This window comes from Tinamus guttatus, unplaced genomic scaffold (genome assembly GCF_059628265.1).
Source record: "Tinamus guttatus ecotype Peru unplaced genomic scaffold, ASM5962826v1 Tinamus_guttatus_pri_ptg001150l, whole genome shotgun sequence".
NCBI lineage: Eukaryota > Metazoa > Chordata > Aves > Tinamiformes > Tinamidae > Tinamus > Tinamus guttatus.
In genome coordinates this window covers 79,769-148,407 of record NW_028289684.1, presented here as the reverse complement: position 1 = coordinate 148,407, position 68,639 = coordinate 79,769, and the positions used below count along the sequence as shown (strand labels likewise).

The 68,639-nt window shown below is 50.1% G+C and overlaps 4 protein-coding genes across 5 annotated transcripts in view; 3 read left to right on the top strand and 1 right to left on the bottom strand.

The window, feature by feature from the left end:
* Positions 1-14,114: 14,114 nt before the first annotated feature.
* Positions 14,115-32,723, top strand: RPN2 (ribophorin II). The gene is made up of 16 exons (XM_088538715.1): positions 14,115-14,405; positions 15,483-15,578; positions 16,612-16,787; positions 17,681-17,756; positions 18,089-18,223; positions 19,999-20,175; positions 20,602-20,720; positions 21,113-21,218; positions 23,484-23,575; positions 24,121-24,235; positions 24,855-25,049; positions 25,562-25,648; positions 26,264-26,359; positions 27,284-27,359; positions 28,262-28,391; positions 32,328-32,723. The coding sequence occupies exons 1-16, from the start codon at positions 14,115-14,117 to the stop codon at positions 32,335-32,337; spliced, it is 1,977 nt and encodes a 658-aa protein (XP_088394841.1). The 3' UTR covers positions 32,338-32,723.
* Positions 32,724-36,582: 3,859 nt separating this feature from the next.
* Positions 36,583-39,636, bottom strand: GHRH (growth hormone releasing hormone). The gene is made up of 5 exons (XM_088538696.1): positions 39,478-39,636; positions 38,297-38,428; positions 37,682-37,786; positions 36,981-37,118; positions 36,583-36,646 (listed from the first exon to the last, which is right to left on the bottom strand). Exons 1-5 carry the CDS (start codon positions 39,555-39,557, stop codon positions 36,583-36,585), a joined length of 519 nt encoding a protein of 172 aa, XP_088394822.1. The 5' UTR covers positions 39,558-39,636.
* A 10,591-nt stretch (positions 39,637-50,227) lies between these two features.
* On the top strand, positions 50,228-54,849 carry MANBAL (mannosidase beta like). Its single transcript, XM_088538691.1, has 2 exons — positions 50,228-50,411; positions 52,947-54,849. The coding sequence occupies exons 1-2, from the start codon at positions 50,262-50,264 to the stop codon at positions 53,052-53,054; spliced, it is 258 nt and encodes an 85-aa protein (XP_088394817.1). The 5' UTR covers positions 50,228-50,261; the 3' UTR covers positions 53,055-54,849.
* A 7,820-nt stretch (positions 54,850-62,669) lies between these two features.
* SRC (SRC proto-oncogene, non-receptor tyrosine kinase) overlaps positions 62,670-68,639 on the top strand; it is a 22,776-nt gene continuing 16,806 nt past the window's right edge. For both annotated transcript variants that reach the window (XM_088538731.1, XM_088538730.1), the window contains exon 1: positions 62,670-62,718. The gene's annotated coding sequence lies outside the window, so the exon portion shown is untranslated. The remainder of the gene's footprint in view (positions 62,719-68,639) is intronic.

Sequence of the window (68,639 nt, the reverse complement as noted above, 5' to 3'; positions counted from 1 at the left end):
CATGCCTCCTCCCTGGCCAGGGCTGCGTGCAGCGCACGGCAGCGGCGGCAGGAGAGGAATATAAAGCTCCCTTAACTGCGTGGGGCCACGCTCGGCGCTAGCCCAGCCAGCCTGTGCAGTTTGCTGCTTTTCTTAGCCAGTTCAAGAAAGAGGCCAGGAGCCCTCCCTTGTCTATCCTCTGTGGCGCTGGTTTGGAGACAGCCAGGGCATGAAGGAGACGTCTGGCTCTCTGCAGAGCATTGCAGCCCGTGGCATGGGCTGGCTTGCTCCACAGGAGCAAGGGCTTTGCCTAGCTCATGTCTGAGTGCCTGCACAACGACGTACATGGTCTGCTGGCAGTGGGTGGAAGACCTATTGTGGGAGGAAGGTTTCTGCATCAGAAGGAGGTTCTGCTCCATGCCCACAGTGATGGGGAACGCAGCCTCCCCTGAAGCTGATGCTGCAGCACGTGCCCTGCCAGACTCAGCACTGGGCCAGCTGCTGCCTCCCCAGAGGGCTGTGGAGGATGCTCTGTTTCCTCCTGGTGGCCTTGCTACAAGCTAGATGGCTAAAGCGCTTCTTAAAAGCCTTTGCTTTTGTATAATTATATGGCATATAGTATAAGACAGCAAAGGCTTTTAAGATGGCAGTAGCCATGTGGCTACTTTTGGGCCAAGACTTTTCACTGACTGGTGCTGTGTAATTGGGGGTTTGCTACCTAGGTGGTCATTTTTTTCAGTGTGTTCCTGCTTCTGCTGCTATAATGCTCTGCAAATACCCAGGTGTGGTGAGATGTCTGCTATGTCCTGGGGCTGCCAGAAAGAGCAGAGCACTTAGACCTTGGGACAATGAACCCAAATCCTCCAATTTCCTAGGTCTGAACAGCATCCTTGTCCTTCCTGGAGGGCTACTTAGTGGCACAGCTGGTGATTGCAGACTTATTTAGCCAGGTTAAGTGCTACCTTCCCAGTCTGTTGAGCTTGGTCTTTGAATAACATGATCACCATGCCCCAGTTGCTTACTGATGATCTTAGGAGCAAGGGGTGAACAGGGAAGGACTGTGGCTAGTACTAGTCCTCCCCAGGTACATGCTGCTCCTTTGAGTATTTTGGAGACTGAGGTTCACCAGCAAAACTGAGTGCTTCCCCTGAAACTAGAGAGCAACATGTAATCTCCTGGGCAATCAAGCTAATGAGTGCAGTTCAAATGCTAATTTTTGGCCATCCATGCACAGCATGAACAAGTGAAGAAGATTAATTGAAAATCAATTGGAGGGATCTGACATGTGTTCACCGAGATGGCCCAAGCAAAACTAGAAGCTAAATTCATCTGATAAATAGCTCACTGAGTTATTTGTTCAGCTTTATTTAAGTGGCTGATTATGTGGGTCTTTGGTTAATTGACTTATTGAGTGGCTGGTGTGGGTTTTTGGCTGCTTGCTTGCTTTCTGCACGTTTTTGCTATTAACTCAGCTGTTTGATGGAACAAGTAGCCTATTGTCTAATTTTTGCTGGCTAGGTTGGTGTTTGGTTGGATATTGGCTCTTGGACTAATTGAATACATCTGCTACTGGCTGTGTGGTGGCTTGTGAGTTTGTCACTGGCTCTTTGTTTTGTTGCCTGATATGTCAGTGGCCCATTTTGTCACAGTGACCTGGTACTTAACTATCTATTTCTGCTTCTTCACACTCACTAGCTGCTCACCTTTTTTCCTGGTTGCCACTGCCTCATCTATAACTCTTGGACAGTGGTTCCCAGACATAGATTGGACTCCTCCTTCTTCCCTCTTCTTGGCAAGTGGGACATCTAGGACATCTGAGGATTGTCACTGGGAAGGATGGAGCACTTTCTAGAAGTCCCTTCCCAGATGTAGCTGTGTTTTGCAACCTTGGCATGGCTCCATCTTAACCTTTAGTTTTTCTATTGAATCCTTCATTTCTTCTGGGAAATGTGGCACAGGGGCTTTTGGTTTAGAAGCAGGTGGGTTGCTGGCTTAGAAGGAGGTTTGAACTCAAGTGGAAAGGGGAAGGAGCAAGGAAGAGACCTGGGCAGGAAATGATCTCTGAGAATTGAATAACAAACTTGGTGGATTTCAACAGGCTCTTTTCATGTTCTTTTGTTTGCTTTTGGCCCTAGCCCAACTTTAATTTTGGGGTGAGAGAACATTTTTCCACTATAGTAAAAAACATTCCTTAGAAATCCATGCTGGGCAGCATAGAAATTAGCATCACCTGGTGAAAGGTATGTTTGAGAGCAAAGCCAGGAACCAGCTGAGGCAACTGCATGAGGGATGAGTGTCTGGCTGGGAAGGAGGGAGCGGGTATGTTCTTCAGGCTCTCCTGTGCCAAGGCATCTGAAAGGTATTAGCACACCAGTCCCTCGAGGCAGCCTGGCCGGACTGATCTCTGGTTGACATGAGGCGCTGGCCGAAGCCGACTTGACAAGGCCCTGGGGAGATGCTCACATTATTTTGTTTGCAGCTCTTCCGCCCTTTCATTTGGTTTGTTTTCCTCTCCCTTGTAAAATGCAGCACACAGTGGTGTGCATGTCCTGCTCCCTCTTGCTCTTCTAGAGGGGGCCGGGGCCCTGCCCGGTCAGACACATGCTTTGCTGCATGGATGCGATGCATAGTGGCAACGCAGGGCTCCCCCACAGCTTCACCTGCAGTGGAAAGGACCACCTGGGGCCAGGAGAAGACCCAGTCCATCTTCCTTTGCCTGGTTGTCCTCTCTGATCTCTCTCGGGATCATAGAATCATAGAATCATAGAATGCTTAGGGTTGGAAGGGACCTCTAGAGATCATCTAGTCCAACCCCCCTGCATATGCAGGGACACCTAGAGCACGTGGCACAGGACTGCGTCCAAACGGGTTTTGAAGATCTCCAGAGAAGGAGACTCCACAACCTCTCTGGGCAGCCTGTTCCAGTGCTCTCTCACCCTCACTGTTAAGAAATTTTTCCTTGAGTTCCTATGGAATTTTTGATGTTTCAGTTTCCGGCCATTTCCTCTAGTCCTATCAGTGGCCACCACTGAAAAGAGACCATCCCCGTCCTCTGCACTCCCTCCCTTGAGGTATTTATATACACTGATTAGATCCCCTCTCAGCCTTCTCTTCTCCAGGCTGAACAGGCCCAGCTCCCTCAGCCTCTCCTCGTAGGGCAGATGTTCCAGGCCCCTGATCATCCTTGTAGCCCTGCGCTGGACTCTCTCCAGCAGCTCCACATCCCTCTTGTACTGTGGAGCCCAGAACTGGACACAATACTCCAGATGCGGCCTCACCAGGGCTGAGCAGAGGGGCAGGATCACCTCCCTCGACCTGCTAGAGATGCTCTTCTTAATGCAGCCCAGGATTCCATTGGCCTTTTTGGCCACGAGGGCACACTGCTGCCTCATGGTCAACTTTTCGTCCACCATGACACCCAGGTCTTTCTCTGCAGAGCTGCTCTCCAGAAGGTCGGTCCCCAGCCTGTACTGGTGTCTGTGGTTATTCCTCCCCAGGTGCAGGACCTTGCACTTGGCCTTGTTGAATTGCATGAGGTTTTTCACCGCCCAGTTGTCCAGTCTGTCCAGGTCCCTCTGGATGGCAGCACAGCCCTCTGGGGTATCGGCTACTCCTCCCAGTTTTGTGTCATCAGCAAACTTGCTGAGGGAGCACTCTGTGCCTTCATCCAGGTCATTGATGAATAAATTGAACAGGACTGGACCAAGGACTGACCCCTGGGGGACCCCACTAGCCACAGGCCTCCAACTAGACTCTGCACCGCTGATCACCACTCTCTGGGTCCTGCCATCCAGCCAGTTCCTAATCCATCTCACTGTCCACTCATCTATCCCACACTTCCGGAGCTTGCCCAGGAGGATGTTGTGAGGGACGGTGTCAAAAGCCTTGGTGAAGTCGAGATAGACGACATCCACCGCTCTCCCCTCGTCTATCCAGCCGGTCATTTCATCATAGAAGGCTATCAGGTTAGTCAGGCAAGATTTCCCCTTGGTGAATCCATGCTGACTACTCTTGAGCACCTTCTTGTCCTCCATGTGCCTGGAGACAACGGCCAGTATGAGCCGTTCCATCACTTTTCCGGGGACGGAGGTGAGGCTGACTGGCCTGTAGTTGCCTGGGTCCTCCTTCTTGCCTTTTTTGAAGACTGGCGTGACATTGGCCTTCTTCCAGTCTTCCGGCACCTCCCCCGTTCTCCAGGATCTTTCAAAGATGATGGAGAGCGGCTTAGCTATGGCATCTGCCAGCTCCCGCAGCACTCTGGGGTGCATCCCATCAGGGCCCATGGATTTGTGGGTATCGAGGTTCCTTAGGTGCTCTCTGACCCAATCTTCCTCTACCCAGGGCAAGTCTTCCTCTCCACCCGCTACTTCTCTTGTCTCTAGGGCCTGGGGCTCTGAAGGGCTGCCCTTGGTAAACACCGAAGCAAAGAAGGCATTGAGCAACTCTGCTTTTTCTGTGTTATTTGTAACCAAGGTGCCCATCCCGTCCTCCAGCGGACCCACGTTTTCCCTGATCTTCCTTTTGCTGTTAATGTATTTAAAGAAATTTTTTTTGTTATTTTTAACGTCCCTTGCCAGCTTGCCTTCCAGACGTGCCTTAGCTTTCCTTGTCGCATCTCTGCACTCCCTGACTATGTTCCTGTATTTCTCCCAGGGGGCCTGTCCCCAGGGATGGCCAGCAAGGGTACTGGTTCTTGTCTCGCATCTTCCCTCCCAGCCCATTGCCATCTTGTTGACCTCCCAGGCAAACAGCAAACACTCCTGGGATATCTTGTTGCCTTTCAGCTCAGGTCACAGGACCAGGAGAGAAGGTGACACGGCCTCCAGTGCTCCTCTCCCAGCAGGAGGACATGATGATGAAGGTAACTGTGGGCCTGCTGCCTGGTAGGCTGGATTGCTCCAGCCCTGCTGTGGCCACAGCCTCTTAGCTAAATACAGCGAATGAAAGCCTAAAGTTTGGGAGTCCCCAGGCTTGGGTTTGCCCATCAGACTGCCTGCTGCTGAGGAGGAGCCTTCCTGCAAGCAGAGCTCGTGGCTGATGGAAGCCTGTTTTCCCTTTCCCTCCCCTTTTCCATATTTGTGCCTTGTTCTCCAGCAGGCACCTGAGCTGGGTTGCCAGCAAGCTGTTCTGGGACACTGCGGGGGACATGCTGGGGAAGGAGGGAGGGAAGATGTTGCCTGTCTAAAGCTCTCTGAAGGTCACTGAAAGGTAAGGGAACTGAAAAAAGCCAAATTCTACACATTTTTGCCATTGTCTGAAGTTTCTTCTGTCTTGGAAAATGCCTTCAGGGCCATCTTGTTGGAATCCTTCAGGAAAACAAGGGCTTTGTGATGGCAAAAAATAAGATTTTTTTTTCCTTCTAGGAGGAGTTGTAGGGAAGGAGAAACACAAATACTGGCTTCTGCAGGTAGGAGTCGTAGGAGCAAAAGACTCTTCTGAGCAGCTTCTAATGTTTAAGGAAAATGCCCAGCACCTTATAATGTGAGTCATATGTAATGTGTGCACAGGTTGGCACATCCTTCCCAACCTGCTGTGGAATAGGCTGGTTAGAGCCTCCACCAAGACACAGCAGGATCAGCTGTTGTAAAGCAACAACCTCATAAGGGCAGCACAGGAGCAGCTCCAGCATCTCCTGAGGAGCAGCTGCCTGTGCCTGAAGAGTGGAAGGTCTGGAAAACAGCTGACATTGAAAGGACAATCAATAGGGAAAAGGGTCTTCTCCCAGATGGGAAGCTGAGCCCTGGGCTGCTGCGCAGCCCCATTGCTGCCCCTGAGCACAGGCCTGTTAGGGGGATCAGCCCTGAGCCCTTACTGGGGCTGTGGGAGACACTGCAGCTCCTGCAGCCCGGGCTCTCCCTGTCCTGGTCCTCCTGAGCACAGCGTGGTCCCAGCTCATCCCTTGTGAGCTTCTGGCCTCTCTTAGCTGCAGTGCCTGACAGCACTGGGAGAAGGGAAGGCAGCTCTTTTCCAAGCCAGAAAAGTATTTAATCTGCCATCAAGCTCACTAGTGGAGTTTCATCTCTGTTAGCGGGTGAGGTGGCTGCACAGGGTGCTGAAAGGAGAGAGGTCTCTTGTGCTGGTACCATTAATAGTTTGGGTTCTGAGGCCATAAAAAAGCGATGCTTGTCATGGATGCTGTCTGCTCTGCTTCTGTGTCTAACTGTAGTCAGGTTGCTGGGGAAGATGTGGGTAGCAGCAGAGCCTTCTGAAATCCTGCTGCAGGGACTGGATTTGCTTTTCCTTGCAGATTTACTGGCTGCCTTAGCTTCTCCCCCTCAGCTCCTCATCAGCCTTGCTCCCAGATCACTGCGTTAGACCCTGTGTTGTAGAGGTGTGTGGGCAGGTCTGCCAAAGTGCAGCAAGAGCTGTGGTTCCTGGCCCAAGCATGTGACTGAGGCAGGGGAGGTGGCATTTTCCCCTCCCTGTCCCATGTGCATTGCTAGGGTCCACTGGGTGTTTTTCAGCATCAAGAGGGAGCAGCTGTAGGACCTATTGCTCCTGTCCATCCTTGTGCTCCACTTTGAGCCTTCATTTGAAGCCTTGGAGGTAAGCTGGTACCTAAGCACATCGGGGTCTCTTCTCCAGCGTTTGTTTTTTGGCTGGCCCCTCTATCCACTCTTCTGTTTCCATAGCACCAAAGTACTTTTCTTGGTGAGGCTGGAAACTGTGACAGTTTGTGCTGATCAAGTGGTCACAGAGTGATGAAAATTACCCAGGACCTGCCCAAAGAAAAGGTATGAATTCATGTCCGAGCATCGTGAGCACTAAGCTGGCAGCCCTCCAGCAGAACAAGCAGCCCCTTACCATAAAGCACCTGGGTCAGCTCCTCTGCACTTTTTTGCAAGCTGGTGGCACCTCAAGCCCCTGCGATCTGGCTGGCTTGAGATCACAGCCTGCTTGATGGAAGCCAGAAGCTGGGGCTGCACCTCGGCCTCCTGCGTGGCCAGGTGCCTCTGAGGAGCTGGGGCTGGCAGCTTTGCGCTCCTCCCGTGCTCTCTTCCCTTCAGGCCCTGCCAGGACATTTGCTTTAGATGTTTCTCTAGATGAGTTCAGCCAGCAGCATGTGTGTTTGCTTTACTGCAGCCCAGTCGGACTGGTCTGAATTAAGTGCTGAGCTTCGTAAAGCCAAGAGCTCTCCAAAAAGATACTGTGAAGATGGGAGATGCAGTAGGGAACAAGGAACAAGGCATCCCTGGAGCAAGGATGGATTCAGAGACAACTGCCCAGTTGGTCTGTCAGTATTCAGCCTGGTTCTGGACAGGCACAAGTGTCTTGCCTCTAAACTGGACTTTTTAGCCCTAGTGAAGTGAGGACAAGTATTAATGTATGGATCCTTGTTCTATAACAAGGAAGAATTTTCTGGATGAAAGCTTTAATTAGATTTGTTTGGACCCTGTTCACATGCCTCATGGGTTCACTTTCTGTGAATTCTTTAAATAACAATATTATTGGCAGGAACTTTTGCGCAAACTGCAAATTTGGGGTCAGAATCTCAGCTGATATAAATCAATGCTGTTCTCTCCAAGTCAGCAGAGGTACAGCAATTTACACTCTCAGAAAGGCAGGCCCCTAAATGAATATTGAGAAATTAGTCTTGGAACATAAAATTGGAGTAAAACCCACCAAGTGTTTGTGCTGGAAACCTTATCCTGAGGCTGCAGCAGCCCTGAAGAGGCTGTGGGAGAGAGCACTGACCACTGCTTGGCAGGAATCCTGGTACAAAGAGCAAGCCCCTCATTTGCCAAATCCCTCTGCTCAGGTGAGCAGCCTTTCATGCCTCTGGCACATGCAATATCTGCATCTTGGTGCAATTCTCCCCAGATGTCAATGCACTGCCCCCACCAGTTAGCATCTTGTTCCCAAAACTGAAATGACCTCCTTGGTTTGACCTGGCTGCCCAGTGATTCCTGCTCCTTGCCCTGAGGCACTTTGCAGACCCTGTGCCTCCCTATGGCTTGAATCAGCCCAGGGCAGTGCTGGGGCTTTGGGATGATGTGTTGGAGGCTTTGGGGGATGGAAACTAGGGGGATGGAGCTACATGTGGGGACAATGCAAGAGAAAGGAGAAGGGGGCCTCTGATTCCAGTCTCATGGAAGAACTGGAGCATGCCCAGAAACAATAAATGTCCAGCAGTGATTTGATGCAAGTTATGATGGAAAAGGATCACAGAGGGTGTGTCTGAGACGAGTTCTCCTTTTAGACTTTGAACTCTTAAACTTCTGTACATTTGCAAGGCTGTGCTCTGTATGGGGCAGTGCTCAGGGGCTCCTGATTTGCCCCTGAGAGGGTTCCCAGTCCCTTGGGACCCTACAGCCCTGCTTGGGGCATCTTTGGGCAATGCTGCAAAGGTGCAGATGTGAGGTTGGGGCTGGAGCACTGTGGGGTAGGGTGCAGTGCAGAGTGGATGCATTGCCTCACCTCCCTCTTATTCTGGGGAGAAAACCTGGGATTGCAGCTGGCAGGGACGAGGTCTGGTCCCCACATCATTTGCAGGATGTTGGACTTTCCCCTGAAAAATGCCCTCTCATGGCCCTTCTTAGATAACCTTGGTACATGTGTGCCCTTGGTGGGGCAAGCCCAATTCCCTGTGAGGCATCAAGCTCTTATGGCCATCCCTGTTTCAGGGGCCTCCTGTGCCCAGGTCCCTGTCCCTGGGGTGGGTGTCTGGCATGGTGCCCTCCTCACTTTTGGAAGGAGCAGACACGGCACAAAACCCACTCATGGTGCGGTGCTTCCTAGCTTCGCTTGCGCCATTCCCAGCCATTTGGACAAGCGGGGGACAGGGAGGTGGGAAATCTCTGTTTCCCTGGGATGCAGAGGGGGTTGAGAGGTGCCCCAGCTGGGCAGGAGGATCCAGGCCAGGACTTGTGTGTCACTGTCCACCCCAAAAGGAAAAGCACGGTGCCCTAAGGTCACGCAGGTAAAGGGCTCCTGGGGTCTGCGCGGTCACTTGGAATAAGACGGGGAAGAATGTGCTGTGGATTCCAGTGTCAGCTGAGCAGATCTAGGGGCAATGGCAAAGAGAGCAGAGCGCAATCCAGAATGGAATCTTTGTGTTTCTCCCATCATTTCCATGCTGGTGGTTGTAGATATTCCTGGGTTGCAAATTCCTGGGTAGAAGAGCGTGCACTTGGTGGCCTGTATGCACAGTGGATCCAAGGCATCCCAAGGCAAGGGCCAAAGTCCTCGAGTTCCACTCCAGCATTGTTTCTGAGGTGGAAACAGAGGGAGGCTGGATGCATGGGAGCCCTGCCCTCACACCCAATAAAACCTATCTGTCTGGTTTCTATCTAAAGGCAAAAAGAGACAGAGAGAGAGAAAGCTTCTCTGAAATGAGATTCCTGGAATGACAGCGTGCTGACACGCTCTGCAGGGATTTTGGCAAGAAACTAGAAAACTAAACAGAAGCCGGGCTTTGCAGAATCGTGCAGCCTCTGCGGACTGAAGGGATGGGATAGTGCAGGGTTGTGGGGCTGGGTTGTTCCTGGTGCCGTGCTGGAGGCAGCCTCCTGTCACACGTCCTCAGACCCTGCTGTGCTGGGACCCACAGGCCTGGACCCTGATCCGTGGGCCCCAGCCTTGCGCAGGCACCGCACGCTGCTGCGCTCCCCAGCCTTGGCCTTGTTGCCGACAGGGGAACTCTCAGTAACGTGGGGTTTGTTCCTTTTTTTTCCTTCTTTTTTTTTCTTTTCCGCTGCTAATGTCTCTCCAGCCCTGGATAAGTCATCAGAGGGGGGGTGTGGAGCAGCCTGCAGCTCCTGTGCGCTTGGCCCGTGCCTAGCGGTGCAGGTGGCAGCTCGTCCATGCCGAGTGATCCATGTGGAGCAGGTACGTCCATGAACAGCCCCGCTGCCTCCAGCTCCTGCATTTCCAAGCACCATCATAACAAGCACTGTTGCAGCGAGCACATTTTGTGGCCCGGAGGAGCTGGTTTCAGCCGAGTGGTTGTTTATGAGCTGCTGCCTTTGGCCACTTGCTCTCTCCTGTCCGCTAGCCCCGTGGCCGGGTGGCTCCTGCAGCCCCGCGCGGCTCCCGGCGAGCGCCGGGCGAGGGGAAGCGCTAACGAGCGCGGCGGGTCCGGCCAGGCTCTGCAGGCTGGAGCACGGGAGTCCTGGGGGATTCGCAGCACTTCTGCAAGCATCTGGCGCTTGAATATTTATGAACTAGAAGAGCGAACCAAGCCCCTGCAATCAAAGGAAACTGAACCCGATTCTTGCAGTTGCAAAAATAGTCGAGAGGCCGTTTCTCCCCCCAAATCTGGAGCAGGAGCAGAGCGAGAGTCTGAGAGGGCAGGGAGGGGAGGCAGCTGACAAAACTGTCAGCGGCTCCTTCCCGGCTGCACAGGACCCGCTCCGGCCTCACCAGCCCCTCTGGAAAAGGAGCTGTTCCCGGCTGCAAAATGCCACGATGAAGCATCGCTCTCCTGCTGCAAACCACAGGGTTTAGCGAGCGCCACAGCAGCTTAGGGCGAATCCCCTCAGTTTTCCTTTCTGGTTGCTCCCAGACTCCCGCTCCTCATTCGGCATCGGCTCGGAGATGAGGGAAGTGACCAGGGAAGCAGAGAGAGCCCTGGGGAGCCACGTGCTCCTGCCCCGCTCACACCTGCGTGTCCTTGTGTATTTGCTGGGGCTGTGGCACCAGCTTAGGACAGGAGAAAATCCCTCAGGAAAACCCCTTGGTTGCTTCCTGCTGCATTACCCACCAGCTCCAGCATGTGGGAAAACATCTTGCTCATTCAACAGGGAGCCCATGCGTGATCCAGACATCAAGACACACGAGTGTATTTTTTTTCGATCTCTTTGCATTTATTTATCTTATTTTAATTATACTTAATAGTTTCTCTGAGTGTTGCCTGGGGCCCTTTCTGTTATTTATGGACTCGGGAAAAGCTGGAGCAGAAGGATAATATTATAAGCCGAGCAGGGATTTCTACTGCATGCAGGAATCTAGTGTCAAGTCCTCCCCTCTGCCCGTCACCACCTTCCCTCACACTCAGTATTGTCCAACAAAGTCAATAAAATGATTTTATCCGCTCACCCAGCCCTGGGGAGCAAGGCAGCCTGGCCCCATCCTGGCCCATGGCTCTTGCAACCATTGCACACTGCTGCTTGTCCTTGTTTCCTTCCTCTCTGAATTTTCTAGTCTTGCTGTGTCCTCTTGAAGATGGGTAGGAACTAGGAATATGTGCACAGCAAGCCTTGCTTCGATGTCCAGTTGTTGGCCACAAAAGATTTTTCTAATGCAAAAGGAGAAGCTGGGGACACCCATGGGGAAGGCTCCTTGGCCAGACCTGCTCTCCCACAAGGTTTGCCAGGAGCCCAAGCCTCTCCGGGAGCACTGGAGCGCTCGCAGATGGGGAACTGGCTCCTCGGCCCTGGAAAAGGCGCCTGCACCTCGCGGCTCCCACCTTCGCCTGGGCATCCCGTGGGCGCGATGCCCACGGTGTTTCCCACCTGCCATCCGAGGAGGCTCCGCACCGGCTCCATCCCCTGCCGCGGGGAGAGGCGAGGGGGCGCAGGGCCGGATGGAGAGGGGAGGAGAGGGCAAGCTGCGCTGCAAAAAATACATATAAACAATTTAATAAGACACAAAAATGCCTCCCAGCTGGGATTCATCAGGGAGAGCTTTCCGGGAGTAATAATAAGGAAAGCAGACCCCGGCCAGCGCGGTAATGCCGCGGCGGAGGTGCGCAGCCTGCAGAAGGAGGTCGAGCACCGCGCGGAGCCGGCGCAAAAGGAGCCTCGTGGCTCTGCCCGGCTCCTGCGCTCCATCCGCTCGGCCTGGCCGGACCCGCGCGGTGCCGCGGGCGCCAGCGAAGCCGGAGGCCGCCAGGTCCAGAGGCGATAGCGCCCTGGGAAAAGGGGTGTCTTGAAAAGCCATTTGCAGCCTGAGAATGCGCTTCAGGCCTGCAAGCAACGCCCCGGCGAGCGCCGCGGCGGCGGCCGACTCCACTGCAGGCTCGGAGCGCGCCTGGAGCGCCGCGATGCTGGGAGGGGAGTGGGCTGGGGGAGCCGGCTCACATTCCTGCTATTATTGATCCTAAAAAGGGAACGTTGGAGTCTTTACCAAAGAAGGAGTGACGGCCCCTCCGCACGGGAGGGAAGCGGCAGCAGCTCCTGCCGCCCTGGGGCTGCTTCCCCAGACCAGGCTCCCCCTCAAAGGCATGGGGCACAATCCGGCATGGAGCTGGCACTTCCCTCTCCAGGGCTGCGGATGAAGGAGCCACCAAGTCCTGTGGATCAGCACACAGTGGGCTGGCATCGCTGGCAGAGCCAGCAGTGGCTTCCCAGACCTGCTGTCACTCCTGCAATTGCCTCCTGCAATTCCCTGTCACTCCACAAATTGCCTCCTGCAATTCCCTGTTCTCCATAGCCGCTGGATGAGCAGCACAGGCTGGCGACAGAAAACACCTCTGTGTGTCACCACCATCCCGTAAAACGCACACGCACCCAGTAAAACCAGGGGAAACCCTCACCCAGGGTTCGATGCCCAGGACGGACACAGCGCCAGGACGGACGTGCTGCCGGGACCGGCCAGCGGCCGTGTCTGGGGCAGGGGCTCACGAGCTGCTTTGTAACGAGGGAGAGCAGCTCGATGAGATGCAGGTCAAACACACTGTTATTAGAACTCAGTAAATGCGGTTTTAACAACCATCTGGCACTTCTTTTATAAGCAATAACCATCCCATTACATCGAAATAAAATCCACATTTAAGGCACTTAATTGCACGAGCGGCCTTTGGCTTTTTCTCTCTCATCTCATAAAAAGGTTCCCGTTTCAATCTGTCGCCGGCGGAAGAGCCCGGCCGCGGCTCGACGGCTCCCCTCGAGGCTGGGCAGCCCGGGCATTTCATGGCCATCTGCGGACATGGATCTGTGTCCATATGGGCAGGGGACTCGTCTGGTCGGTGAGCCGAGAACAGGAATCCCACATCCCGTGAGTTTGCAGCCCGTGCTCACTTGGCTTCATTCCCGTGCTGGATGAAACCCTCCTGGAATCTCTCCCCAGCTCCCCAGGACGGCTGACACGGGATGCAGTGTTGGCTCTGGTGGCTGAAGGGCACCGGCTCGTTGCTGTGCTGTGAGGTGATGCAGCCTCTTTGGCCTTTGCCCCTCTGGGACGAGGCATCGCAGCAAGACCCCGTCACGCAACGTTTCTCCTTGTTTTTTCCCCTCGCCTTGGTAAAACAAGGGGATGTTTCAGCAAGAGCGCGTGTCCCAGTGGAAACTCGTTCCCCTGCAGTTTCCCACCCGTCCCGCTCCAGCACGGGCGGCCGCGGGCACTGATGCGAGCGGGTCCCTACGGAACACAGCGACGGCGTGAGCGGGGCCCGGCTCCCGCGCAGGCGGCTCCGGAGCCGCCTCCCACACGGAGCCCCCGTCCCAGCGCCCTGTGCAGGGGGATGCCCGGCCCTGGCCGCGGCTCCACCGGGAGCCTGGGGGGGGTCCCGCTCTGCCACGGGACACGGGACCCTGCGGGCACGTGCCAGGTGCCGCCGCGTTGCGTTTATTGTCACTTGGTCCTTAGAGGAGAAGCAGGAAAAAGGGGGATGTCAAAGGAGCCCCCAGGACCGGGAGAGCTGGATCAGCTCCCAGACCTGGCTCCCGTGTGCGATGGGGCAGGGCAGGGTCACTGAGCACAGCCGGGAACGGCGCGACATGTCACGACAGGTCACTGCACGACATGGCGTGTCACGTCGCTACACAGCGCCGCGCGACATCGCGTGGCACGACATGTCACGATACGGCCCGGCACGGCCCCGGTTTTCCCTCGCTGGCCCTTTAATGGCGAGTCCCGCCAGCCGCTCCGCCAATCAGAGAAGGCCACGTCCTCGCCGGAGCCCGCCCCGCCGCCCGGCCCAGCCGGGAGGGACGAACCATCCGCTCCCCGCGGAGGGGGGTGTCCCTGTCCCGGCTACCGGCAGCACCGCCGCCATCGGAGCCGCCACCGCCGCCGCGGCCACCGCTCGGACACGGCCCAGCGTCTCTGCGCTCACAGCCCTGCCGGGATCGGCTCCCTCCCGCGGAAGGAGCGGGGCCGCCCGCTCCCCCTCCTCCCCCGCCCTGTGGTGCGCGCCGGGGCGGGGCGTGCGGCGGAAGCAGCCGCCGCGCCGGGGCTGAGGCGGCGAGGACAACATGGCGGTGCCGGGTAGGGCGGCGCCGGGCGCGGGGAGCCCTGCGGCGGGGGCCGGGGCCGGGGCGCCTCTAACGCTGTTGTCTCCCGCAGGCCCGCGGCTGAGCCTGGCGGCCGCGCTGCTCCTGCTGCTCGTGACCGGCGCGCAGGCCCTGGCGCCCACGCACCGCCTCACGGGCCGCGACGTGGCGCGGCTGCGCGCGGCGCTCGAGCGGCCCTTCAGCGACCTGCGCTCCGCCTTCCACGGCCTCGCGGGGCTCGGCTGCCTGGGCGCGCGCGTGCCCGACGAGCAGGTGCGTGCGGGGCCTCCGCCTCCCCGCGCGGGCCCGCGGGAAGGTGCTGGGAGCAGGAGGGCGAGCGGCGACCCGCGGCCTTTCCTGCCCGGTTGTGCCGCGCACAGAGCGCGGGCAGCGCTGCGGGTTCTGGGTACCTGGCAGCTGGTAGTGACTGCCGGCCCTTCGCTTGAGTGCGGCCCTTTAGAAAAGCCTCTTTCCCCAGGGAGGCAGTGCCGCAGGCCCCTCTCAGCTTACTGCTCCAAGCAGTAGTTTCGCGATTCATCCATCCTCACTTTCTCACTGTGTTATTACAGCTGTCGGTTTCCCTTACCGTTGTATGAAAATTATTTCTGTGCGTGGCCTTGCTTGCTTTGCTGTCCTGTTAAATGGAGTTCTTGCTATATCTCTTTAGTTGCCACAACACATGCAGTCGGATCACTACATTCTTTCTGTCCAGAAAGTGCTTTAAGATATAAGGTAGTAATAAGGCAAAGGTCATGTCAGTGTGGTGCTTCTTGTCCATACTAATTACTTTGCAATTACTTTGCATCCGTGTTTCTACTTTAAATGTTGTAGGTTTTTATTCTGACCGACTTATTTGCAGGTACATGTTTACTATATGCTTGGGCTATAAACAGAAGTTTGTTATTCTCTCAAAAAATCAATAAATTTAGCTGTTCTGAGGCTATTTGGGGCAAGTCTCTCATGGATTCTTGTTTATTTATGCTACAAGGTCTTAACCATGAGATGTCTGAAAACATTTCCACTGCCCTCCTTGTCTGGTGGGTTCCTGCTGTTCTGCAGATTGTTTCAGGAGCTGCTGCTTTTGTTCATGTCAGTGTCGCTGGACTTTGAATCTCTCTTTGACAAGCAACATTCTGTGCGGTACTTAGCAGGGCAGGATCTTAGGGGGTTATTAGGTTCTGCTGCTTAACAAATATGACTGTAAGTTCCTTTTCTCTCTTTTCAGTGTATATAAAGTAGTCTTAGAGAATCATTTAAACCTTTTCTGAGTAGTCTTAGAGAATCATTTAAACCTTTTCTGAGTGGTTTAAGTCAAGACTGCTGCCATAATTTTGCTTCTCTTCCTCACAGGCTGCTTGCAATTTCATCAAATCTAATGTAGACTCCAGCAGTGTTGATTCCCTCTTCTACGCTGCACAGTCCATCCGAGTCCTGTCTGGGTGTGAGGTGAGTCTGAACCCCTAAACTCTGAAGGCAAGTCTTATCAAATAGACATTTACCCTTGATTTTGAGCATAATTTCTATTTTTTCTTTCAGTTAGCTGAGTAATTTATGAACTGTACACAAAGTATTTTGAAAATTAACAAACCCTCTTATAGCACACATTGTCCATAAATGACAAGTTGTAAGAAGTTGTTTTCGTTATGGGATATAGTTTAAAGAAGGATCTTTTAATCTTTTAATGTGTGTAAAAAGTGTGTGTAAAACCATGCTGCATCTTGGGATGAGGTATCTTCTACTACTTTGCATGTGCTGCCTATGTGCTGAGTGAGGCAAGGATCTGGCTGGTGGCAGCTCCTTTGTACTTTGCCTAACAAACAGTTAATCATTTCCCCTCAAACATTATTCATTGTTCTGGTTGTCAGGCTATTCTTGACTGGGAAGACTGCTCTTCTTCACATCCTTCCTTTCCCAGACATCCTTCAAGCACTGAGGCAAGCTGTACATGTGAATTCAGAGCTGTCCAGTGTCTGCAGTAAAGCCAGCTCATAGGTTAGGGTATTCTCTAGATTAAGCATCAGTGGCTTAGAAGAAGAAAGGAGCCAGCACGATTTTAATAAACTCACAAAAGATGCTTGAGTTAAAAAACTGTTTTGGATTTAAACTGGTTGGATGTAACCTCTGTGTTAAAACACTGCAAAAATACAAATACAGTCCACCCTTGCTAAATAAAGGGGAGTTATCCAAGTCCTATTTTTCATCAGTACCACTTGCTGCTGCACTACCCTCTGGCGTCAGATGAAGAGCAAGTCCTATTTGTGCTAGGATAAAACTGAATCCTGGATTATCCTATATAACTGAGAGTTGTCTGTAAAACTTAAAATATTTAATTAAACTGAAAAGTGATGAAAGATTAAAAGATCTTTCTCCAGTATATAGTAGTAGTTTACCAGTCAAGTGTATTGCTCCATGAAGAAATCAGCGGTGAGTAAAAGGATGAGTTTTTAAGGGTGACTCTGTTCCCTATGTTTTCCCTCAGGTTACCATTTCAAATGAGACAAGGGAGTTCCTCCTCGGAGCTGTCAGCGAGGATTCTTCAGTCAGCCAGATCTTCCATGCAGTTGGGGCCCTCAGTGGCTTTGGCCTGCCCTTGGCCTCCCAGGAGGCACTTAGTGCCCTCACTGCTCGTCTTAGCAAAGAAGAGAGTGTGTTGGCGTAAGTCTTTCGGGCAGAAATGCTTCACTGTCACACACAGACCTTCCAGGCAGTTGGATTTTAGTGTGAAAATGCTTTGCTATTTCCGTAATGTAGTTCTAGTGGAGCAGGTTCTATGTTTCCATTTGGGATATTCATCCAGTTCATTGTTGTTGTGCTGGGAAAATAAGAAAATGTGCTCTGCAAATGAGCTGCTGATATTTAGTTCAAGATTAATGGTTAGTAAAGAGAATGTATCCTAAAGAGACCTTTATTTTTAAAAAAAGTTTCGTAACAGATTTTTGACTTAAAGCCTAGCTGCAATTCTTTATCACTTCTTCAAGTTGTGGCAGAATTGATATGTACTTTCCCAGCCCTTTTTGTAGGCTGGATTGCCTCTCTTGTGAGGTGGGATAAAAAGAGCTGATCAGCAGAAGGAATTTTGGCACTTACCGCCAAATACTGTTTAAGTAATTTTTTTTTTCTGTGAAAGGGGAGAACAAAGTTTTACTTAAAAGATAAGGAAGAAATGGAAACTTTTTAAAGACTTGCTTTCTTCACAAAAATCTGGCTGCCTGGAAGCTTCAATATCAAGTTTAAGGATATTTGCTATGCGCAGTTCAGTGTTTGGTTTCTTCTCTGTCATTGAATCTGTAAGTTTCTGGCACAACTGATGCAACTGAACCTGTTTTTTATTTATTTATTTATTTATTTATTTTTATTTCTAACTGAAGGCTAGATTTCCACTGACCACCTCACGTTTATTACTATGAGTCAACTTAGAATCCGAGTATAGTCACAGCTGTTTTATACCTCATTCAGAATAGGAACTGTAAGTGCTTTGATTTGAATGATATTTGACTTTTGAGGAGGGAAAATCACTCACTGTTTTTTTTTGTTTTTCACTGCTGAAGAACCATCCAGGCCTTGGAGACAGCATCCTACTTGTCCCAGCAGGCAGATCTAAGTGGCATTGTTGAAGAGATAGAGGTAGGAATATGTTAGAATCTGTAATTAGTCAAAACATTATTTGAGTCTGTAGTGAATGATGTAAAAATAAAATGAAAAAAACAACCTATCGAGTTCCTTTCCTGCATAACCTGTGGGTTGGTTTGGCTACTCCTTTCAAACAGGTATTTTTTTCTGGGCTGCTTTAACTGAGTCACAGTGAACTGTGACATGAGAAGTAATGACTTATAATAAACTCAGTAAATGCTGCTTTTTTTTCCCTATATTTTTAAATTCCTGCTGTGAAATATTTAAGTGATCCCATACCTAATCTCTGTGGACCTATTTGAATGCAGTTTAAATAATTTTGTCAGGATCTTGTTGCTCGCCTGGATGACTTGGGTGGAGTGTATCTGCAGTTTGAAGAAGGAATCGAGACTACTGCACTGTTTGTTGCTGCTGCCTATAAGCTGTCTGACCATGTGGGTACAGAACCAGCGATGAAGGAGGTCTGTGAATGCTTTTTTCTTCTTTGCACACCATAGGTCACAAAATATCTCATTATTTCTGCATTTCATGCAGTTTTACGCGTTTCATCTCATGCAGTGAAAGCATTCAGTATATCTGGGTAGAATTTTGCCCAGAGCAAGTAATGAGTACAGGGAATGAAATAGGAAATGCCAGGGGGAATGTTATTTAACAGAATGTAGGAGGAAATTCCACCCTTAAGATCACAGGCTGACCTTTTTTTTCCACCCTCTCAAATGTACAGAAGGAATTGGCAAGTGAGGCCTAGCTTCTCTTTGTTTATTAAGACGGGCTGTTGAAAAAGCCCTCTTGTTTTAGAGTTGTTCCTGTATTTAGCACTTTTCTAACATTTTGCAGCACTTCAAAGTGTTTCGCAAATGTTATTTGCCTGCCAGGAAACGCAGGCTCCCTAGTTTGCGGTGTCCCAAAAGGTGACATTAGTTCCCAAATCCTTGATTGAGAATCCAGATGCAAAAATGTGGTCATTATGCTAAAATGAAAAACTGTTTAGAAAATTCTTTGTAATTAGATTAAACTATAGATCACTACTGCAAGCTCTGAACTTAGATTTTTTTTTTCTTTCTCTAGTAACAAGTTAATGGGGTGAGATAGGCATTTGATTGAAAGTAGCAGTTCCCCACAGTATGAGCCAAAGTGGCTGGATTGAGACTGAAGTCATTGCTCTTTTTCATATTGCTGCCAAATAGACTAAATGCAAAGTAATTATTATGTCATTTTTTGAGGTGGTGATTCTGTTGCACACAATTCAAACTGCCAGCATTCAAATGATGTTTGTTTTTTTTTAAAAAAAAAACAAAAAAAGCCCAATTAAAGAAAATTATTAAATATTGATGCAGAATTGTGCTGTCAGGAGTGCTGTTGTGGGGCTTTATGGCTTTATTTCTTGTGAATGCTGGGAGTGCCTGTTTTTTTTTTCTAGAAAGCCACAAAACTTTAAAAATTATCAGATGTATTATTTAAAAAAACAGCTCCCGTATTTTCCACAGTTTAAATCAGTGTGTCAGGATCAGGTTTGTACTCCATGCAAATGAAGAACACAACAGGATTGGTGCTGTGCTGGAGATGGGTAGTGTTCATCTGGATGCCTTCCTTAGGCAGATGATGTTCCTTGATTCTCATTAATACAAGCGTGAGGCTGAAAAAATAAGAGATAGTGATTTTCACTTAAAAGTGCTCTGTGTGCACAAGTAGGTTGGGTACCTCTTACTTTATTTGGGATTGTCTTTGTCTTCTCATTTCTGATTAGAACTCAGCCCACAGTATTTTGTGTAGGTCAAAGTACAGGTAACCCTCTCCATAGCCTTCCCTGCTTGGCGTGTAGCCAGGGCGTCTCACTTTGTCCTCTCCCACTGTTCCAAGAGAATTTTATGGCTCCTGAAGCCAGGCTGTCTTTGTGCAACTGCATGAGTGCAGGTCCTGCCTCTCCTGTTTTTAAGCATATTATTTGAAGAATTAGATCCAAATTCTGTCTTTGCAAGTTGGCTTTGTGAATTCTGGCTTTTTTTTCCCACATAATTACAGTGACTGTGGTTGGAACTTCCCAACCAAGAGTAATATGTTCCAAAAGTAGCAAATTAGGGATTACCTCATAACCAGAGTTATTCTAGAACAAATGTAAAATTAAATGTTTTTTAAGAATGATGGCTATATTTGTATTAAATAGCTTTGTACTGAATCAGCTTGCAATGATGAGGGAAGCTGGTGGTGCTAATCTGCGGTTTGTTTTTCCTTTCAGGATCAAATTATCCAGTTGATGAATGCCATTTTTAGCAAGAAGAATTTTGAGACCCTCTCAGAGGCATATAGCGTTGCTTGTGCTGCAGGTTCTTTATCCCGAAACCGCTACCACTTGCCTGTCATGATTGTCCCTGATGGACCCGCAGCTGTGTCTCACCATCAGCCTGTGCTCAGGGTGAGCTCTTGGTCTCAAATCTCATCTCATGGCTCAGTCCTCAGTGTTACAGGTCTGGGCCGACTGAATGTGTAACATGTCTTTACTTTTGGCTGCAGGTCTTGGGTTCTACTAAATCCTGAGTTTATTGGGATTTTCATAAAAATACTGCTTTTAGGAAATGAATGTTAGCGATATCTGCTTACCTGGGGCTTAAAGAGACCCTGCTTTAAAAAGGCACTGTGTAGAAGTCAGCTCTTTTTAATCAGAGCATTTAGCTTTCCCAGCTGTATTTAAAGGAATGTCGTGGATCTGGGATGCTGAGCAGGGGATAAATCTGTGGGTATAACATGGAAGGGAGAGCTCTTCTAAAAGCGAGTTAGCCTTGTGTGCACCGACATTCCTCTTGGGAGAAAAGGTTTCCCAAAAATTCTTGTTTTGTTGTAGCTGCAAGTGACCGACGTTATGTCTCAGCCGCTGACTCAAGCTTCTGTGAAGCTAGAGTATGCCAAGTCTGCATCTACCAAAGCCACTGTCCTTCAACAGACAGAATTTGCTCTGTCAGGGTAAGAAAGTAATGTTAATTTTACAGTTTGTAGGGAAAATGAGTTCTGTTTAAACGATATTAAACAACTTCTTTTCCCCTTTGTGTGGTCTACCAGAGAGATACTTGTGATGGGTTTTGTTGATAACTGGCGACTGAGCACGTTTGGTGGTGATACTGTTTTTTTGTAAGGTGACTTTTCTTCTCAACTAGGTAACTGCAAAATAATTTTGATTTCAGGGGAACTTTTGGGGGAAGAGAAATCCTGCACTTAAGCAGCACACAACTTTGGGTGTTTTTCTGTTTGCTGCCTGTTTAATCTAGCATATTTGGAAACCTCTTGTTACAACATGTTAGCTGTGAGGCTCTGTTAGTATCCTAGAGGATATCAACACGTTGCTTTTTCTGTCACAGAGACATCTTTGAGCTGAACTTCATGAGTATCAAACCTGCAAGTGGATATTATGACTTCTCCATCAGTGTTGATGGTGATAACCGATTTATTGCTAACAAAGTTGAGGTGAGTGTATCTCTTGATGGTTTTCTAATTACACGCCTATTCAGCGAAAAAGCATTTATACCCTCTATGGATACTGCAATTTGTAGTGCATTTTATTGCATGTTTTCCTGCAATGCATTGGATTTTGACTCAGGTTTATGACCAGTTACTGGACTAGTCACTGAAGAGCATTGTGCAAATTTCAGAACAGGTTTGTCACTTAAAGGTAGATGTGATAGCAGATGAACAAAAGGTAACAGTGATAGTGTTTATATAGCAACCCCCATTTTAAAGTAGCTTTGCAAAAACTGTTACTAAAATTGTTAGTTCCTGAGAGCATTCGAATTTTGAACCTGTAAGTCTTGAGACTTGGCTGGCAGGTGTCTTGTGATTCCTTGGTTTATGGGAGCTAAGTGTTTGCTTATGCATTCCCTAGAGCCCTAAAAGATGGACAAAGGGATCTTCTCTCACTAGGTAGGTATTGATGATTTCATAGTGGAGAAACAGTAAACAAAACTAAATATAAGTTGTATTTTCACACATTTACACTCCTTTTTTGGTGCAAAAAAAAAATCCTCTCCTCCAGTTATGTCTATTCCCAAGGTTAATTTTTGCCCCCAGTTATCTATTCAAGGAACTGATTAGCTTTTCAAATCTTGTGACATTGTCAACTTGGTGTGGAAGAGGGACTTATTTACAAGTGCTGACCTTTAACATGTGTATCAAACTGATGTTGTCATTGTAGTAGTAATGGCACTTAAGAGTGTCAAAAGGGGATTGATGGGTCCTGCTTAAACCCGCTGCTGGTACACAGAGGTACCAGCAGGAATGCATTAACACGGGGTGGCTTTGTGTGAACTGCTCCTAATCAGACACATTGTTATGGGGGAGGACTGCTGGGGGAACAGCTTTTTTTTTTTTTTTTCTTCCCCTTACTGTTATTAGCATTAATTGTCCTTAATGCACTATCGTTTTTGACAGTAATGAGCTAAACCAGTGGGTTATTACTCTAGGCAGAGACTGCATTTCCTGGCATTAAAATATTTGAGAGATGTTTGTGTAGTGTTCCGTTGGAGGGACTATGCACAGCAGCTCTGAGCTGCCTTCACTTACATTTTTTTAAATTATTACTTCATTAGTTCATCGTTCTTTGCGCCCATCTTGGAAACAAAATGAGTTTTTACTAAAGTCGTCTTGAATGGGATCTGCTCGTCTGTAAATTGTTTCAGGGATAACCCCTATAATGAGTTTTACTTTAAAATCTCAATTTAAAGGAATTGTTAAGGTTATTTTATTTGAAGTGTGACCTGGGCGGCTTGTTTCGTGTTTTTTATTTATTCTTCCTACAGGTTTTATGTGAATTATTTTTCAGGGTGAATAGGTGGGACTGATTCACATGAGCAAACCCATAATAACAAATCGTGGAATGAAAAAATGTATTGGCAATGAAACAAACTAAAATTCTCCAGAGGATTATTTATCAGCTGTGGGAACAAAAGTGCTAATTAAAAACTGTAACCCGCAGTAGCTACATATGTTTGAAAGGGCTGAAATGAGTCGAACCTACCAAGATCTGCTGTCTAGATTCTGTTTGGTGCTGCAGGGAGGGCAGGGAATCAATTCTTTGCTCCAGCTTTATGCAATATGTAGAACAAACGGTGATAAATAACAGGGCTCACTGGCTGCCCTGCATTAAATGATAAATATTGCTCCTCTCTGAAGGAAAGGCTGCTAAAATAGAGTACAGGTCGATGGGAATGGTTTGGCTTTTCCTGCTGGCAATAAGATCCACAGAAACCTCTCAGACTTTTAGGAGCCAAAATGTCACAACTGGTTGCTCTCAGGGGACTTTTCTCATCTCCAATAGCTATGCAGTAAGCAGGAGCGCATATGCATGTGTAGCTTAAGTCATATCATATTTAATAGCTAGTTTCTGGTCATTTAAGAAGAAAACCAGTCGGATCTGGATAACTGGACTGCTCCATAAAATCAGATCTCAAAAGGGCAGCCAACTCCAGCGTGACCAAGAAGCTGGTGTTTTCAGACCAGGCCTCTTGTGCAGAGAGGAAGACGACAGTTAAACTTAGTGACTGATGGAGGAGTTTGGCCAGAAAATAAGCTGGTGTGGATCATCTTATTCAGATTAGGCTCTGCCTTTGGTTTAGAATTAGTTTTCCTTAGGGGAAGGGGCCAGAAGAACCGAAAGCTGCAGAAGTGACCTTAGCTGTAAGCAGTCTGTGCAGGAATTGAGTGCTCCGAGTAATTCCCCATTGCGCTTGGTTGCAGTTGAAAGTAAAAGTTTCCACAGAAGTTGGAATTACAAACGTGGATCTTTCTACTGTGGATAAAGATCAGAGCATCGCACCAAAAACAACCAGGTAAAACTTAGTGTGTTTGTGCTTTTTGTTTTGTTTTGCCTTTTTGTTTTAAGGGAGGAGGATTGTTTGTTTAACTGACATCACTTAAAATATAATGCATGGAGTTTGACCTGAGTTGAACCACCTCCCCGAGGCCCCTCAGTGATTACCCTCCTCTGCTAAGTTTGTGTATTTGTTTTTCCTGCTCTGCTGCCATCACACCTTCGGAGGCAGCAGAGCCTTGGTTGAGTGAAATATGGGATGTTTCTTTTTTCTAAATGGGATTCCTTTGAACCTTAAAATAAAGTAATGTTTTTCCTTGAGAAAGGCAATACCAGTAACTCACAAAAGTCTTTCTAAAGAATTCCATTCATATTTTTCCTTTAAACTTACAGTAGAACAGAAAGTCATGTTAGTGTACCAAACTATTTGATAAAATAACTCCTCTATGCTGAATAGACTGCAGTGCTACTGCTCAGGTTTGTGTGTCAGTTTTTCTAACATAAGACCCTCTCTTGGAAGATCACCCCAACTGTGAGTGTTTTTGCTTGTTTTTCCCTCTACAGGGTAGCCTATCCAGCCAAAGCCAAGGGCTCATTCACTGCTGACAGCCATCAGAATTTTGCTTTGTCCTTCCAGCTGGTAGATGTGAACAGTGGAGCTGAACTCACCCCTCACCAGGTTAGGACAAAATCTCGACATGACCATGTCAGCCAGGTGTTCCATCATGAAGTCTTTGAGAGCAACTGTCATCTTAGGCACTCTGTGTACTTTGAAAAGCCTTGTGTTTCTCAAATGAAAGAGCACCAGTCTGAGAGGGGTGATTTCAGTTTGTCTATGCTTGCTATACATTAAATGAAGTCTTTTAGCTCTGATACTGCTTCTTATTCAGATCAACAGAATGAGTGAATGTGCTCTGAACTGTAAAAGTGCATTTCTGAGTTTTGAATATGGAGTGTTTCCTAAATAATCCTTTATGTAGACTTTTTCTCCCTTAAATATATGTATATATATATGTATGTATGTTTATATATATACACACAAGTAGTGGGGGGAAATACATACAGCCTGTCCTATACCGCAGTTGGATTTCTGGCCACTGTTGGTAGTGTGTTAATGTAGTTGCATGAAGAGTCATTGTACTTCACTTATTTTTTAGGCATCTAGATGGCCAGGCTCCAGTTTATGCTCCTACATTCCTAATATTGTGGTTTTTGTTTTGGGTAAAATCTTTCTTCACTGATGCTTGTAAAAAAATTACTTTGAGATCCTCTAGAAACATTACAATCTTTTCCTTCAGACTTTTGTCCGGCTTCACAACCAAAAGACTGGCCAAGAGGTAGTGTTTGTTGCAGAACCAGATAGCAAGAACATATACAAGTTTGAACTGGACACTTCTGAGCGAAAGACAGAATTTGACTCTGCCTCTGGTACCTATACTCTTTACCTGATCATTGGAGATGCCACCCTGGAAAATCCAATCCTGTGGAATGTGGTATGTAGCTGTACGTGTGATGATCTGGTTTTGATTTTACTGTCAGTCTAGCAGGAGCGTATTGTACATGTGCGGAAGAAAAGACAACAAATGTTGTAGTTCCTTGTTGTGAAGCAGCACCTGTGTAGCCAGTTACAGGCTCTGAGGCCTCTGGTTCATTTTTTAAGTTTTCCATCTCAAGTTTCAAAGCAAGATTTAGTTGTGTTTATCCAGCACATGCTGGAGTGGAAACTTCGGAGCCTTTGCAGACATGACAGCAAGCAGTTCATGACTTAGCTTTTGTATCCACGTGCTGTAAATAAGCCCAGCTTTAGTCATGGGTGAAAACAATTTTCTTCAACTGGAAACTTCCTTTTAAAATCTGATAACTTTTTCTTAGTCTACGTTTAAAAATCATGTCAATCATAGATTGACAAATGAGCAAATATGCTACAGTGTTGTATTAGGTTTTGTAGAGCTCTTTCTCAATATATTAAGGTCAGAATTCCTGAAGCTGTGTAATTTCATTTCAGGCTGATGTTGTTATCAAGTTTCCAGAAGAAGATGCACCATCCACAGTCCAGTCCAAGAACCTCTTTGTTCCCAAACCTGAAATCCAGGTACAGTCTAAAAATGGCTCCAGGGAGGGAAGAAAGAGGCAAAAAGAAAAAAGAAAAACGCTGTGTTGAGGGCTCGGCAAGTGGCTAGTCCTAATCTGGCTCTTTGGGTTGTATCAGAAATATATGAATATGAGAACAAAAAAGTCATCTTTTATAACAAGATTAATACTGTGCAAATAATAAAGGAAAGTCAGAGTTACTGTTTAATGGGAAGAAATTCGTTGCAGTGCTGAGTATGAATAAACAAGCTAAATCCTGCACCTGTGAGAGAGCAGTTGGGGTCAGTAAGAAGATTCAAACATGAGAATTTGACTAGACAAGCACCAGGGAAAACCCTCCGCTTCTGAAGGCATCCACTGCTCCCTTCTGGCCATCTAGCCCTCTGTGCTGATGACAGGCTAACGAGCACATGGAGGAGCTAGCTAATTGAGCAAGAGGTGAATGTGCATAATTGGAATAGACAATAACTTAAAGAACTGGCCTTTGTTTGGAAAGGGGTGCTCATCACACAGAAGAGCTGGGGGCAGCAGCTGGACCTCTGTGGAGCTAAAAAAACTGCTCTGTTGGAGTGTGACTCCTTCAAAGTTGGTTGTTTTGTTTGTTTTTTGTTTGCAGCATCTGTTCAGGGAACCTGAGAAGAGGCCTCCTACTGTGGTATCTAACACATTCACAGCACTGATTCTCTCCCCTTTGCTTTTGCTGCTCATTCTGGTGAGTGAACAGAGCACCTGATTTATTTATTTATTTCTCCATCCAGTCCAAAATCATATAGGAGATGGGCTAGCCAGAGTCTGGATTAACTGTAATTAGCACAGCACTGTTGCAGTCATACTCGGCAAAGCACAACTCTAGGAAGGAGATGCTCTAGGCATTTCAGTAGTACGTTTTTGAGGAATCATTGTCAGTGAAGGATGTTGGACTGGTTTTGTTTCTAAACTGTTGATTCTCAAAACAAAAAACAATACTACTGAAGGAGGTGAGCTGAGGTTCCCCAGCATGGTTCTGCTAGTGATCACTGAGTAACAGTGAGACTAGATTATGACCAATATTAGACTTTTTTCTGGGAGAAAAATAGTGATTCTACATTACCCTTTAGTATGCCTATCACAAAATCCACATCATTTAATTCCATCAGCCTGAATACAGTGTATGGACTTAATAGGTATTTGCATGTCTATTGTTGAAGCACTTAGCACTATCTCACTGTATTACCAGTTCTGATTTTTGAACTTGTGATAAAAAGAATTACAAAAAGAAAAGATTCTATATCACAAGTTCAAAAACAAAAACTCAAAAGAGCTTTTGTTTGCTTGTTTTGTTTTGTTTTTGTTTTTTAATGCAGTTTGGAGTTGTATATTTGCTTGAAGGTGGTTTTATGCTGGCCCTATTCCAGTCATGTTTGTGAAGGAGAATTGAGGAACTGCCTATTTAGAATTAGAACCAGCTAGGAACAGTTTCTGCTAAAGGAGCATACGAGAACTGTCTTAAAACTCAGTAGTAATTTTTGTCCGTGCAGTTGAAAACAAGTAGAAAAAATACTGTCCTGATTGAGCCAACTGGCCTGAAAGGTGTTTAAAATAAAAGCTTGTGTTTGTAAGGTCATTTTTACTCAAGTTTTATTTATTTTTCTTTCAGTGGATAAAGATTGGTGCCAACATCTCCAATTTCAGCTTTGCTCCAAGCACCATCATTTTTCACATGGGTCACGCTGGTAAGTGCCAAAGGTTTTCTGCTCTCGGTGACCTTCTCACCTGAAAGTTACAGATGAGAGTCCTGGTGGAAAATGGACTTGCAGCCTATTAACTATAATGACATAATAGCATAACATTTGTTCTCTTGTTTTCATCTGCCTTCCTGCTTTTCATGATTGTTAATATGGTGCTAACCGTGTTTTGGCCATCAGCTTGTAACAGCAGTTATTATCCAGGCTTCTCTCGCACACCACTCGTCTCTACTTAATAGAACTCTTTATTTCCAGAGGTCACATTTTCTTTATTGCAAGTTTACCCTTTGTAAGCAGGGGTTTCTGGGGGCTTGAGACCTGTGGGTTCACTGAGTGTATCTTTTCTTTAACACTCTTCCTGTTACCATCTAGGTCTTTGAACAGGCCAGATCTATTCATCCATTTCGTTGCTCTCTTGGTTGCATATTTATTGTCTTGGTAGAATTTCAGAAACGTAGCAGATTAGGAAAACACTGAATCCCCTCTTTCCCAGATGACAGTGTGTTACTCAACCCAAGCTGTTTTCCTTGGAAGCTTTATGTTGAAAGCTCTGTATTCCTGGAAATAGGCAAAGGTTAATATATTCCCTGTTGAAATCCAGAAGATCCTCCTCCTCCTAATAGCCTGAAACCTTTGTCCTACGTCCAAGATTATTCCAGAAGGGAGCTGCTTGCATCCATCTGTGTCATGTTTTTCTGCATTATGTAGACGCAGACACCTCCTTTGCTTGACAACAATGTGTAGTCTTTGGATGCGTCGGGCAGACCTTTGGAGATGAGTTACAGAGCTAGTGCATAAGCCTGGCAGTAAAACATAAAAATTATTCTGGGAATAACCAATAGTCTTTGCTTAAAATGCAACTTCTGCCTGAGCTCTGCCTTTTTTCACAGCAATGTTGGGACTCATGTACGTCTACTGGACTCAGCTCAACATGTTCCAGACTCTGAAGTACTTGGCCATTCTGGGTGGTGTCACGTTCCTGGCAGGCAACAGGATGCTGGCCCAGAAGGCGGTGAAGCGGTAGGTCGGAGACGGACGCGCTGGTGAGAACGATCCTAAAATCCCCAGGGAGGAGGAGCTCGCACAGACGCTCCCTGGAGTCAGTAACTGATGGAGCGATGAACCCCGCTCTCAGTGCATAGATACTGTGTGTATAGGGCCACTTGCTGTAGTGATCAGGTGCACAGAGCTCTGGGGGTGCACGTGTGTGCACTGCCAGGTGGAAATCTGCCCTTGGAAGATGTTCTCCCTGACAAGGTTGTTTTACTACATGGCATACTTAGCATTAGGCTGTTACAGTCCTGCTAGATAATGATAACTGCTGTAAGTGTGAGAGAGACCCAGATTCTCTGGCCCCCTGAGTTTTAGGGGAGGGGGTTCTTACCACTGTCTTCGATTTCCTGCTGGGAAGTTAGACGAAAGGAAAGTAGGTGCTCGTTGGAAGTACACAGCAGCAGACAAGGGGCGACAGACAATCAGCAACAGGGAAAATTCTGACAAATGTTGTGGGTGGGAAAATTGATTGAAGGTAATTGAACACTGCAACAAGTAGCTCGGGCAAGTTTTGAGACCTTTTATCTCCGGAGTTATTCCAAACTTGCCTGAATTAAGTTATTCTGAACTTGTCCTGTGCAGGCTGTTCAGAGCAGGTCCTGTTTTGAGCTGGCTGCTCTACCAGATGATCTCTGATGGGCCCTTTCCCAGCTCTGTTCCCAAGGAATGCGATCCCGACAAGGCAGAGCTGTAAAACTGGCCATGGGTACCTCTGATACGGCCCAGTGCTGCATTGCCCAGTATGGATGTGCTCTCTGAATGCTTATATATGTTGTCTTTGTTAGGATGAGATTGATTCTTCACGTTTGTGCCCTGTGCCATGCAGTGTCTCAAAAAAGCACCGTGGCTTAGGCAGTTTTCAGGCTGCTCCCCCACCCAAGCTCCCAAAACAGTGCGTTCATCAGAGGTCACACTCTGCCCTCCTTCACTCCTGCCACGTGGGCTTTCCTTGGGAGCAGCTCTGTGTGTAAGATGTGAACTCCAACCCTTTCGTGCTAATGTAGAGTTTGGCCTTGGAGTTGGCTTCGTGACCTGCTTTGACATCAAACCGGAGCTTTTGTGTTACTGCCCCTTTTGTGCCATTACAAAAGTTTGTTCTTGTGCACATACCTGTATAAATACTCTTGGATTTTCATTTTTTTCTTACATTATATTAATACTGGGCCAAGAGATGCAAGAAACAAAAATAAATGGAATTTTGAGGGATTTCACATTTGTTGCCTTTAAAGAAGATGGTACCTGCCCAGCTGTAGTAGTAAAGACTCTTACTGTGACCTGGCCTTCTCGTGCTGTCCTTTCCAGTGTCTTAGTCCTGCTCTCTTGGATGCCCAGGCCCCTCGCGTGTGGCACTCTACTCTTCCTAGGATGAGAATTCCCGTTGGCAGTTTATTGCCAATGGGGCTATGCTGTGTCATTTTGATAATGTTTCATTTCTTAACTTGAAGAATAAGAATAAAATAGTAACAGAATTCCCAATATACAGATTTTGGGGAAAGCAAAAAAAAAAAAATACAGTGAAGCTTTTTTCTAAATGTCTTAGCTCAACCAAGGCTTCTGTTAACACATAAATGCAGATGGCTGGTTCTTATATCAGAACTGTGCAGGGGGGTGTCTGTTTGCTTCTGCACTGTAAATAACTTGGAGAAGCTGTAACTGCAGTAGCAAATTTGAAAGTAAAACTTTTACTCCGGGCTCTTTACCTGATTTTCAAGCTCCTAAAAGACATCTTTTTGTTAACGTGCTGCTAGTCTGTCCCAGACGCTGAAGTGCAGTGATAATTAATGAGATTGCTCGTGCAGGCAGAGCTGCCATTCTGCTGTGGACATGTCCTGCGTCAGGAGTGGGAGCAGGACCATCTGCAAACCATGTTTATTTTCCACAGAAGTTACCAGAAGGCCTGGTTTTGCCTTAATTTTTTTTTCTTATTTTTTTGCATTTCTGTCATTAGCTCCAGTTCCTGGAGCAGGGCTGCTTCCTTCCTCCTCCTCTGAACCTTTCTTCCTCTCTCCTTTTGGCAGGATCGCTGCAGAGCAGAGCAGTAGGTTGGCAAAGTATAGAACGCTGCGGTAAAAGGGGGTATTGCTAGTGACCAGCTCTTCTAGAAGTAAGGGCCTTTTCTTGACATTTGCCTTTCTTGGGCATGCTGGCTGTTTCATTTCACTTCCATCCCACATTCCCTGGGGAAAAAAGATACCTTAGCTGAAGATGCTGCTTTTTGCCTTTTTTTTTTTTTTTTTTCTTCCAGCTTGGCTTTTTTGGCTTTAAATCACACTGCGAGTGTCCCCCGTTACAGCTGGGTTTGCATATTGACAGGTGTCCTCTGAGACTGAGTCACCTTCACGAGACTCCTGAAGCATCTGCAGTCTCTGTGGTGGAATGTGCAGGTGTATAAGTGTGGATATACCGCCTCGTACACCAAGCAGCTATAGGGGACAAACTTAGATTAAGCCCTATCGCTTCTATAAATAAATTGTGAGTACTAGCAGTTATAGGAGAAGCAGGTGGAAGTGGTTGCTCCCGTTTTCCTGTTGTTGCTCCCCATCCTGCTCTGCGGTGCTCTGGTTATCCGGCTCCCGGCGCTCCTGCTGCTGTAGGGCTGAGTGATGCACTTGGGGGCGGTGAGGGCGCTGTGTCACCAGCCAGGTCACCACCACCTCGGTCAGGGAGGACATGACCTGCTCGTCCCTTCATCTGCCTGCTGGCCTAAACTGGCCATAATGGCTTAGTCAGTGGCAGCAGGAGCCAGGCCCTTGTGCTCACACACACTCACCCAAAATGTCCCCGGTCACTCAGCCTTGTTAAAAGCTTCACTCCTTTTGGTTCAGAGCAGGTAAGGCCCCAGGTTGGTGGGTCCACAGGCTGCTCCACGTGTGGTCGTGCAGCGTGTTGTCCCTGTAACGAGGGAAGGAAGAGACTTTTGTGAAAACTGTGGGCGTTTGGTCCTCATGTCCCATAGGGCAACATGCTGATATTTACCTCTTCTCTGCCTTGAGTTTTTGGGGGTATTTGGTCACAGAAGAAGCTATGACAAGTAACCAGAAGGGAACAGAGGGGGATGAATACTGTCCTGGTGTGTTTGCTGGACAGACAGGGTGCAGTCCTAGCCCCTGGGTGCTTCTGCTTTTACCACAGCTTTGGGTCTGTGCTATTGAGCTTTTCTAGCCCATAGCTAAATGTTTAACAAGTGTTTTCCACAGCTTCTAATTTTTCTGCTTCTCAGCGTGACATTTTAACTCCTTAATTCCCCATGGGCTTTGATTAACCTCGGAAGATCTTGGAAAAAAAAACACAAGTTGGGTGTTGCTGCCGTGTGCACTTCCCTAACTGCAGAGCTTTGTGATGGCTCAAATGTCACCTGAGGCTGAATTTAGTGAGTTGTGGGGCTGGACTGTCCTGTGCTCAGCATCCACAGCTGTGCCTGGGTCTCCCTTCTTGAAAGGAAAAAGGACGCCCCAAAGGTGGGTTTGCTGTGTCCACATTAAACTCCTCCATCCACGTGGAGCACAAATATCTTTCTTTTACACTTGGGTACCTTTTTTACATGGGTTTACACTTGGACTTACTGATTCAAAGTGGGCAAACGTCCCTGTTTAAAGAGGAAAAGGGGCTTAAATTAGCCAGGGGCTTTGCATGCAGCCCTGCTCTTTTGATTTATTCAGTTTTATATTTTGCAAAACTTGTTCATTTCTTTTGCACCAGAAGTCAATCTTCATCTTGTTTAACCATTTCCATTCTCCTTGAATTCAGTCCTCAGTTACGTTGCAGTACTGCTCTTAGCACTTCTCTCTCTCTCAAAAAAAAACTTCCTTTGACAGCAAATGATAAGTTTGGGGGTTCATTTACTGTGCAAGGAGATGGGGTGTTTTTGCGTGGAAAATTAATTGTTTGCATTTCTTTTTCCAGAATGCACTAGTGCCAGAAGAATGGAAGAAATGGAGAAAAGAAAACAAATGTCTTCAGGACAGAGGTGAAAAAATAACTGAAAGACCAAAAGAAGGAAGGCAGAAGCAGATTTTTTTTATATATATATAAAGTCAAGAGGGTTCCAGTTATACTTTTTTTTTAAAAAAAAAAAATCTTGTTTTTCACAGTTGTGTTTAATGCTGCTTGAATGTTTTTCATGTGAATCCAACAAATTCTTTCTCCTCTGAATCTCCCCACTCCCTCTTTCTTCTCCCAGGACATTTTATTTCCTAAAGGAAGCTCAAAGGAAAAAAAAAACCCAACAACTCTGCCTTTTCCTAGGTACCCTTCCTCATCCCAAACACATTGTGAATAAAGAGGAAAGAATGGGTTTGAGTTTGGTTTCTGATGTCTCCAAGGCTCTGATTTGTAGCTGGGTTCATATGAGGGTAAAAAGCTTTTTTTTATGGGTGACTTTACTGAATCAGCCCAGGCAGGCTTGGTGGCCCTTTCGGGTGAGCTCAGCTTCTCCTCTACTCTGGAAATGACCTTATTTTAAAAAGTAACTTTGACTTCCTCTCCTCAGGTCATTGTTTGCGTGCGCCTTCAAGATCATTAAATAGTCTAGACTTTAGCTTTATTGAAGGACACATTAATAATAACGAACGTAAAGGGCAAACCCCAAATGTCCTCCTAATTAGCAGTAGTAAAACTGGAGCCTATTTTGCAGACCTGACATGGGATTATCCTTGTGCACTTTATAGTGTGTCTAAGTGAATGTCTTTGGCTGACATCTCGCTGGCTCATGGCACCTGCAGCGCTGCTTGTTTACCCTTTTCTTTGACTCCTATCAGCAGTAAATGAATGACCTAGGAAGGAGGGGGAGAATGTGGATCACTTGGGGAATAGCAAAGATTTCTAGGGAATTCTGTGCTTATTTCCATGCTCAAAACTTACGTTACTTCTAGTCCCTGCTTTGCCCCCAAAATGTGTGCGTTGGCTCCTGTTTGTCTCAGTGCGGCCGCATTGACTCTTTCCTGCTGCACTTGAACTGGAAGAGTGCAGTAAGTTTATAATAGTTTCTACTCATTAGATCACTGTGAACGTTGGACAAAACACAAGTTTATTGAACTAGTCCTTCAACCTCTTCTGCAGCCCTTCCAAGAAACTGAAGGGCTCTAGGACTAAGCATTTTAAGCAAGAAATAGTTAAGCTACAGCTTGCTTTGTTTCATCCTGGAGTTCCTGGTCACTCAGGCAAATTCCCTTTGAGCGTGGTGTTTGTTAGTGCTCGCATATCCCCTTTGTTTTATATATTTGGGAAGAGTTTTTACTACCTCAGACTGGGGAAGATCCTCCAGTACATCCCCTAGAGAAGAGCTCTGCTATGTTCTGCAAGGCGAGTTCAGATGCATAAGAGAAAAATCCTCTAGTTCTGCTATGACTTTATCTTCTCCAAGCTCTGCATGTGACTTAATTTTCTACCTTTCCTACTACGTGTTAGCAAAGGATGTTTTTATGACTTTGGCTTCTTATTCCTCAGACCCTTTCTGTTCTGCTTTATTTGTTTCTACATTAAATCTGCCAGAGCTTGAGCATTTGTTTCCTCGTTTAGACACAAACTACATTTTCAAAGGGTTCCCCTTTATTGCAAATAGATGTGCTCAACCATCTATGTATTCATCCATGTATAGGTATTTTGAAAGTTTTTTTTTTTTGGTAGATCTTATGATTTTAAGTCTCCACAACAGTTTTTATGCCGCTTAGAAAAGGTTTATTCTTTTGCAACTGCTTCTTCTTAACAGGCTGCTTCATTTTGTGATGCTCTTTCTTGGAAGGAGCTCCTAATGCGTTTTTGAAGTGTGTTGTGATCTTTGTTACAGAACAGCTTTTCCGAAACATTTTGAACCAGTCTCCTCAAGACCAGTTCAAGTAGTTTTTCTTTTTGTGGCTTCTCTGTCCAGCTGCACTGTGTGGCAGAAGGACGTCCTGCTGCATCTTAGTGGGACAGTTTTCTTCCTGCATAAGGGTACCGCACTTCCCATTAGTACATTTCCTGCTGTCTCAGCCTCCCCTCATTGCTTCCCATCCTGCTGAGGCAGTTTAATATTACTCTTATCCTAATGCTAGAAGTGTAAAACCTGAAAAGGGTGCTGTAATCTGTAGGGGTTTGGGACAGGTGACATCTTACTCCTACACAAGCTGCAGCCGGTCACCCTGGAGCATGGGCACCTGAAGAAGAACGGGATGGTCCCTCCTGCAGCCTCACAGCACTGATCGGGTGCATGGGAGGAAGGTTTCCGGGGTCTTCCTCAGCGTATTTCTAGACTCCTGTTGATCTCTTGGCACTTGGCCTTGCCTGGGAGCTGAAGCTTCATTAGCACAGCTTTTACTCACCCTGCTCTTGCTTGCTGTCTTTAAGCAATGTTTTCCCGTTGCACAGGATCAAGAAACTTAACATCTCAATAGACAAAGAGCCATCTTGACCTGCTGTTGCACAGGTTTATTTAGAACAACTTTTTATTTTCTGCTTATGATGGGAAAGCAGGGCCCATCCTGCTGTTATTTACATCTCTGAAGATACAGTTATTACATGAACAAAGGAGAATTGGGGTGACAGGGAAGGGAGTGGCATTCTTCCAGAGCAAAGATGTAGCTTCAGTTTAACTCGGGGCTAGCTCTGTAAGAGCTCAGATGTGATGAAAGGGCTCTTATTAAGGAGCTAATTAACCACTCCTAGTGGTGTTTGTAAGGAATGGTAAGATGTGTGGATTTCTGTCTGTCTTCACCCTGATCCAAACTGTGCCTTCAGCCTCTACTTAGAGGAGGCTGTAATCCATTTACTAAGTTACCTAAAGTGTGTCTTAGTGGCTACCTACTTCTTAATGGGGCCCTCAACCACAGCGGTGACTTTGCAGACTTCTTGCTATGCTTCATGATTTGGAAGGCTTAATGAGTAGACAGTATCTCTGCAGGATTAGGAGTGTGCTGGTTGTCTAGCCCCATACAAAGCAGCCTTAGGTTAAACCTCAGAGGTATTTTTCCCTCATTCAATAGAGACCAGTATTTAGAAAGGGAATTAAATAGTAGAGTGAAGTAAATTAAGCCGGGCTCATAATTGCATTCCTTATCCAGCAGACTGAGGAGCGTACGCGTCAGTTCCCAGCTGGGCACATCCAGGAATGTCTTCGTTGCTGTGAATGACTTACTGTGCGTCCTGTCTGTGAGCTCTGAATTATCCTGGACAGAAGCAGGAGGAGAACAGAGGATTGCAGGAGTTATTTTTGAGGACACAGAGGTTTTTTTCACTCTTTAGAGGTTTCTCCCAGTCAACCTCATTTGTGGGAAGAACCAGTACGTGCGAACAACCAACTCGAGCTTAGCAGAAGGGCTAAGAGATGCTGAAATGCCACGTTTTCCCAGCTGAATCCACAGCCATGATTTAAGAAATGCTCTTCTGGAGCTCAACTAGAGGTGTCTTTCCCTTTTTAAATGCACACGTGGGCTTTTCACACCCTTTCAACTTGTGCTGACTAGGGCTGGACAGGATTAATTTCTATGAAAGGGCTGTAAGATGAAGCTGGTTCCTCTAGGAAAGCCAGTGCTTACATGAATAAAAATGTTGCTGGGAATGGGCTGCTAGGCTGGCTGCTGGCTGGCTCCTGGGATCGGCAAGAATTAAACCATGTTTCAAGTTCCCCGTGACTAGAAGTCACCTAGGAGTGAGGGGTGGAGGAAACTAAAGACTCCCTCACACCACCTATTCCGTGCAGGGAGAGGAGAAACCTGTGAGGTCCCAGGGATCTAAGGCAGGATTCCTGGGAGGGACTTTTGTCTGTCTTTATTCTAGCTTAGACACTCGAGCACCTGATCTCAGGTAGCTTCAGAGGGCTGCTCTCGGTTGCTGGAGGCAGCTATGGATTGCCTGGTTCCCAGGTGTCCCCAAGAGCACCCAAGTTCTGCTGGATCTGCTGCTAGACCTGCCTGGGGATCAGTGTGTGTGAGGGCTCCGGCCAGCCCTGGAACGCGCCCTGGGGAGTCACTGCAAGGGTTTTGCATCCCTCATGGTCTGTCCCTTCAGAATGAGGCAGAGCTTTTACCCTTTGCTCAGTGACAGCAAAGGGACTCAGCTGTGCTAGGGGAGAGCGCTCAGACTGCTTGTTCGGTGCACCCTGGGAGCAGTGTGTGCCACAGGGAAGTGAATAGGCAGGGAATGATACTCACCAGAGCCCAGGGAGATGAAAGGGGGAAAATATTTACATGAGCTTAGCCAGGGTGCTGGGAAAGCCTTCTAAGTGACTGCTGTCGATGTCCTGGGGCCTGTGAAAGAAGAGAGAGTTGGACAGTCATGACATAATTTGGGCTTGAGAGAGAAATTCTCTTTCCACTGCTGTTTTACTGGACTCTGTGCACCAAGGAGACAAACAGTGACCTGCAGCTTTGTGTGATTCTGGCTGGCTCGGGGCAGGCTGCTCCTTATCCACCCCTGCTTGCCCACGGATGGGCTCTATGGACAGGTAGGAGCTTTGCTTTTTCCCCAAGTGTACTTGACGGATAACACTTAATCCAGTAGCTTTGCTTTTGGAAACCAAGCAGCAGCAAGAGCCTTGTCTTATTCCTGCTGTGGGCAGATCATGAAACGGTTCCCACCTACCTTTGATTCTGCAAAATTGCCCCCAGGAAGTCCCTTAACACCATGCGCTGGTGGTAGCGGCTGTCCATGAGGATGCTGTCCGACTGGCGCCGCGTCAGCAGCCCGGGCACCCCTTCCCCTGCGCCGCTCTCGCCGCCGCTGTCACACAAGGATGGGAGCCGGGGTTAGCGCTGCTTCCTGAGGAGCTCGGGGCTCTTTGCAGGGCTTTTCAGTCCCGCACTCCAACAGGGGCTCAGGCAGAGCAGGGCAACCAGCCGGGCTTCAGCCTGGGCCCATTCTGTGTCATTTCAGTGAGAAATTGCTCAGCTGAATTTGCCTCCTGTGTTAGAGAGATCAGAGCTGGGTTGCACCCACCGGTTGGTAGGAGTGGTAGCGGGGAGGCTGTTTCTGTGGTCAGACTGGGGCCAGGAATAACTGTTTCTACCACATAATGGTCACTGCAGATGTTGTCCCCATAGATTAGGGCCTGTTGCTAACAGGGTAGACAACTGACCTGACACTGATAGACTGCTCAATAACAGCCATGATTAGGAGAATCCCAGAAATGTGGGTGTAGGATGCCCCTGGGTGTGGGGAACAGCAGGAGAGACTGTTCTTGTTGCAGAGGAGGGTAGTTCCTAACTTTCCTACATGCACAAAAGAAACTGCCCGTTGTAATTAGCAAAACAGTAGCCCAAAGCCAGCAGGGTGAGGTGCCTTACCCAAGCCGCTTGCCAATGATGGTCTGTAAGAATTTCCGCGCGGAAATCTGCCCCAGGAATTTGCGGTAGTTGTCAGTGAATATGGCATCAGCGTGACGCTGCATCCTAAAGGTGAAAGACAAGTGCAAGGTATGCTCACTGAGCTAGGAATGAGCCATCTGGGTGAGAAACGGGTGTTTCGGATGCCAAAATACACCAGAGGTCACACTGAGATCGGGGCAGGGACTGTAAAATAAATGCTTGGTGTTGGACTACTCTAGTGACAGAGGGTTAGAGGATTTGGGCAGTTCAGTCCTGCCAGGCAGTAGCAAAACTAAATACTACCTACTGTGCTTCAGTATCTGTACTAAAAACATTCGTGCCAGAAAAGCAAAGGTGAAGTCAGAGCACCAGTGGGAAGGAGGAAACCCACAGGGCTGGAGGGGCTCTCTGGGACAGGAGTGAAAGGAGCCTCTGGCAGCTCCAGCCTGTGCTTGTACCCAGGCTCCAGAAACCCTCCTGCAGATGCAGCACAAGCTGCTTGCAAGGGCCCCGCTGGTGCAAGGATGACTCCTCTGTGCTGCAGGCAGAAATCACCTTCCCTGCTGCAGCAGCGCTCAGGGCTAAGGTACAAACCTCTTCTCGGCGGGGTCTGCTAGCAAACCCTCCCCGTCCTGGTCCTCCGCCGAGCGGTTGTGGCTCTGCAAGGGGCTCTGGTCCTGCAGCTGGAAGTTTGTGGCCTTGCCAGGTACAGACCCAGTTTTGTACCTGTAAGAAAACCCCAAGGCTGGTCACTAAGCGGGCTGCAGCGTCAGGCAGTGATCGGTTGTCTTGACCTGTGCTCCATGTTCTGTTTTTTCTCTATTCCTGCCATTTCCAGATCATCAATAACCCAAGTTTTGTCTGCTGTGCTTCTCAGCTAGAAAGTGCCTCGATGCTATTTTAGCAGCGAGGAGCATTGAGTGCGTTTCCCCTTTGCAGAGCAACCAGGGTTCCCAAGCAAAACTCCTCTGATTCTGGTATCCCTGTGCCAGGGCTTTGTTGCAGAAGTCAAATTTATCCTCTGGGATGGTGCAAATCCACAGACCCTCTGTGCTCAATCTTGTGCAGGCACCCATTTGTGACAGTAGAAAATAATACTAATTTTCAACTGTCAGAAAGGAAATACTTGACATGCTATTAGCTCTCATGTTCATGCACTGAAATATCTGCAGTGGTGACTTCAGAGCAGGTGGCCTGTGGGCACAGTTTTTTAACGAGTGATGGAGCTGGTAGCATTGGTTGCTCGGGAGATGTCAGGTTTCCTTTTGGAAAACTCAGCATTCAACCCCAAAACCAACCCTTTGGGCTGAAATATTCCACACCAGCTGCCTGCCCCCTTTGGCAAGCAGCCTTAGGCAGCAGCATTCCCAAATAGGAAGCTAGGGAAAAGAAGCAAGTTTACTAGTGCCTGTGCCAAGGCAGGGCTGAGGGCTGCAGCCAGGCTGCTGTGTGTGGAAGCAGCACTGGAAGGGGCGAAGAGCTGAGGAGAGCCACGAAAAGCAGAGCTGGCTGCTGTTCGCTAACCCAGGCGTCTCCCCAACTTTCCTACATTTCCTGATTCTAGAGCATGTGCCGTGGACTGGCTTCACTTCACTTAGGCTTAAAGAGATCCCAGGCTGTGTGTTCGCCGGGATCGTTTGCTGCGCTCAGCACTGAGGTGTATCCATCAGTGCTAAATGACTGGGAATTGCCCCTGTGGTTACTCTTGTTATTAAACATTTGGCCTTGAGAGATGAGGCACGTTCAGGGTGCGGGCGAAGCATTCGCGAGCCTACCTGAGAGCTGGGTAGAGCGGAGAGGAGATGGAGCACGCCACTAAATGCAGCAAGAGGAGCAGGGTGGCCTTATCCAGCATCTTCCACCCTCTGGAGTCACCTGAAGTGCAAAGCAAAGGCAGTCAGTGGGTCGCTATAGAGGGGAGGGTAAATGTCACCTTCCTTCTTGCTTCTCTTCAGCATGAGCATGCTGGAAAACAGCACTTCACATGGGCTTCGCGTGTGCTGTGTCCAAGCTGATGGACTGATGGACTGAGAACATCAGGGCAGGGAACTCTGGTTTTACTCGGACACCTCCAGGCGCCTTCCGGAATGTGGCTCAGCAAAGCGAGGGGAGGTTGGTTCAGCACTGCCGTGGGGCTCATCTCACACCAGGGAGGTGAATATCAGCAGCACCAGCAGCGTCCTGAGCTCCCGGGCAGGCGGCGGGCGAGACGGTGCCTCAGAAACGGGGTTTCTGGCCACCAGCTCCATCCCCTTTGGCGGCTGCCCATGTTCCCAGCCCTCTGCAGCCTCCCCCTCTGCTCCGCACACACAGGTGGCTGCTCCCGGCTCGGGACTGACTTCTGGCACATGCAAGGTGCTGTTTTTCATCATCACTTTTGCCCCAAAAAATGATTGTGGCTGTGCAATACCCAGAGAAAGTCAAGACTGCCTTTGGGAGAGGCTTAGAGGCAAATTTACTGCCTTTTTTTGACATTCTCTGTTGAATCCAGAAAAAGCACATGCCTTTTGTGCCACCATCCCCAGGATATCTCCAGACAAGTCCCACATCAGATCTTGTTCTGGACAGACCATATGATCTAAGGAGTCTGTGAGAGGAGCAGGGACTGGCATCAGCTTCTGCAGCGGATTATTCAGTAGCAGGAGAGCTGAGAAGGGAAAGGAAAAGAAAACCTAGCCCCGGGTTGTCTGCTTCCCTCATTTCTTCCTAGCATATAGCCCTGATCAGCTCTTTCCTTCTGTGTCTGTTTTCTCTTTTTCAGCACTAGGTTTTCCTCCAGATTCTGTTTCCATCCTGTTGAGAATTTTTTTTCCCCTGCTGCTTCTAGTCTCTTTTTTACTTTATTTTTTTTCATTTTTGGTTTTGCCCTTCCCCTGTTCTGCTTTCTCTTCTCTCCCTTCTCTACAGTCTCCTCCTCCTCTTGGATATTTGTCTCCCTTTTTCCCTTGGGAAGATGCCTGAAATGACAGTCCTACCCCGTTCCCAGAAGTGTCTGCTATTGCAGAAGAGATGCCCAAGACTTTGTCACCCTGCACGCAGGCAGCCTGAGAGCTCTGCAAAGTTGTTTCACCCTTTACATTCTCTTGAGGTTAGGTTCACCTCCTTATTTTCCATTCTGGCAGCATATGAAGAAATAGCTGATAAATAATTTCCCCTTAAGATAAAAAGCTTTTAATGCTGTTCCAACAGATAGAGCACAACAGCTTCACTCCATCCTGTGCAACGTGAAAATGATACCGGGAGATCAGATAAGGTTTTAGAAATGGTTAGAAATTATCTGATCAGTCTTAAAAATGCCACTACTTGCAATGAAGCCTTTACTGTACATTCAGCTTTATAAAGTTCCAACTTTGATATTGTGCAATATCACAATAGAGGAGCAGAATCCTTCCAAGCAGCTTATTCTGCCTTCTTGCAGCTGGCTTTGCATTAGCCACAGCCCTGGGTTTCTCCTCACACTTCGGTTTGGCTCCAACACAATTTTACTGGTGGGTGAGTGAAACAGCATTCATTTCCCAGGGTAAAAAGAAATCATATTAGTATCACAAAAGAGGTAATCTGTGCTTCATCTAGTAAGTCTAGCATGTTTTTACAAGGCTCATCCATAGGATCTTTCTGTTGTTTCATTCTGTAGTTTAGACATTGCTTCATTCTATAACTTGGCGCAAAAAACATCTCTTATGGTTGGTGCAAAGGTTACTGTGTCTGGCACAACTAATCCTTACTGATGCCAGCCTGGATTGCATTCCAGCGCAATTTAATTGTTCCCGCTTTCCAAATGGATGTCACCTCGTTAAACCCACATGCAGAGGCTCGCACTTACCGTTCCCTTAGGAATAAGCTCTTCCCGAAGCAGCTGCTGCTCAGGTGTCTTCTTTCCGTGCTGCAAATACCCCTTCTTTTTCTCTGCTGCTGCTCCGTGAACGTGGCTGTGCCAGGACAGGCTCCCGGGAAGCTGAGGATGCTGCCAGATCCCCCCCAACTGTCCTCCAGCTGCCACCGAGCTGCGTCCCCCCTTTTTATACCTGTGCTCCCTCCGGAGCTGCTCAACGTCAGCAGATCCGTGATCCGCCTGGATTTCCACGGGCTGCGTTCAGCATCCTCTGTGTGTGTGTGCAAGGACGCAGGCAGGGAGGGGACGCAGGCAGGGAGGGGGTTACGCCTGTTGCTGAGGGTCATTTGGCTGTTTTCTCTCCGTCTTCCAAAGAGTGAAGCAAACAGTAACAATAACCTGGCACAATCAATGACAAATTTGCTTTGCTAAGTAAACCTCTCTTTCCCTTTAGAATTGCACTTTTCCTTCTGCCCCACAGTGACAGTCACCCATTAATAGGTCCCCACGCCACCTGCTCGGGAAGGTTTCTTTCTTTGCCCTTTTCTTTGGATTCTCAGCGTTTTCCTCCTCCTCTGTGGCTCGCACCTGCGGGTGCTGGTAGGGCAGCTCATGCTTCAGTCCCTGGCAGCTTCACACAGGCACAGGGAGCAGCTGGAGGGCTTTGCTCCGTGCACGTGGGCTGGAAAGCAGCGACGCTCTTTGCAGGACCTGCATCCCCAGCACCGCCTTGCATTCCAGGGACAAGGCTCAGGGAACTCCTGTTAAAAAAAAATACATAGTTTTAATGTTAGGAAGACCAGGACAATTCACAGGAGTTAAAAATGAGGTACCAGTATAAATTCTACCTGCTGTTTGTTTTGCGTTTTTGGTTGGTTGATTTTGGGTTTCAGGGTTTTTGTTTTTTTTTTTAACATAGACTTCTAGCACCTGGAACTGATGGGGGATGCAGCCCTTGCTGTCTTGGGGCTTGTGTGACTCAGTGTTGGCAAGAAACTTCAGCAGGTGCCACGACTGCTAGCTGCCTGCTGCAGAAAACCTCTGCCTTGTGGCACTTGTCCCGGCTGTCACTGGCCTCGGAGGGATAAGTTCATCTGATGGGCACGTGTGTAACCACACGCAGCGGGGCACAAGCATCCAGCGTTGGCCCCTTGGCCATTGACTCTCTGCTTCTTGTTGCAGTGAGAGATTAATTTGGTGATTATGGCTCTATATGCTCCTTACAACATGTGGGATCTCAGTAAGAAGTCACCCAACAGTCAGGAAAGTCTTCTTGAGGAGAGAATCCACTCTGCAAATCAGTTAAAACAACATATCTCTGCTTGGGAACACAGAAGAAGGCGCTTTCTTGGGTAGAACAGTTTTTTGAAATGATCGTGCTGATGCATGTTGCTGTGCACTGTCTTGGGACTGAAAGGGGTTTTGCTGGTGCTCCTGAAACGCTCTGTTCACGCTCTCCCATGCGTGAGGCCACTTGTGCCAGGGTTTCAGCATGACTTATCACCACCACCACCTTGGTGCTACGGTGCCCGATCAGGTGAAGCAGACCTCATATTCCAGAGCCAATGCCAAGTCTTTCAAGGTATCATAAGTCTTTCAAGGTATCATCCTGAGCGTGTTTTTGAGGCAATTCCCCACTCGCCTGGCCCGTTGCCTTAGACAGAGCCGCTGTAATACACTGGCTGCTGTTTCACAGATCAAGGCAAATCAATCTCTAATTGACTTGTTTATAGCTGCCTGCTGCCCCGCTTGGATTAGGAGGGTTGTGATCTGCATCCCCATCGTGATCTCACTGCTTTTAAAGAGGGCTATAAAAAGCTCCGGGCTCCTATGGGGTTTCCTTGCCCTGCCCGTGTTGGTTCCTGTCACACGCAGCTGGACCCAGCAGGATTCACGCCTGCCACAAAGCACTTCACATTAATGGTGTGGGGCAGCAGAGTGTTCTAAAAACCCTCCAGGCTCTTCTGGGCCACTTTAGTAGTTCTTAAACAGGATAAACAGAGCAGCTTTTCTGTCCCCAGGATTTCCTGTCCTAGCTCTATTCAAAGCCTCTGTATTCCCAGGACCTGTAAGGGGCAGTTCTGGAGTTACTCCACCAGAATCCTGGAGCTCTCCCTCTGGCCTGCCCTCGGGTCCTGCGATGTTGAAGACCTCATGTCCCCAGACCAAAGCGGGCACATGTAGGACCCAACAGTGTTTAGAGGTTGTGTTGCACCCCCTGGTACTGCAGCAGCTCTCAGGCTAAGCTGCCTGCTGTGGTCCTTGTTCTCATGATCATTTTATTCTCTACACACTTAGACTTGAAACCCTCTCTACATATTTTACTCTCTGCACGCGTGGATTTGATACCCCGTCCGTGTGCAAGTTCTGGCTGCTGTTCTGCTTGCTACAGTCTGAGAGCTGTTCTGTTCCAGGGGCATTCAAAGGTAAAAAGAAGTCTAAGTGTACTGGTGTGTGAGAGCATTCCTCATGGCATCTTCATTTTAGGAGTAGTATCATAATAATTTGGTGCAGCCAAATTGACAGCAAATGAGAAATTTGCTTTGCAAAATGAATCTCTTTTTCTCTTTGGAATATCACTTGATTTGTATCTAGAACCTTCCTAGCTTCTCCCCACCTCTCTCCTCCTTCCTACTGCAGCTGATTTCGTTAGCTCTCTACCCATTCCAATACAGGTGGTATTTGACATTCAAACAGTCTCCTGCAGTTCACCCCTCCAGCCTAGCAATGCTCATAGGTAACTGTCTGCTTGCCCTGTAAAACCAGACCTAAATCGATGCAAGCCCAATGGAAACTACAGCCAGGTCCTTTCCACAGCTGGAACTGCTGGATTTTGGATTCACATTCATGCACCTCTAACCTTCCCAGGGTGAAGCAGAGGCTCCCTAGCTGTGTTTTGGTGCCAGTCCTTCACTGAGGACGGGCGCAGCCCTAGAATCCTGTAGCAATTTCCCAGATATTGATTTGCTCTCAGGTTTACTTCCTCCACCCCCCACGCTGCATTTAAAAAATTGCTCCTGTCTGTTGCACGTACACAGCATCCAGCCCCGGGTAAGCTGAGCTGTGTGTGAAATGATCCTGCTCCCCTTGTGAGGTTGAAACTAATGACAGTAAGAAGCAACTCATCAAATGACAAAAAACACCCTTATCATCAGTTGTCAAAGGTTCTTCTGCCCCTCTCCTAAATGTCACAGGTGGTGGCTGTTGGTTCCTGGAGTCTTTAATCACCACCTCTCTCGATGAAGGAGGAGTGAGCCAGTTTTACCATTTACTTAGGAAGAAACAGAGAACTCAAAGCTTAAACACAGCAGGTGAGATGAGAGTTGCCCTGTACATGTATTTTTTCCACCTTGGCAGAATAAAATGTTGGGATTTGGATCTTCAGAGACTCCAGACTTAATCCATTAAGCATCAATAGATATCCCAGACAGAAACTTCCCCTGAGGACCTTGGATAGACAGGAATCTGAACACAAACATTTATCAAAATAATCTCCTTTGGGAATATGTTCCTATGGATCAGAGCACCATTTGCACCATGAGGATGAGACCAAAGCGAGGGATCAGATTCAAAAACAGACAAAATAAATTAGTAATTCAAAATGTGCAAGAAAGCGCTCATAAGAAGGACTGTCTCGGAGAGCTAAAAGCTCGTTTGAAAAGCCTACTAAATCTTCAAACATATCACTGAGACTGCAACAGACCAAGCGGCACCAGCCTGCAAGACGTGCATCTGCCAGGAGGCCTGATGTGCTCTGTGCGAGCTGCATTTATAGAGCTGGGACCTGTCTGGCTCTGCTCAGCTCCTAGCAGAGCTGCAGGAGTGTTTTGGCATCGCCCGTATGAACTCTCCGGAGTTTCAGCCAGACATCAGCGTGACAGTCACTGGAGAGTTACTGGCTCCTACATTTCTGGCTGCTCCGTTCAAGGGTCTCAGTCCTGGTTTTTGGAAGCACTGAGAACGCCACGGATGCAGAGGCAGCAAAGGAGAGAGCCCCTTAATAACCAGCCCCTGCTCAGAGAGCTCCAGTAACTGCCCCCCAAAACCCCTTCCCATCACTGGGCTGGCAGGAGGCTTCCCTGGGGAATCGGTGTGAGTTTGAAATCCAAATGCTGCCCCGATGGACGTGGCCAGAAAGCACCTGGAGAGCTTCTGGTGAAAACCACAGTTTGAGTGAGATGTGTTACTCTTATCTACAAAGCAAAATGTAGTTAATGATCAGGGAGTGAGAACAGCCACAGATTTTCCAATAAGATCAGAAAAACTAGTTTGACTTATTTTTTCCCTGCCTAATAATATGAAAACTTCAGGATAAAAAGTTCTTGCTGTGCAATGCTATGGTATACATAAAAGGTATGATAATAAAAAGGTCCTACTGCAAATCCTGGAGAAACACTGCAGTGCAATCAAAAGAAGAAAATTAGGAATAAACAATAAAGTTAAAGACGATTTGGACCTGGTGAAAGGCTTTATCACTGAGCTGTTATCCCTGCTTAGAAGGGGGTGCTGATAACATTACCACTTATTGTTCTAGAATCAATTTGAGCTTTGAAAGCCGCTCGGATTTCCTCGGCTTTGCCAGGTCATTCCCCACGACGCTCCCTCCTACAACCAGCTCCCTTCCCCACCGTTTCCCAGTCATCTCAAACGGAGGCGGCTGGACGGGAGGCACCAGCGCGGGCGAATGGCACCACCTGCCTGCGCACACAGCCCGGCACGGCCGCCCGCGTCCCCTCGCTTCCGCAGGGATGCCGGGACAGGGGACACCTCCGAGCTGATGGGAATTATTTCTCGATCCTCATTTGTGTCCTAAGCAGTCTGTGTTTGAGCCCTGAAAGGTCAGAATGTATCGGCCCGCTACAGCTCTGGGTTTAAACCTCACCCATGGGTAGTGATGGCTCTCTTTAATTATTTAGAAGTGTTTTTTTGTTTGTTTCTTTGTTTCTTTGCTATTTTTTGCTAGCAGAAATTCTTCACCCAAGTGCCACTGTCCTCTGTAGCTCACAGACATACGCGTTCCCCAGCGGTCTGCGAAACCCTCTTCTTTAGAAAAAAAAAATGAAAGTGTGTTAATCCAATTGCTCCAAACCCTTGAAATTACTTGTGTTAACAGCAGTTTATTTCAAACGCTTGGAAACAGCCCAGCAAATCCTCTTACTACAAAAGGCTTGCCCTGCCAGCAGGTAAATACCCGATTACGGCAAACCCTGGGCAGGGTTCCCCAGGAACCAGCAGCGAAGCCCACCTGGCTCTAGCGGTAGTGCAGGGCTAGGAAAAGGGCAAAGCAATGGGATGCTCTGAATGGCATGAAGAGAGAAACGGAGCACATCCTTTTTTTTTTTTTTTCCTTTTTTCCTTTTTTCCTCCCATCTTATCAGAATATCTCTATTTCGGGGCAGGATATTGAGCCTGGGGGGGAGAGAATTAATAATAATAATGATATTATTGATATTAATGCTAATAATGGTAACAGAGGAGTGCTCTGCCGTGTGGTACGAGGCGGATGGCGGCCCTGGGCGGGAAGGCCTCAAGCCGCCCTTAGCAACGCGAGGCCCGGGCGGTTGCTAGGGGCGGGAGGGGGAGCGCTTCCTGCGGGGCGGGAGGCACTTCCGGCGGCGCCGAGGCCGGGCGGAGGCGCGGAGCGGTGAGCGGGGCCGGGCGGGAAGGGGCCATGGGGGGACTATAGGGCCGGCTATAGGGGGGCTATAGGGCCGGCTATAGGGGGGCTATAGGGCCGGCTATAGGGCTGGCTATAGGGTCGGGGGGAGGCCGAGCCTCTTGTCAGCTCTGCCAGCCCTGCGGGGCTAACGGCCCCTTTCAGAAGCGACGAGCGCGGGCGGGTTCCCCCGGGGCCTTCTGCCCTTTCCACCCACGAGGGGCCTGGGGGCACCCAGCGCTTCCCCCTCCCGTGCTCCGAGAGGAGCCTCCCCCCGCTGCTGCTTTTGCGCCTTGTCCCGCCCCAAGGGGAGGCCGACCCGTCGCGTCTGTGTGTTGGGGCCTCCCCTGCAGTAATCACAGAGTCACAGAGTGGTTGAGGGCGGAAGGGGCCTCTAGGGATCATCCCGTCCAACCCCCTGCTCCAGCAGGGCCACCCGGAGCTCGAGGTGCAGGGTGGCATCCAGGCGGGTTTGGGAGATCTCTGAATCACTTTGCACCCTCCTCCCGCTCAGTGGATATTCAGGGGGATGCATGGCAAGATCACTTACAGTTCGACTTTCTGTGCCTGCGACATATCGTAATACTGCTTAGGACAAATGTTATGAATACCTAAACCAATTCAAGCATAATTAAAAAAAGAAAAATCAAATGGCAGTACTTTGGAGTGGGCCTACCCGCTTTGCTTCCTTTCTGAGATAAACTGATGGGATTCCGTAAACTGAGGGAATGAGAGCTGAATGGAGAAAAATACACCAAAAAGCAGTGGGAGGAGAACAAGAGGGAATAGAGAGGGAGGTGAAGGCACCAGGGTGGGCCCCTGCTCGCAGGGAAAACCCTGTTTAGGCAGACCCTGAGGACAGGCGTCTGGATGGTAGTGACAGAAATGACCTTGTGACAAAGTAGGGACAGTAACAGCTCTCAGATACTGCAGGAAATGTCCTGAACAAGGACCATGTTTACCTTCCGGTTGCATAACTCACAATAATTCTACAACAATATTTCACAAAATTATTGAAAAAGTTTTGGGGAAATGTAAAGCAAATTAAGGGCATTTCTCTGTAACCTCTAAGACTTTCAGTAACCTATGAGATTCTGATAATTTTGTCACTCCTAATCTGCCTTTTTAATCTCCCTTTACCCTCAGACCCACTCCCCCTCTTTACCCTCAGTCCTACTCCTACACTCGAAAAAAAAAAACTTGGAAGAACTCATATTTTTCATGTTTTATATTCACTGCACAAGGTGGCATGCCTGACATGGGGCCCTAATTCTCCAATTTTAGCTTTGACCTCATTTAACTTTGGCCTAGTGATTTGCATAAGGTTAAACCCCTCCAGTTTGCAAGTTTGGGCCTTTTGGTAACCACAGGAGTCTTTTTAAAGCAGGGATTTTTTTTTCTTTTCTTTTTTTTGTTAATATTAGTTCAGCTCCACTGATGTCAGCAAAATTAAGGAACCTCTTGGGAACTGACTGCTGGCTACTGTGGGTGGGTGCAATGTGGTGGCAGTTAGATCTTTTCTGAGTATTTTTCGTGGTGTGGCCCTTATTGGGATGGTCCAGGCTGCACAAGAGCATGTGGTGCTTGTCACATAGCTGGGGACTTTTTAGAGAATTGCTGCTGCCCTAGGGAGATGTGAAATAGGAAGAGGGAAAGGAAGAGAGATGTGCATGCTATGAGAATAGGGATCTTTTTGTTTTGATTGCATGTGCATCAGTTCCCTTTTTGGATTTATTTTTGTGAGCTGGTATTTTAGGTGTATGAATCAGAGTATCAATAGGAGAAAACCCCAGGAGAAGAACGGAGCGGCTGGAGGAAGAGGGTGGGCAAGAAGGAAGCTTTCAAAAGGCATCATAGCAAATTAAATCCAGACAAAACACAGCACAAGGGTGACACTAACCCTGATTCTGTGTCTTTCTGTATAATCTTATAAAGTGTGGTATCCCAAATGAGATCCTGTACTTCAGCTGAATTAAAATAAAATGCTTGCTATTTGCAACTTACCTACACCATTCCTTTCAGCGTGTCACCAAATTGCATTTGTCTCTTGTGCAACAGCACCGAGTTGTTGATTCATCCTCAAATTCATGAACTGTAGCTTTACTTGAATTCTGCTCACATTTTACCATCTTTTTTTGACTTGGTCACATCTGCAGACTGTAGAAGTTTACTCCCAGCCTGCCAAATACAGGAGAAAAAAGTATTTGGAGAGAATTTCTAGGAGATGGACCCTTCAACTGAAACATGTACGTGGCAAAATCTTGCAAACAGGCTTCAGTAACATGAGGGATAAGAGGGAACTGTACCTATAAATGAGAGGTGTTCATTCAATTGGGACACACCAGGATCTTTTCCATTAAGTTGCCTGTGTCCATTGTAGATAAGCAGTTGGCTTTCCCTGCAAAAATAGACTTGCTCAGATACAGATCAGGATAACTGAGTAAAACAAATCACAACAAAGTTCTGATGCCATCTCATACTAAATGAGTTTCCCTTGTATCACTTTCTGCGGAGCACTGCAGCAATTTTGGCAGGAGAGTTCACCATTAGGATAGAAAGCAGTTAGTCATTCATAAAGTGATTTGACAGCTCCATTAACAAAAGATAAAGCAAAGGAGATGGTTTGGGAATGTTTTATTGGGATGGTTTTGTGGCTGAGAGGCTGGCCTGAGTCTCAGGAGATCGATGCTGAACTTCTCCACAAACTTCCTGTGTGACCATTGCAAAGGAGCTTTTCCCATATTGTTTTGTGGTCAGTACCTCTGTCAAGCTTGGTTTGGCTTCCCTTTACCTGTAGATTGGCAATTGCAAACATCTGAGGACTCTTTTCTTGGGTAGGTGGTCAAAGACAATCATCCAAATAGAGGGTGGTTACATTTCCTTCTGTGTTACTGATTTTGCAGCCTCAGAGTATCTTAGAAAAGGCTATATAAGTTAGTCTCTAATTTTTTTCTTAGTGGAAAGTAAATGGCAAAAGTATGACTCAACTGTTTTCTGTCTTTTTTCTTTTGTTGTTGTTTCCTCTTCTAGGATTTGGCCATCTTGAGAACATTAGCGGAGAAGAAGGCACCATGGCTGCCGAGCTGGAGTTCTCTCCACCTGAAATCCCTGAACCCACATTCATGGAGAATGTGCTGCGCTACGGACTCTTCCTTGGAGCCATTTTCCAGCTTATCTGTGTGTTAGCCATAATCCTACCAGTTTCCAAGTCCCACAAGACAGTAAGTGTTGTTCTTTCATACTAATGGTGATGGGCAGAGCCACAGAAAACAGGATGTGAGAGAGCTTGAAGTAACTAATGGAGACATGGTGCTCTGGGATTGGTGATGGTTCTGTAGTTCATTCCCTTTCCTTCCTTTCAGCTTTCCCACCTCCCCTGGCTTTTGTCTTGTGACTTAACCTCGAATTAGAAAGGCAGGAACTAACAGCTGAGCCAGTGTCTGAGTGTCAGCCAAAAAGAGTGGTGTGTGACCTGATGCACTACCCAGGTGTGCTGAATGAACACGCTCTTCCTGACTGCACAAAGAAAACACAGACTATTCCCAAGCTCACATTGTCATCCTAAGTTGATTTGCTACATTAATTGGCCAGCAAGATGTTCCCTTTGTAGTAACTGTCTTTGAAATGACTTGGGGCTCCAGTCTGTCTGTGATTCTTGGAAACAAGTTACAGGTAAAATTCCTACAGGAATTTCCTACAGGAACAGGTAAAGTTTGGGCGTTAGGACTGCGGTTTTCAGTATCACTAGCCATTCGGCGCAGGGACATGGGGAGCCTTTTGCTGCAGGGAATACAGGAGAAAGTGAAAGGCTGAGCTGAGGTTTGATTCAATTTTCCATTTTTTCCATTTTTTTCCATTTCCATTTACTCTAAATGAAAAATTGGGCTGCAGTGGAGTGTTCTGCATATACCTGGCTTGCGCTTTAGTTAATTCTGGGGACAGATGCCTTGATGCTGGTGATGAGGCAGTGGGTATGGTGGTTTGATGCAGTTCCTGTCTGAATGCACATGGTATGAAGTAGTGTTTTCAGTTACAACTCAGCATGGGAAGTTCTTTTAAAGGCTGTCTCTATTACAGTCTTTGCTCCATCTTGTGCAGAGTAAACCTAGGAATCTCCAGCAGTATCTCAAATGAGTGAATAGTATGTGTTAGTAAAGAAGCTTGTGAAAGAGATGTGTCCAGCAAAGGAGTGCTTGAGGATGAGCTTCAGAATGAAGAAGGACGTTTGCAGGTGTGCCCAGCACTGCATAGTTTGGAGGGATTAAAATACTGCAACACAGAAGGCAGAGATAGACCTTCCTTTATACCTTGCCTGTCAGAGCTTATGGTTCCCCCTGGTAAATTTACAGGAAATACTGAATAGCCTAATTCTTGAGAGCTGAAAAGAGTGACAGCTGAAGTTTGAAGTAGGAAGCTGAAGGCCGTGCCCCCAGTTAAAATGGCAAAGCTTATGGAACTGGTGGTATTTAAAACCGTTCTTTGATATCCTCTTGCTGGACTTTCTTTTCTTCCTCTATATACTGTCCTTTTGATTTACCGCCCATGTGGCTGATTTACCAGACCATAAACAATGGAAGATATTCTTCCAGATCCTGGGACTGATGCTGGAGCCCAGGTAGAAACTTGAGTGTTTCCCTGCTTTGCAGATTACCCTGGGTGAACATTAGAAGGCAGCAGTGCTCACCCTATGGCAGCAGCACAGCCCGCACTCCTGAGCAATAGCTGTGAGTTGCTCCATTTCTCCGGAGCCTGCCAGCTCCCCATGCACCGATTACAGCCTTTGGAAAGCCAGCCAAGTCTCCTTCCTTGGAAAGCCACACAGATGTGAATCATAATAGCCCCGTAACTTGCGAGATGTTTGAAGCGAGCTCCTTGGTGAAAAGGATGCAGTCGGATGCTCGCCTCCCCCTCCGCACGGAGCGCTCTCTTGGAAGCTCGACATGAGCACGTCTTGCTCTGCCGTTTTTCCTGTGTCCTTTTCCAGTTGGCACACTCTGACTGATGGAAACCAAGATGCTAAAGCAATATTTATACTCAAACGCAGCTAATGAAAGGAAGCAATCTGCATGTGTGTGCTTTCTCAGATGAGACTGGCTCTGTTCCCTTGTGTTTTTGCAAGATAACTACAGTGGTAGTTCCCATGGTTGAAATATTATCTGTCATCTTGTCTGAAGGGAACAAGCAGGATATCTAAGCGTTCCTTGCTAGTCCAGGTGAAGAGAGCTTTCCCTTTCCTGAATTTTGTGATGGTTTAGAAGCTCTGGACTTTGTTCTTAGTACCATTTTGGATTTTATTTTGTCTTGCAACCAATTAAGGTCATCGTTTTACAGAATTCTTACTGAATGTTTCTGTGCACACTAATTGTAATCAGTACAGAAACAGTCTAGTTTTTGCTTAGTACTGATTCTCTTCCAGTCTTTAAAGTTGTTTCTCTGTTTGTTTGTTTTTCCAAAGCCTGTTTTAGAGACTTAAGCTTGTAATAGCTTCCTTGGTGCATAATGAATGGCTGCTTCTGTGCGTAAACTCATGCTCATCAAAATATACATGTGGAAGAAATGGAGATGGTGCTGCTGCCATCTCATTAAGCAGGGACTCTATTTGATATAGATGTGCTCCAGTAGCGATACCCAGCACTTGCATCTAGACCTGTTGTTTCCTTCCTTTGGCCTACACTCAAATCCTCAGGGAGCGGGAGAGGCAAGCTGTGAGCAAACTGCTAAAATGTTACTGACTGACTCCTACTTGATTCTTGCAGGACTCGGACAGTTTTGAGCCTAAGAGTTCAGAAGTAGTGAAGAAGCCAAAGGCAACTGCTCCACAGATGAGCAAGAAACCCAAGAAGGAAACGAAAAAGAAACGATAAAGGCCTTGCTGATGAGCCTCAAAAGACACAATATCATCTGTAATCAAGCTTCCTTCGAGATGACATCACAGGCAACTAAATATGTTAAATGGGTTTCTGGCACTGCCATTCTTTACCTGTCAGGGGACAAGGGAGTGGACTGGGAGGGCTTCTGCATAGATTTCTAACAAGCGAAGAGAGCTTCATGTATCCAGGACTTCACTCGACATGATTAATGTTTCAGTCATCATCAAAGTGACTTATCTCTTGTCTGATGGGTAGAAAGGCTTGTGGTCTTATCTCTTCTGCCCTGGCCAGGATTGCATTAAAGTCCCTGTGGAAGGTGGAGTGTGGGTTTGCTACTGCAGATACCACTTTTAGTTGTATTTTTGAAAGCAGAGGGATCAAATGGATCAAGGATACCACACTACACAGCTTTGTATTCATCTGTATTGTCATCTTGCCTGAAATACATAGCTGCATTTTATGGCTTAATAATAATGGCTTTGTTATATTCTTTAATTCTTTATGAGTAACAACTCATCAGATGCCAGACTGCTTTAGATGAAAGCTTTCATTTCCCCAGCATTGCTACCTCTTTCTTCTCATCCCCACCCTGTCTCTTATTTCTGCTCCCAATTTTGAACGTGTGTATAAAGGATTCCAGAGATGTGGGACCATGGTGGTGCCTGGAGTGAATGCAAGAATCAGGGAACAATTTAATTCTGAAGGGTGCAGAATTTAATGCTCATGATAATGAGGTGTTCTTGTAAACTTGGTGAGACCAGGTACTGCACATTAGAGAGAGGCTGCTCTGAGGTGGGAGTCTGACTGTTGCATTTGCCTTGTTTAAACTTCTTAGCTGTGCTGCTGATTAATCCTCCTCTGATCCAGCTGAGTCCTAACCATGGGCTCCATTTCAACACAGCTTGGATTTGCTGTATTTGCAAGCTCCCTCCTAGCGTTACCTGGTATAGTACTGTGTCTCCTCTCATTGAATTCTTCCTGAAGGCAAATATAATCTCAGCCTGAGGAAAGGTGGTGTTTTAAAAGCCAAGGCATGGTAAGCTGGCTGCGTAGCATGACTACATGGCAGGAGACATGCACACTGTGTTCCTTCAAGCCCTGGTCTCCAGGGCCAGGGACAATCTAGTATTAGATTTGAATATGGCTAGACAGGAGGGGAAACAGATAGCTGGTGACGTAGCCACAAAGTCTCTAGGGCAGCTCAAGCTTCCTGGTGCCAGCTCACATCTTGGTTTGTTTGATCACAAATGAGTCAATGGGAGGAGAACCTGCTGTTTTAGGCGCACCCAGGGTTCAGAGGAGCTTTGAAGGATCCTCTCTGTCAGGGCTGCAAGTCTCCCATCAGTTTTGCATACGCTGACTCCCATCCTCAGTTCACAGACGCCTTGTGAACCCAAACACAGTGTCATTGTTGCAGGAGCAATGGGTGTCCCATTGCACTACATATGTTTTCCAACAAGCCAAGCAGCAGGTTTTCAGCAGCCCTCATGGTGGAGAAGGGCCACATTTTCTCCTCTCTTTGGCTTTTGGTGAGTGAGTCAGACTGATCCCAGTTCCACTTTGATTATAACCCCTCACTGCTTCTCTGCTGCATGTTCTCTACTTCTCTAATCAGAATGCTGACAGCAGGTTTGTACTGCTTAAAATCCAGCTTTCACTGATGCTGCTTTAAATGCAGCCTTTGTTTTTTTTTCAGCTACATAAAGGCAATTCTAGCAGTACAGAGCAAAGCACAAAGGACCCAAGCACTGTACGGTTACTATGTGTCCTGAGCACAAAAAATTAAAAATTTCCCACACACATAACAAAGACCAATGCTGTTCTGAGTTTCCCACTAAGACTGATGTTCCTGCCTGCAATCTGCAGGGGAGAGAAAACCCTTGCTGCTCTCTGAGACATAGGTACCGTAGATCATTTGCTCCATTTTATTAATGTACATAATTGTTCACGTGGTTACTTCTAACAACTCTGATTTTCTACAGGTGACTTCAAGGTGGGTTTTAATGCTTTGTTCTAACAGAATCATGAATATTGATATATTACCTGAAATGCTTCCATGGCCAACAACTAGTTAGTGATAAACCCCATATGGTTGTTATCCTGAAATGGCAGGCTGTGCCATCAACATTGCATTGTAGCTGTTCAGAGGATTCAGATAGTTACTCATTGTTAAACAGAAATTGTGACTATGGGGGTTTGCTTCTTTTTAGGGAGGGGGGAGGGCTCTTAACAGCTTGATACCTGCTTTAGTGCTGTCATTAGCTGTACTTTTAGTATCTTTTACAGATTTTCAGTATCTCATGTATTTTAATTTCTCTTGAAATGTGTAATAAATAAAACTGGAACATCTGTTTTTTTTTTTTTTAAAAAAAAAAAACACACACATACAAAAAACCCTCTTTTTAAAATTGTGCTGCCTCTTTCTACGTATTCATTGTGAAACCTGCCAGAAATGCAGAACATAGGAAGGGGCATAAATAACCTTCTTCATAAAAAATGATCCATTAAGAGAAAGTCTTTCATATTGCTTAATCTGTGAGAAATTGGTTAGTTAACCTTTTCAGGCCTTTGCATATTTGTGTTTGACTCAGAAGTAGCAAACTATCTCCCAATGCCCCTTCATCTTCCTGGAGGGAGGAAATGGGGCTGTGGCTAAGTTAACCCACCTCCCAGGGGAGGTTTTGGCTCCAAGAGCCGCTGGGAAGATAATAATAAAGGCAACATTTGTTAATACTACTAGCAGGGGATTAGATGGAGATTCAGTAGACGGATAACAGGGATTTTCTGTAGCCCCTTGGTGCGTGAGCAGCTCATGCTGGTGTGGCCAGAGCTGGGAGCTGCCTGATGCCTGTTCTTGGGCTAGGAAAAGGCCAGGTGGGCTAGTGTCACTTGGTTCCTCAGCACAAAACCCAGAGGAGAGAAGGATTTGGGTGGTAACTCCTTTAATTCCCAAGCTTTCTTTCCTCAGGCTGTTTTGTAATTACCATCCCAAAGGGAGCCCTCATTAAGTCCCTCCTGTAGAAGGGAAGGGCTGGAGCAGCCGCCAGGCCGGCCTGGGCCCAGAGCAGGTTGGTGTGGGAGCCCGCGGCTGGGCTGCGCCGCCTCTGCGGGGGAGCTGCTTCCCCTAAACAGGCCAGGCGCTGCTCTGAAGGAACACGGCCCAGCTGAGGTTTCAGGGAGTTGGTTTTGATGGTATTTTAGCAGATCTCCCTCTCAGGCCACGCTCATCCCCAGCTGTGGCCGCTGCCATTTCCCGGGTCTGGGGCTCACAATAAGTCCTTGTGCTCCCCCGGTGCACACAGCGCAGCCCCTCGAGACAGGCTAATAAGTAGCTCGTGACTGGAGTTCCAGTTCACACAGTTCAATTAAATCCCTGTTAATCTTGTTCAGACCTAATTTACTTTCATTCTCTACACACGCTGTGCAGAGTCTGGCACAGTTCCCTGCTGAGAGGAACTGAGCAGCTTGAGGCCGTCTCTGGAGGGAAGTGATGTTTGTGCCCTGGCCCCCGCGTTGAGTCTACGGGCTCAGATTATTTCCCAATCTGTCAGGAAGAACGTGATAACATTCCTGCCAAGCCTGGATTTCAGGGAGAGTCAAGGCTGGAGGTGATGTGGTACTCGAGGAGAAAATAAGGAGATTGTAGGAGGAGGAGATGTGGTCGGTGCTCCCCTTCCCAAGGCACAGCTGAAGGCTTCCCCACAGGTGTTGGGAGTTTTGGGGCAGCCTGAAGTGAGACACGGTGAGGACTGGGGCCTGAGCTTCTCCCTGGGCAACGCTCGGTTGCTTCTTTTGGCCTAAAGAGGCCATGTTTGCAGCCTGTCGTGCGGGCTTGTTTGCGGCCGGCAGAGATCAAGAGGCCGCTATTGATTTAGCCGCTTGTTTATTAATCCCGTGAGGCACCGGGGAGCGAGGCAGCGCTGTGGCGGGATGGCGCTGGACAAAAGGGCCTGCTGCTTGTTTAGTGGCTAAGGTGACTGCCCGATGTGGCGCAGGGAAAGGATCTGACCCCCCCTCCCACACCAAAACAGAAGGGGTAATTCAATGGAGTCTTGTTGCTTTTGTTTTCTCTCCTCTTTTCAAGAGATGTGGGTGCTAATCAATGTTTGCTTTAGCATTTCACCTTACATTGCCAGTTTTTGCAGGCCTAAGGCCCTGCTCTTCCCCTGTGGTACCAGCAGTTTGTGGCTTTCCATCAGTTGTTCCAATTCGGTGGGGGTGTTTGTGCCTGAGGAGGTGTGAGCTGGTGCAGCTCGTCGAAAGGCCTCCTGCTCGGAGCTGGCAATCGCAGGGCAATGAATTTGGCTTCCTGCCTTCTCATTTTTAGCAATTTTTCCATGTTCCATGCTGTTTTCCCAAGCCCTGGCCTTTCTGTCACCCTAATTCACTCCCGTGCCCCCTCTTGCTGTTGCCACTCCCCAGATTGATGCCTGTTGCAATACTGCTGTCCTCGCAGCCACATTTTAACTGTTGGTGACAGCCTGGATCACCTGGTTTTGCAAAGGCCGTTCTAGAGAAAGAATATGTGTCAAAACCGCACAGAATGAAGAAAAATACTGCCTTCTACTCAGCCCCTTTAGCATGTTTCTCTCACCAGATATTTTTTTTCAGCCAGAAAACATAAATGCTTGAAAAAGGTAACTCTCTGCTTCGGGAACCCCAGGTCTACCAGAAAGCAGCCCCATGCCCATCTGCCTGCCCTTGAGCCACAAGGAGTTAAATTATTGAATATTAAGCATTCCCAGCAAGGAGTGCTGGGGCGCTGTGCGCGTTCGTAACGGCCTGCTCACATCCTGCTCACAGCCAGCGCACACAGGTTGCTGTTGTGCAATCCCAAACCTCTTGGGCTCTTCACTTCCCTCCTCTGAGCTTCCCTGAGGGAGAAAGATCCCATTTCCAATTCTGCTGTTTCTCTGTTTTGCAGTCCCTGATAGCTTGTTCCCCATGTGTTCTGTCTTCTTTTTCAGTGGGAGGACTTTCGATCTCAACTACTTTGTTTCGCTCTTTAAAATCTCTGTTGTCTGGCTGATGTTCCTCGCAGTGCTTGAAGATCTGGGCTCCCAAAAGACCGATCTGCACCATGCTTTATCAGGGTCCTGTTTGCATGCTTTTCTTACGTGTAAAATCGCACCCTGGACCCCAATTTTGCTTCTCATCCAAATCTCTGATGTGCCAGCCCTGTAAGTTAAGTACGACCAGCTCCAGTTCACAGACCAGAGCCCAGGGAGGCATCAGGGCTGCTCTGTGATTTCTTAGAGCTTTCGCAAGCTGCGGCTTCAGCCCAGGTGTCCTTCCCCCCAACACTGCGGCCGCGCAGGCAGGGAGCTCTGCTGCGATGAGGGCTGCTGCTCACATCCCTCCTGCTTCCAGAGGGTTCATCCTGTAAATCTGCTCGTGCTGGGGGCGCTCGTGCTGAAAAACGGCTGCTGGGGTCTGCGCATGTGACGTCCCTCCAGGCTGTGGTCTCTGCCGGGCGGTGCTTTAGGTGCTACAGCAGCTTTTCTGGCGCATCTGAGTGTCCCAGAGGACCAGGCTGGGGGATGAAGGGAATTGCTGTGGGATGGGGGCTCTTTCACCTAAAAGGGGCAAAGCAGCCAACATTTCCATCCTGAGCTTCCCCCTGCCCCATGGTTTAGCTCTGTTTAAACTGAGCGCAGATCCAAACATCATGTGGTTTAAATTTGAGAGATTCAGACGTCGCTTCCCCAGCCCATCCCTCGCCTGAAGGAGCAGCCCTGGACGGCGGGGGAACCACCCAGCCCCGTGTCTGCCCGAGCTCCGTTCGGCGCAGGCTGCAGTCGCCGATGCCACCAGAGCCCCAGTGCAGCCACCTCGGCACCCCCCTTAGCTCCAGGGAAGCTCTGATGCGGCTACAAGAGCCTCTGTTAGCGAAGTCGCCAGAACGGAGGCTGTAAATCTCATCTGTGCAGTTTTCCAGTGGCTTCTCGGAACCGCTCTTTTCTGTTGACATCAAGACTGGCCAAAAAGCAGAATTTCCACCCCCGGGAAATGCTAGTGTTTTGTATGTGGCTTTTCCCCTAAACTGAAGCAAAAAGTGCAAAGCGTAGAGTTTTTGTCTGTGTGATCTATTTCAAAACACCTGATCCTGCCAAAATGTTATATATGATCAGTTATAATGCTCACACAAAATGCTGCGACTATATGGAATGTGTAGGCAATTCCCTTCCAAAGCTGTTGATGGATCTTCTCCCCAAACATTTCCCCCAAATCAGGGTTTTCCAGCATCCCGTTTCCCAACGGCATCTGGTACCGGCACGACCTGACTTGTGCAGCTACAGGGGCTGGAAACCTTCTGCCTTCCCCAGGCTGCGGCTCAGACTGTTGCTGCACCAAAGGGCACAGAGGGTCTGGAGCAGCCACCTGCCCCTTTCCAGAGCCATGTCCTGGTTTTTATGTCACACAACCCGCCAGGCCTTGGGAAGCAGCTCGCGTTGCTCTGCTCTCGCAGACCTTTTGCTCAGCGCAGCAGAGCGTGGCCAGAATCCGAGGTTCTGCAATGAAATATGGCCCATCGGCGCGGGGGCTGCTCAATTCCCCCAGTAAATCAGCCCCTAATGGCTGATTCTCCTAATGGCTCTGATCATCCCGATCGTCGCCCTCGCACACGCTCACCATTTGCAAGGCCGTAAAGTTCAGAGATCATAAATTCTTAGGGAAGGAGCTGTGCCCGCTTCTGCCTCTGCCCTGCAGCTTGAACACAACCACGCTATTATGAGGATTAATAATTCAGGCAAATATATTTGGATTTTGCAGTGAGCAAAAAGCAGTTAGCCTCAGGAACAGGATCTGCTAAACAAAACTGATTCATGCTTGCCAAGCAGACGCTTAAAAATAAATCTGGTTGGAAATGAATAGATGTTTTGTCGTACAGGTTTGAAAAGGCAGGACACAGCTCAATTTTTGGACCCAAAGAGCATCCTTCTGCTTTCCGAGGAGACTTGCCAAGGCTCGCGGAGCAGCTCGATGGGTTCGCGGGGCGTTTCGAGGAGCGGCGCAGGGTGCAGGAGCGGCCCCGCGGGAACAGCGCACCCCGGAAACGACCCGCGGAGCCGCATGGACGGCGACCTGGGCGCCGTCCGCCGGAGCGGGTGACAAGGAAACCAGCTGCGTGTTCATTCCCTTCGCCTGGAAGTTCAGTAATTTTCATGCTTTTTTTTCCCTGACGGAGCTAGCATGAAGATTAGCAGGAAAATGCCTACACACGTCTACAAACGGTTCTCCAACAAGAAACCGAGATGTCCTGCAACAATGGAGACCTCAGAAATATTCGGCGCTTGAAATTTGAACATCCTTTCTCCATTTCAACCTTTCTCTATAATCCCCTTTCCCCTCTCCAGTGGGGGTTTTACAGGTGCTGTTTAAAAGTGAGCAGAAAGAAACATCTCAAGAAAAAAAGTTTCAGGTAAGACATTAGATCCTTGAGCTGGGAAGGATTCCAAGGAAGATCTTGGATTTCGTTGTTTAAGGAAAGGGGCAGGAAGCAAAGGAAAACGGGCACGTGCTGGGGAGCAGCCGCGGCTGCCGGCGCTCGTCCTTCGTGCCGAGGACTGGGTGTCTGGTTCAAGCAAGCAAGTGCGCCAAGTTGCTTAAACTCCAATAGGTTCTAGCAGCGTTTATCAGCAACGCTGTGTGTTTAATGTCAGGGTGTTACGAGGGCACATTCCTGAACCGCAGCCCACAAGATAAGGGATTGATTTTGGAGGCTCTGTGTTTGCTGTTTTAGATTTGCACGCTGGCATCTCCATCCGAGGAGCGACCAAGGGGCGAATCTGGCCGGGGGCTCGAGGCGCAGCCCTTTCTGCTGCGCCGGCCCCGCCAGAGACGCAGGATGTGATTGCAGGACAGCCTGTAGGCACGGAGCCGATTGCAAAAGAGGAAAACAAATTCCAAATATTTGTAAGTCATAATTGCATCTCGGATTTGGGGCTGGAGCCAGCAGAGGCTGAGTCACCCACGCAGTCCCCGCACGTGGTGCTCTCCGGGCGCTCTCACCCACCGGAGCAGCTCCCCGGCACTTCCCGGGGTGCCGGGCGGCCAGTTGGGCACGAGGGAGAGGAGCTCGTGCCGGGTCCTGGTCCCTTGTCCCTTGGGCCACGTGCAGCCCAGCACTGCACTGAGCCCGCCGGAGCCGGCACTTGCAGGGCCCGCCGGGGAGAGAAGGATGGACTTTTCCAGCCAAACTGGGCTCCTAGGGGCCTTATCAGCCAAGCGGCTCCTCCCAGGGCAGGGCCGCGCGCAGGGCCGCGGGGGACGGATCCGTGCTGGGCACGACTCCTTGTTCTGGTGACTCACGGCTTCGCTGGCCTTCCGCCGTGTCATGGGAAATAGTTCTTTAATAACTTAAAAAGAACAAGAGGGGGAAAGAAAAAAAAAGAAAAAGTGCCGCCACGTCGGGCTCCGCGACTCGTCACTAGTTGCGCAAGCTGCTCCCGCAGTGCCAGCTGCAGTGCACAGGTGCCCGCCGGGTCACCCCGGCTCTTCCCGCGGGATGAAGCGGTGCCGGGTTTGGTGGGACGCTGATGGGGGTGGTGGCGGGCTCAGGCGCTCTGCCCGGTGAGGCCGTTGGCATCGACACCTTTGGGCTCGGCGAGCGCCACAATCCTGGGAACGCAGGGCAGGCGAGCGCGGTGCGCGGGTGCCCCCGTCCCCACGCCGAGCCGTGCGGAAGGGGCGCCGCTCTGCTCCGGGGGGAGCACCGGGCGTTCTGCCCGGCCGCGGAGGCTCCTCCGGATCTCGCCGGGGGCGGGTAGCGGGGTGCATGTCCCGGCAAGCCCTCGGCAGAGCCGCCTCCGTGCGCCGCTTCCTCCCCGCTGCCCGCGGCGCCTCTGCTCCCGTGGGGCAGGAGGCGACGGCGCTGCCAGAGCGAGGGCCCTTCCCGGGCACCCCGGCCAGGTGACGCTCAGCCGCGTTACCCGGGGAGGATCCCAATCCCCCTGCGGAGGTGTTTGCCCGCAGAGGCCCGGGACAGGGGCCATCCCCGGCTGCTTTTCTTCCACGCTGAAGCCTTAGACACCCAGCGTGCGGATTTTCGCCTTGCTGGTTCTGCCCAGGGTCTGGGCCGAGGTGACAGCGCCCGGGCGCAGACGCAGGCACCGGCTCGTGACCGCTCTGCTCCCGGCCAGTCGCCGCGCGTTACCAGCGCTTAATAACGCGAACAGAAAGCGGCCCCAGCGCAACCAGTCTGGAAGTCGCTTCTCGTTTCTGCCCTCGCTTGGGGTTTCCGGGCGGTGCAGCCGCCCGGGGCAGCCCCGGCCCCCGCTTCGCGCAGCCCTGCGGAGCGCGGGCTTCTCCCTTAAAAAAGAAAAAAAAAAAGAAAGAAAAAGAAAAAACACGAGGGGAGGGGCCGCTGCGTTTTTCTTTCCTATAAGCCGTGTTTCCGGTTTGCTGCCATATTCCTCTATTTTTTTTTCCTGTGGGTTTCTCCCCCCTCCCCGCGGAGGGCTGAGCGGGGGCGGATCCGCGGCGCCCCGCGCTGCTGCTGCTGCCGCCGGCGGCGCAGCCCTGAGCGCCCTGCGCGGCTCCGCGCAGCCCGGAGCGGCTCCGCGCGCGGCGGCGGCGGCAACAGGGGCGGCAGCAGCAGCGGCGGCGGCGGCCGCGCCCCCGCGCGCAGACAAAGCGCGGCCGCGCGCACGCGGAGGTGAGTGGGGCGCGCGGCTCCCGCTCCGGTTCGGGCCGTGGGTCCAGCTGCCGCTGCCCACCTCCATCCAGGTGGTGCCGAGGCCGGCGGGACCCGCCGCCCGCCCTGGGCTCCGGCCGGGGCTGGGTGGGGTGCGCGGGGGGTCGCGCTGGGGGCGGCCGGGGGTCCCGGGAGCGTCGCCGCCTCCTGCCCGCGCTCCCCTTTGTTGCGGCCGGGGGCTGCGGGGACCCCCGGGAGCGCGGGGCGGGGAGAGCCGGCTCTATGTAGGCCAGGACATGAAATATTCATGGTGCCCCTGCTTTGATGTCTCCCCGGGCGCTTCCCTGGCGCTGCGTGCTCGCCGGGGGTCGCGGCCGGCGCCGATGGGCGCGGGCGGCCGTGTCGCGGTGCGCTCCGTGCCCGCCTCTCCCGGGCTGCCCGCGACAACGAGGCCGCCCGGGAGCTCGGGCAGGGCCCTGGGCTGCCTGCTCGGAGGCTTCGCCCAGCCCTGCTGCGGCCAGGGCGATGCGGCCCCGCGCGCGTCTGCGAGCGGCTGCGCTGCCGCGTGCCCGCCGTGGTGCCCGCCGTGGTGCCCGCCGTGGTGCCCGTGCCATGCGAGGAGCCTCGGGGCGGCCTGTCCTCCTCGCCCTGCTGCGCACCCAGCCGGGGAGATGCCCGACAGCCCTGGCGCTGCGGGCACGCAGCGGGATGGGGGCCTCCGCGCGGGCTGGTTGCAGCATGTCCTGCTCGGCTCCGCGGCACGCGAGGCGCTGCCGTGACGCTGGGCTCGTGGCTGGGGCTGAACAGTCCCTTGGAGAAGTTTTGTGCTGCCTCCTGCAAAACCCTGCTGGGAAGGACCGTGTTTCTGCTGTTTCTCACTGCGTTTGGCAGCCTTGTCCTCTTCCCCCATCACTGCCCTTCTGCTGCTTCTGCCCTGGTGCTTCGCACTCAGCCTTGCTGAGCTGGAGGATGTGGCCATGGGTCCCACCTTGTCCCCCTCCCTTTGGTGCAGTAAGCCAAGGGCTCTCCGAGCTGCTCCTGCAGGGGTGGCCTTATCTGCTGTCATGGTCATCCTCGAGCTGTGGCTCAGACCTGGGGACGGTGCTGTGCGCGGGGGGCGAAGGGCGCATGTTCAGCACCGCATGCAACCCAAGTGGCGAGCGTGGTGGGGAAGGGCTTCATTATTTTTATTTATACTTTTCCCTCCTCCCCCGGTGCTCCCCAGAGCGGATGGTGTAGAGCGGGCAGGGAACTGAAGCGTTTTGCGCCGCTAACCTGCTCTGACGAGATGCCCACGAGAGCCAGCAGCGAGCAGCGCTCGGGCACGACTGCCAGGTCGTGGCAGCCGCTGCCGGGGGCAGCCCTCGATGCTGGGAAAACCCTTGGTCTGTGCCAGGCTTGGGGTTCCCCATCAGCACATGGTGACTCTACAGGTGCCAAAGCCCCCTGGCCTGTGCAGGATGTTGGAGGTTTCGTACAGGGCTCCGTGCCCCATCCCAGGGCCTGGCCTGGGAACACAGGAGCAGAGACTTGCCCCCCACTGCCCAGTCAGCAGCTTTGTTGAAGTGCAGCCGGCTGATGTGGAAGCCGGCGTTGTTCATGGGCATGTTCCCCAGTGGCTCAGGGAAGTCCAATGTCCCCTGTCTCGATCGTTAGTGGCCTTGCAGTGCTCCCTGGGTGACGGGGATGCTCCGGCGATATCTCTGCCCTGTAACGATTTTGTCCCAGAGTGATGGAAAATCATCCAGGCGCTGCGAGGAGGGAGAAGGGAGCAGAGGCGGAAGGTGGATGGGAAGAGCCATCGACTGTGGCGGGAGGACGCGGAGGCCCTGCTGGGAGGCAGGGAAGCGCCTTTGCTGCGGGTGCTCTGCGCGTCCCCGTGGCTGCGTTAGTGCCTGCTCGCCGGGAGCGCCAGGGCCAGGAGGGGCTGCAGGGAGCCACGGGGCTCCCGTGTGTCTGCGAACACGTCGGCCCTTCCTGCTGCTCCGGGGCCTTTTGCTGCGAGCGGCCCCGCGCCCTCCCTTTGGTGCTGTGGCCGTCGTGTTCGGTGGGTGAGAGCACTCGCGTCTCCCGCCCCGGCGCTCTCACCCGGGCTTTGTTCCGCCTGGCTGGTGTCCCCGGTGTCACTTTGCAGGTTGCGGTGCCAGGACGGGAAGCTGCCGAGTGGCACTGAGGTGGCACCGGCCACTTCTGCTCCCGGGGCGCGTGGTGGCCGGGGCTGGGCAGGCGGCCCCGTCCCGGGGCTGGTCCAGTGGAGACACCGCTGACAACAGGACAAAGTCTGGCCTTCGAAGTCACTCTAATGGGGCTCGAAGGACTTGGGCTATCAGGTCTCAGTTAAGGACCAACAAAAGCAAGTAGCAAGAAAAAAAGACTGGTGCAAGCCCTGGGCAGAAGCAAAAGGCTCAGGCTCCATAATCTCTTAGTCTGGGTTTCCTCAGTGAGCTTAAGGCGAAAAAAAAAAAAAAAAGGGCCTATCACTTGCACAAAGTGCGGTGCTCTTGGCATTGCGAGGGGAAACTTGAAGACTATCTAGAGCTCTATTGTTTCCTGTCCTGTCTATTTTGCAGCTCGGTTTCTGACTTGCTGCTTTATCTCTTGGAGCAATTTCCCATATGACTTCACTTCCTCCGCGCGTCGCCTCGCGGCCCGAGCCCCGCTGGGAATTCGCCCCGTGTCAAAGGCATCGGCCGGGCAGCGCAGAGCACCCGCTCCGCCCGCCGCCGGGCCCTTAATGCCATGCCCTAAAACCTGCTTAAATCTCCTTGCGTGGAAAGAACCGTCCCGCTAATGCTCTTCATGTGACTGGGGCTGAGGCTGTCAGTGTTTCCGTCCCAGCGCAGCCCGGGCTCGCGGCTGCGGGTGGCCGGGAATGATTCCCACAGGGTTCGCGCGGTGTCGGAGTCTCCGGCTCGGAGCAGAGCGAGGGCTCTGGTGCTTTCGTGCTGCTTTCACTGCTTCAGGAACGACTTTGGGCTTTGATACTTGGGGTTGGCCGGGAGCCAGGCCCGCCTGGGAGGGAGGTCACGGAGCGAGTGGTGGGATCGGAGCCGCCCGAGCCGGTGTCCGAGTGCAGCCGGCCCCGTCCTCGGCTCCGCTCCGCGCTGCCCAGAGGTGCAAGGACCCGAGCTCCGCGCAGGCCCCTAGTGCAGGAGCTGTGAACAGAGCCCTGGAACAGGCACAGGGGCGGCGCGGGGGCCGGCCAGGCCGTGGATGTCTGCAGCTTGCACGCCCCGTGCGCGCCCCGTCCTTGTGGCTGCGTCGATCCTCGCTGCCCGGCGAGGGAATCGCGCTGCTCCGCAGGGCAGGGCCCGGGCTCCGGCTGCGCTGGGCGGCATCTCTGGGCTGCATCTCTGCTCCTGGGTGCTTGGGGTGTCAGCGAGAGACCCCCAAAAGACCCCGCTAAAGCCAGCGCCGCAGCGTCGGGAAGCACAGCGTGACCGGGAGCAGCGGGAGTGCAGGGAGCAGCAAAGTGTGGGAGAGGGGCGCCTGGTCTGCAATTATTGTAGACGTATTACATACAAAACATATTTTATTTAGATTAAAGAAACGTGCCTGTGGGGCTGTCAGCTCCACGGGGACCCGCCAGAAGCAGCGGGAGCGCCCATGGCCTTGCCGGAGCGGCCAAGCGCCTCGCGCGGGGCAGGGTGGCGAGAGCAGGAGCGTGAGGAAGCAGCAGGACCCCGCGCAGGGCCGCAGGCTGCGGCGACCCCGGCCCCGGCGGGCTAGGCAGGGCCAGCAGCGGCAATGACGGGCGCTGCTGCGGGTGACTCAGGCGGCTCGTGACTCGCGCTGGGCCGGGCTTCCCGGCCCGGCCAGCAGCGAGGAGGCCGCGGAGGCCAGCGCCGTGTTCCCTGGCCCGGCCCGTGTTTGACCCGTTATGGTCTCGCTCGTGCGCCTGCATTTTTTTTTTTTTTTCCCTTGCTTTTTGCTGGCGGAGAGCCGGCTGCGTTATCCACGGCAGCCAGAGGAAAACCTGACTGCGCGCTGCAAAAATAGCTTCCACCCGGCGTGGCCGTTTCCAGCCTTTCTGTCAGCAGGGCTCGGCGTTCGCATCCCGCTCTAAAGGGCTGAGGAGCATGGAGTGAGCACCGCGAGCCCCGAGTGCCACCCTGCCTTCGTTTCCCCTCCTGTGCCCTCCGTCACCAGCCCTTGTTTCCCGCTGAGGTGCGCAGCGCCGCATGCTCCCCGTGACCAAGCAGGGCAGATCAGACCCGCTCTCTGTCCAACCTTGCAGCCTTCTTCCCTGTGTATTTTGCCCTCCCCTCACTGCAGCGCCGCAGTTTTGCCAGACCTGGCAAGCGGGTGAAGCAGCGGGTGGGTGACACGGGGTGGCCACGGGGCTGGGATGCTCAGAACGAAAATCCTGGGATGGAAACGTGTGCAGGAACTTCTGCTAAAGGAGGTGGCTGCTCCTGACGCCGACATAGCCATCGCCTCGCGGCTGCAGCCAGCGGGGGATAAGGCTGCCGCCGTGCCCGTGTGTGTGACCGTGCGCGCGGCGGTGCTCGCGTTGCCCACGCTGCTGTTCCCGCTCCCTGCAGGCACGGGGAGGCTTTTTGCCTGCCCTGGCGTGTGGGGAGCCCTTGGCTCGCGCGCTCGGCTCTGCTCCTCCGCGGTGCCGGGGTGCGAGGAGGGCTCGTGCTGCGAGACAGGCGCCCGCGGGCGCGGAGAGCCGCTGCGGCCGACGTCTCCTCCAGGAGCCGGAGACACTAACTCAGCGTTTTCCTTTGTTTTTCGTCTGCTCGGGCTGCTGATAGTGAGCGCTGTCTGGGGCTGCGCCTCGCGCCGCCTCCTCTCCCGCTTCATCCCCGCCTGCAGGGCCCTTTGGGGGTGCCTGGAATGGGGGCTGTGTTCCCCCGCGCCGCCGTCCCCGGGGGGCATCGTGACACCCGCCGGAGCTGCTCCTGTCCCCGCTGGACTGGATGGGCTGGTTTTCCTGAAGCTGGAAATGTTTTTGCGGTGACGCTGGCGTGGCCACAGCTTGCGCGTGGCTGCGGCTTTGCTGCCCCTTGCTCCCGCCGCCCCGCGCGTCACCCCCGAGCAGGTAGACGGCCCCGTGGCCCGAGTCACTCCGGGGCCGCACTCGGCCGCCCTCGGCTTCCCCACAAAGCAGAAGCAAGCCCAGCGCCGTGCCGCCCCGCTGGAGCCGAAAGCGGCCCCGCGCGGGAAGGGCCGCTGCCGAAAAGGGGAAGAGAAATCCGCCCCGGCAAGGGGAAGAGGCCAAGCTGTGTCACGGTGTTTCCACATCTTGGTCAGCACCTCCAGCGGGGCCTGGCCCCACTTCCTGGTACTGCTCGGGGCCTTTTCCGAGGGCACAGGGTTATTTCCATGGGGCTGGAGCTGGGCAGCTGGTTGCGGGAGGCGGGGAAGGCCACGGCAGGGAACGTGTCCAGGACCTGGCGTTAAACCGGGGGCGTGGGGGGAAGCGCTGGGCTGGGGCCGGGAGAGCCGCTCCTCTGCTCCCAGCGCGGGTTGTCCGTGACCGTCGCAGGCTGGCGGCCGCTCCAGGCGTGCGGAGGGCTCCGTTGGGGTTTGCAGAGCGTCAGTTTGACCTGCTTGGGCAGCTCCCTGTTTTGTCCTCCTAGAGGCTAGGGCGGCCCTATGGGCTCGGCCGGAGAGGGCCGCTGGCGTCCGTGCGTTTCCTCTGGGTCCCTCCAAGGTTCGCGCATCGCCGAGGCACCGCGATCCCCGTGCGCGGGAGCCCAGGGCTCGGCATTCCCGCTGGCGGATCCAAGCTCAGCGTACCGGCCGGGAGGAGGGAGCCCCCGGCCTCTTCCTCGTCAGAGGAAGGGTTGGGAAGGGTCTGCTCGCCAGCAGGCCTTGGTGGGGGGCTAAGCAGGTTCTGCTCCCTTTTCCCCTCCATGTTTTGCCGTGTCTTTCCAAGGCATCCAGAGCTGCTCCCAGCCATGGCCCCTCCTCGCCCCTGCTTGAGGGAAGCA

Bases quoted from the DNA above. Each gene is read 5' to 3' on its own strand.
- RPN2 (XM_088538715.1), top strand. From the start codon at position 14,115: ATGGCGGTGCCGGGTAGGGCGGCGCCGGGCGCGGGGAGCCCTGCGGCG. The intron at 14,406-15,482 runs GTGCGTGCGGGG...TCTTCCTCACAG, and splicing joins CGCGCGTGCCCGACGAGCAG to GCTGCTTGCAATTTCATCAA. The intron at 17,757-18,088 runs GTAGGAATATGT...TAATTTTGTCAG, and splicing joins GCATTGTTGAAGAGATAGAG to GATCTTGTTGCTCGCCTGGA.
- GHRH (XM_088538696.1), bottom strand. From the start codon at position 39,557: ATGCTGGATAAGGCCACCCTGCTCCTCTTGCTGCATTTAGTGGCGTGC. The intron at 37,787-38,296 runs GTTTGTACCTTA...TTTCACCTTTAG, and splicing joins GCAGACCCCGCCGAGAAGAG to GATGCAGCGTCACGCTGATG. The intron at 37,119-37,681 runs GTAAGGCACCTC...CTTGTGTGACAG, and splicing joins ATCATTGGCAAGCGGCTTGG to CGGCGGCGAGAGCGGCGCAG.
- MANBAL (XM_088538691.1), top strand. From the start codon at position 50,262: ATGGCTGCCGAGCTGGAGTTCTCTCCACCTGAAATCCCTGAACCCACA. The intron at 50,412-52,946 runs GTAAGTGTTGTT...TGATTCTTGCAG, and splicing joins TTTCCAAGTCCCACAAGACA to GACTCGGACAGTTTTGAGCC.